Below are 72,089 nucleotides of genomic sequence, written 5' to 3'. Positions count from 1 at the left end.
AGCCTAGCCAGGATCTCTAGCCAGGATCTCCAGGCAAGTTCTGGTCTGGATCTCCAGTGAAGTTCTGGTCTTTATTGTCTTGTTACATCCGTATTTATACCAGTTGATTTTAATCCTGTCAATTTCTATTCCAAAGGTTAGGGCGTTTCTTATCTCCATTCCAGGGAGTAAAGTTATGTAGCTTAAGCGTGATTGTTTGTAGTAAAAGTGATTAACTACCCGTCTGACACTTAGTTAAGGAGTTTTATCCCCTCCCTGACTTCAGGGAAAAATCCCTACCTGGGGAAACAACCTTTCTCGGAGAGGTGACCTTGGTTAAAACACACAGCGCTAAGGGGACCAAACATATTAAGAACAGTATGCTATATACGCCAGGTCCCTTGAAACATATGCTGTGCAGATGTTTCTTTCCTGCAGCGACTGTGTCAAGCAGCAAGGATGGACCGGCTTCCGGCAAATTCCCCCTTTTTTATTTTTTAAATGATAGCGCATGCAAATCAGTGGCCACCTCTCAGATTGGGTCGTTTAAGGCTCGGAAGAAGACTGGCAAGCAATGACAGTGAGCATAACTATAAACATAGTGGATGGAGCGCACAAGGAGCCCCATTCCTGTAGAAGGTTGCCGGCCTCTTCAGTCAAGGGATTTCAGCTGTCCTCAAGTTGTTGGTTTGATTGTCTTTGTTGGTCTGGCTAGCGGGCGACATCACTGGCGACGGGCTTCCTGAAGCGTCAGCGAGTTGAAGGGCTGCATCAAAGGGTCCATCAGGGCCGTGGTTGACGGTGGTGTCGGTGTCCGAGGAGGAGTAAGCTGTGCCCTCTGGGTCAGCTGATATGGAAGATGGAGGGTAGTAGAGAGAAAAAGAAGTGAAAGCAAAAGAACTACAAGGCATGGAAGTGTTTAGGAAAAAAGAGGGTAGAAAAAAGAGGGAAAAGAAAGGGAAGAAGGCAGCATCCTGACACAGCCCTTTCCTTCAGCTGCCCCTTTCCTTGTGGTCCAAGGTAGAAATGGGAAACAAGTCCTGTTGCAGTGAGAGGGCAGCTGCTGTCAGCCAGTCTCTGTCTTTACCTGGGTCCCTATCTGAGCTGGGCATGGGAAGCGGGAAGCAGCCATGGGGACAGGAGGCCTTCCTCAGAAGGGGCGAGTGTTCAAGCCCCTGAACCATTGGGGGGGTGAGGATCTGTGCCCCACCTCTGTTGAACCCCAAGTTCTCTCCTACTGGCCCCCCGACTGTGCCTGTCTTAGGTTGCCCCACCCTGTGGGGTCTTACCCATCTTTGACTACCAGCCATCTCTGGGCCAAGTAGGGTGATGTGAGGTTCAGTTCTGTCTCCTTGGTAGCCTATGTCCCTCTGGCCTCCATGCCCAGCAACTGCCTTGGGATCCCCTTCCCTGCTGGCGGGGCCCCGGCATTGATCACATATCTTGGGGAACCCAGGTTTCTTCTCCAGGGAGGGCCCAGCTCACGCTATTGGGTGAGAGACAGATCCATGGTACCAGCCACCATGAGGCTTCAACCTCAGCATGAACAGAGAGCTCAGGCAACCGCTATGGGCAATTGGATTGTAAGAAGAGGGTCCCTCTTGACACAAGGGTAAGAGGGGCCAATACAGGACAAAAGAGAGTCCCGGAACAGGGCTTTCTCAGGCCAGGATGTCAGGCTCTTGGCACAAGACAACTCCATGTATGGGACATATACCAAACACCCCTAGTCACGGCATAAAAGGGAGGTGCCCTTCCTGGAACAGTAGGGTAGGGAGATTCTAGAGAAGGCTGTGTTCAGGAAAGAAGGAGAAAGGCCAAAGAACCAGCAAACAAGTAGTTAGATTTTTAAAAAAAGGAAAAAGGAAAGGAGATGTGGGGCAAAGCTGGGACATGTGGAAAGACAAAAAGGAGACACATGTGATCCTCCAATGGACAGATTGTTCCAGCTCAGGGCTGCACATCTGCTGCAGACGGGCACTGGTCAGGTGTGCTATGGTGAGGCAGAGATGGAGGGCGGTGAGACATAAGGTCGGACTAGACGGTCTGGAATCCACACAGGTGAGTCTGCGTCCTGTGGAAATATACAAGCATATCCTCTCCCCCAGGTTAAAAGTACATCAGGTCCCTTCCAGGCTCCTGTAAGCAAGTCTCTCCATTTGACGAGGGCTTTAGGTTTAGTTAGATCAGGGTTCCAATGCCTGTACATCGGGGAATTTCTCTCAGAATCTACATTTAGTATATTAATTACAAATAGAGTATGTTGTAGATCATGATGAGGAGAGGAATATTTAAACTCATTTTCTTGTAATATTTTGTAACAGGAGTAAATCAAACACCGCTGGGGCTATATAATAGAACTTCCATTTGAGATAAGATATCTCTTCCCCATAATGTAAAGGGGATAGTTGTAATTACATGGAGACAGAATGTTCCTGAATGTTGATCTTCATCAGCCCAAGTTAAAATCTGAGAACTCTTTTTTACATTAGATGCCTTGCCTAGTCCTACTAAGGAAGTGAAGGTGGTGTGCGTGGGCCATGAAGAGGGCCAATCCTTCCCTGCTATGCAGGAAACATCTGCTCCTGTATCCAATAGACCTTCAATTGGTTTTCCCTGAATTTGTAAAAATTTTGTAGGTCTAGTAGCATGGATTTCTTGTATCCAAAATGCTTCATCACTAGATCCAAAGCCTCCGGCCTCTCTAGCTTTCTGGGTAACAGCTGTCCCTATTTTATGTATTGGTAACAGGAGTAATTGGGGAATTCTCAGGTTGGGCTGAATCTGTATAGTTGTGGTGGGTGGGGAAAGTAAAATCTGTATTCCTCCTGTGTAGTCTGCATCAACAACTCCTGGGATGACTAAGATCCCCTGTAACGAGGTGGAGCTCCGTCCTAATATTAAACCTATAGTTCCCTCAGGCAGCGGCCCAGACACTCCTGTAGGAATGGCTGCTACTGGCGAGTCTGGGGTTAGTATTGCATGGGTGGTTGAGTGGAGGTCCAATCCTGCACTGCCTGGGGTTGCCCTGAAGAGGTCACTGACTGATTGAAATTTGCAGAGGGGTTGAGGGTTGATGCCCCTATTATTGCAGGGGCCTGGGGCTGGCCCCTTCTCAAGTTTCCCAATTGAGGTGATGGGATATAACCTCCTTGGGAGCTATTTGTAGAGTTTAAAGGCAGACCATTTTTATGGTATCTTGATCTACATTCCTTTGCCCAATGGAATCCTTTCTGACATCGGGGACAAATGGTTTTTGGAGGATTATTATTATTCCCTAATGTATTTCCAGGCTGTCGAGGAGCTTGCCATCTGGCCTGAGTATTATTATTTTTATTTGGGCATTCTCTGCTAAAGTGCCCAGATAAGCCACAAGAGTAGCAGTTCATATTTCTTATATTACCTCTATTATTGCTGGCTTGTCCTATAGCCTGTACATATTGAGGGTATGTCTCCCCTTTGAGAGCTGCAGCTATAGCTACACCCTGTATAAATGCTGGACTTACATCAGCACACTGTTTTATAAAATCATTTATAGTTCCTGTTCTGCGAATCGGCCTTAATAAAGCCTGACAGGTATTATTAGCATTTTCAAAAGCCAGTTGTTTGATTAGGATATCGGCTGCCTCTTTGTTATTGATTACTCTCTTGACTGCCTGTATGAGGTGAGAAAGGAAATCCTGATATGGTTCCTCGACCTTCTGTTTAACCTCTGTAAGGGTGGTTGTTTTTCCTGCTGTATAAGGTAGGGATTTCCAGGCATTTACTGAACAACTGGTTACTTTAATAAGTGCCTCTGTGGGCATATACATTTGCTCCTGAGCCGTGTTAAAATCACCTTCTCCTAATATCATGTCTAGGGTTATTCCTTTTCTGGAATTTTTGCTAGTGGCTACAGCTCTCTTAGCAAGATCATCATATCCAGTTTTCCATAATAAGTAATCGCCTCCTGAGAGACAGGCTTTACAAACCTGTGACCAATCATAAGGAGTCATCCATTTACTGGCTAGGGTTTCTACCAAGGTTTGTGTGTAAGGAGCTAGAGGTCCATATTCAGAGCAGGCCAATTTTAATTCTTTAAGTACTTTGTAAGGTATAGGCTCCCAGGTGGGGTTTTCGTCCTCACCAAACTCATTCTCATATGCAACTGGGAAGCAGAGTGAGAATTCAAGATCTCCATTAGCTTCAGCTTCTCTTATCGCCCTTTGAAATTTAGACATGGAGCTCATAGGAGCCACAGGCTTCCTTTCTAATTTGGGGAGCCTGTTTTGAATGGGAGGGCCTCTCTCCTCTCTACTGACTGGAAAGGACCAATGGTCATGTTTATGATATTTATTCTCCTCCCAATCAGTAGGCATAGCTACATATCTTTTAGAATGAGCTGGAGACAATAATGATATATCCTCTCTAGGTGGAGCCGAGGGACTATTTAAAGTTTGAGAAAGTTCAACCATTATTGCCTCTGGTGCCAAGGTGTCACAAATTGAATTCCAGAGGGAAAAGGTATCTGCCGGGACCTTCTCAGATCCATGGTAGCTGTAATAATTCTTTAATTGCTCTCCTACTTTAGTCCAAGTTTCTAAATTAACAGTTCCATCCTCAGGAAGCCATTCACATACGTCTTGTATAAAACTTTCTGTCTGACTGGGAGTAACCTTAACTCCTCTGCTAGCAAGCATATGCGTTAAAAGATTAATACAGAGTCTTTTTTCTTTAGACTCAGTATGACCCATCTTGTAAATCTAAGTTCTGTACTAACTACCCGCTTACCCTACTTATCCTCTATAGGGGGGGTTCTGCAGCACCCTACAGTGCAGTCCTATCCGTCCCAAGTATGGGGGGACTTACCTAAGGGTCCCTGTTTGGGCGCCAGATGCTGGGGTCCAACCCCAGCAGGTCCAGGGTTCCCCAAATGTGTGGACAGAGTCGGCGAAGAAGGAATGACACGGAGACACTGTTCAGTTGATCAGAAGCCTAGCCAGGATCTCTAGCCAGGATCTCCAGGCAAGTTCTGGTCTGGATCTCCAGCGAAGTTCTGGTCTTTATTGTCTTGTTACATCCATATTTATACCAGTTGATTTTAATCCTGTCAATTTCTATTCCAAAGGTTAGGGCGTTTCTTATCTCTATTCCAGGGAGTAAAGATTATGTAGCTTAAGCGTGATTGTTTGTAGTAAAAGTGATTAACTACCCGCCTGACACTTAGTTAAGGAGTTTTATCCCCTCCCTGACTTCAGGGAAAAATCCCTACCTGGGGAAACAACCTTTCTCGGAGAGGTGACCTTGGTTAAAACACACAGCGCTAAGGGGAGCAAACATATTAAGAACAGTATGCTATATACGCCAGGTCCCTTGAAACATGCTGTGCAGATGTTTCCTTCCTGGAGCGACTGTGTCAAGCAGCAAGGATGGACCAGCTTCCGGCAAAATGGGAGTTCCATTTTTAACTTTTTGAGAAAACTCCATACTGTCTTCCATAGTAGCTGCACCAGTCTGCATTCCCACCAGCAGTGCACGAGTGTTCCCTTTTCTCCATATCCTTGCCAGGACTTGTCATTTGTTGATTTGTTAATGATTGCAATTCTGACAAGTGTGAGATGATATCTCATTGTTGTTTTGATTTGCATCTAACAGATGATTAGTGACATTGAGCATGTTTTCATATGTCTCTTGGCTTTCTGAATGTCCTCTTTTGAAAAGTGTCTATTTAGGTCCGTTGCCCATTTTTTGATCAGATTATTTATGTTCCTTTTGTTAAGTTGTATGAGTTCCCTATAAATGTTGGAGATTAAACCCTTATCAGTGATAACATTGGCAAATATGTTCTCCCATGCGGTGGGCTTTCTTGTTGTTTTGTTGATGGTTTCTTTTGCTGTGCAGAGGCTTTCTATTTTGGTGTTGTCCCATTTGTTTATTTTCTTTTTAGTTTCCAATGCCCTAGGAGCTGTATCGGTTAAGAAATTGCTTTGGCATATGTCTGAGATTTTGTTGTCTTTGGATTCCTATAGTATTTTTATGGTTTCCCTCCTTACATTTAAATCCTTTATCCATTTTGAGTTTATTGTTGTGTATGGTGTAAGTTGTTGGTCTAGTTTCTTTTTTTTGCATGTACTGTCCAATTTTCCCAACACCATTTGTTGAAGAGACTGTCTTGACTCCATTGTATGTTCATGCCTCCTTTGTAAAATATTAATTGAGCATATTGGTTTGGGTCGATTTCTGGGTTCTCTATTCTATTCCACTGATCTATATGTCTGTTCTTGTGCCAATACCAGGCAGTTTTGAGAACACTGGCTTTGTAATACAGCTTGATATCTGGTATTGAGATTCCACCTACTTTGTTCTTCTTTCTCAGGATTGCTGCAGCTATTCTGGGTCTTTTTTTATTCCAGATGAATTTCTGGAGAATTTGTTGTAGGTCTGTGAAATATGCCATTGGTATTTTAATGGGAAGTGCATTGAATTTATAGATTGCTTTGGGTAGTATGGACATTTTAATGATGTTGATTCTACCAATCCATGAACATGGTATGTTCTTCCATTTGTTTATGTCTCTCTCTATCTCTTTTATCAACATCCTCTAATTTTCTGAGTAAAGGTCTTTTACCTCTTTAGTTAAGTTTATTCCTAGGTATCTTAATTTTTTTGTGTGTGATGGTAAATGGGATTGCTTTTTTACTCTCTCTTTCTATAAGTTCACTGTTGGTTTACAGAAATGCCATAGATTTCTTGGCGTTAATTTTGTATCCTGCTACATTGCCGAATTCATTTATTAAGTCTAATAGTTTTTTGATGGAGTCTTTAGGGTTTTTTATGTACAATATCATGTCATCTACTAATAAGGACAGTTTTACGTATTCTTTTCAATTTGGATGCCTTTTATTTCTTCTTGTCTAATCGCAATGGCTAATACTTCCAGTACTATGTAGAATAGGAGTGGTGAGAGTGGGCATCCCTGTCTTGTTCCTGTTCTTAAGGGAAATAGTTTTAGTTATTGCCCATTGAGTATGATGTTGGCTGTGAGTTTGTCATATATGGCTTTTATTATGTTGAGGTCCTTCTATTCCTATCTTGCTGAGAGTTTTTATCAAGAAAGGGTGTTGGATTTTGTCAAATGCTTTTTCTGCATCAATTGATATGACCATGTGGCATTTTACTCTCAGTTTGTTTATGAGATGTATCACGTTTATTGATTTGCGGATATTGTACCATCCTTGCATTCCTGGGATAAATCCTACTTGGTCATGGTGTATGATCATTCTGATGTACTGCTGGATCTGATTTGCTAAGATTTTGTTGAGGATTTTGGCATCTATATTCATGAGGGATATTGGCCTGTAATTGTCTTTCATTGGGTTGTCTTTATCTAGTTTTGATATTAGGGTGATGCTGGCCTCATAGAATGAGCTTGGAAGTGTTCCTTCCTCCTGAATTTTTTGTAGTAGTGTGAGGAGGATAGGTTTTAGTTCTTCCTTGAATGTTTGGTAAAACTCCCCTGTGAAGTTGTCTGGCCCTGGGCTTTTGTTTGCTGGAAGCTTTTTGATGACAGCTTCAATTTCTTCCATAGTAATTGGCCTACTGAGATTTTTAGATTCTTCCTGATAGAGTTTGGGAAGGTTGTATTTTTCTAGGAATATGTCCATTTCCTCCAGTTTGTCTAGTTTGTAGGAGTAAAGTTGTTCATAGTATTTTTTAACAATCATTTGTATTTCTGTGGGGTCTGTTGTTATTTTACCTCTATCATTTCTGACTTTGTTTATTTGGGTCCTCTCTCTTTGCTTCTTGGTGAGCCTCGCTAGAGATTCATCAATCTTGTTTATCTTTTCAAAGAACCAGCTCTTGGCTTCATTGATCTTATGTATTTTTTTTTGGTCTAAAATATATTTTTCTATCCCTTCACGTTCAGTATGCATGAGTCTCTTTTTCTGAGGTGGGTCTCTTGTAGACAGCAAATGTATGGGTCATGTTTTTTTATCCATTCAGCCACTCGATGTCTTTTGGTTGGAGCATTTAGTCCGCTTACGTTTAAAGTTATTATTGAAAGGTACTTCTTTGTAGCCATTTTTATTTTTTGTTCCTGTTTTCTTTCTTAACTTTTTATTTCTTCTTTTTACACTAGTCCCTTTAGCATTTCTTGCATTGCTGGCTTGGTGGTGATAAACTCCCTTAGCCTTTTTTTGTCTGTGAAGCTTCTTATTTCCACTTCAATTTTGAATGATAGCCTTGCTGGATAGAGTATTCTTGGATTCAGTCCCTTTCTTTCCATCACTTTGTAAATTTCCATCCATTATTTTCTGGCCTGATGTGTTTCTTTTGAGAAATCATTTTATAATCTAATGGAAAATCCCTTGTGTATAACTTTCTGTCTTTCTCTGGCAGCCTTTAAGATTCTCTCTTTGTCCTGAACATTTGCCATGGTAATTATGATGTGTCTTGGTGTGGGTCTTTTTGGGTTCACCTTGTTTGGGACTCTCTGTGCTTGTGTGACTTTTTTCTTCCCCACATCAAGGAAGTTTTCTGACATTATTTCTTCAAATAGGTTTTCTAAACCTTGTTCCTCTTCCTGTTGTTCTGGCACCCCTATTATTCATATGTTGCTTCATTTCATGTTGTCCCATAGCTCCCTAAAGCTCTCCTCCTGTCTTTTAATTTTTTTCTCCAATTGCAGTTCAGTTTGGGTATGTTTTGCTTCCCTGCATTCTAATTCAGTAATTCGGTCCTCTGCTTCTCCTAGTCTACTGTTGAAACTTTCCATGGTGTTTTTTATTGCAGCTATATCATTCTTCATTTCTTCTTGATTCTTACATAATTTATTGATTTTTTTATCCATTTAATCTTTATTCTTACATAAGTTGTTGATTTTTTCCTCCATCCAGTTTATGCACTCTAGGATCCTTATTCTGTATTTTTTTTTTGACATATTGCATTCCTCTGTTTCACTTAGCTTCTTTTCTGAAAGTTCCTCATTTCCTTTCCTTTGGGGGTTTCTTTGTCTACCCATTTTTGGTCTCACTGGCTGATCTAGATGTCACGTCGTGTAAGGGCTGCTCCTTGGGTGGCAGTGGTTCCTCATGCTGCAGTTGCTCCTCAAGTGTTCGCGGTAGTGGCTGCTCCTCATTTGGCAGCAGCTCCTCTGGTGGGTGCTGTTCGCAGCAGTGGTGTCTCCTCTGGCTGGTAGGTGAGGCTGCTCGCACAGCTGCTGCTTGTAGGACAGGTGCAGGCTGCGTGTGTCTGCTGCTCCTCGGACCAATGTAGACTGCGCAGAGCTGCTGCTCTTCAGACGTGAGCAGTCTGCTCATGTGGCTGCTGCTCCTCAGTCTGGGGCAGGATGCTCACACAGCTACTGCTCCTTGAATGGGAGCAGGCTGCTTGCAGCGATGCTGTTCCTTGTATGGGTATGGGCTGTTCACACCGCTGCTGCTCCTCGTATGGGGGCAGGCTGCTCATGCAGCTGCTGCTCCTTGGATGGGGGCAGGTTTCTCGCACACCAACTGCTCCTCTGACAGGAGGAGGGTGTGGGCTGTACAGCTTCTGCTCCTCTGATGGGAGTGCACTGCATGGGGCTTCCAGTCCTCAATCATGGGCAGGCTGCTCATGTGGCTGCTGCTTCTCAGATGGGGCAGGCAGCTCACGTGGTTGCTGCTCCTCGGATGAGGGAACAGGCCTCTCACACAGCTGCTGCTCCTTGGACAGGGGCAGGCCACGTGAGACTTCTGCTCTTAGGCCTGGGGAAGGCTGCTCACGGGGCTGCTGCTCCTTGGACAGGAGTGGGCTGCTTACGTGTCTGCTGCTTGTGTGGTTGCAGTGCCCCCGGCTAAGGTGTTGGGCCGGTCAGAGGGGAGCACGCTTCAGAACTCACAGGAGCCTGCGCCCAGAGTGGCTGGAGACTTGTTGACTGTGGGACCACAGCCGAGGCAGCAGGTCCCTGGCAGGTGTCTCTGTAGAGTCCCAGGTGTTATCTGAGGGTACCCTGGGTAGGGGTGAGGCCTGGCTCTCAGTTACAGCAGCTCTCCCCTTAAAAATGCTAGGCTTCTGAGGACGAGCCAGCCTCCTGGAACTGCTTACAATGGTAGCAGAAGCTGCCTAGTTAGCCTGACCCCGAAGGTCCTGCAGGATCTATCTCTGCCTCACTCACATACACACACACACAACCCACATGACCACACATTCCTCTTTTGGTTCCTCACTGTCTCATGCTCTCTCCCTCACTGCCACCTTCTTCCTGCCTCTGTATTTGGGTCTGGGGTGTTATTGACCCGTTTGTAGATGGAGTTTCCTCTCCAGGTGTCTGGTTATGAGGCTCACTCTCTAGCACCTGGCCAGACAGGACAAAATTCACCTCGGCAAGACACAACACAAAGGGACCAAAGCATGAATGTACTAACGACAATAATAACCCCACTATAAGTGACCACCTGAGAAAAGAGAATTAGAGGCGAGAAAAGAGAGCATAAATGATATCGAAGAGAGTGAAAAAGAGAGAAAAAAAAGGAAGAAAAAGGAGATTTTATATATATATATATATATATATATATATATATATATATATATATCTCGGGGGAAACACCACAGAACCAATAGATAAACAAACAAACAAACAAAATAATAATAATAAAAATAATAATAATTAAAAAAATTTAAAAAAACAAATAAAATAAAAAAAAATACAAACACCAAACCCCCAGCAAAGAGGGTGGGGGCAGAATCTGTAGATGCTGAGCTTATATATAGAAGATAAGGTTAAGAATTGGATGAATATGGGGAGGATCTCAGTTCAGTATAGAGCATTGGTCAGCAAATTCATTAGTCAACAGAGCCAAATATCAACAGTACAACAATTGACATTTTTTTTTGAGAGCCAAACTTTTTAAACTTAAACTATATAGGTAGGTACATTGTTATTAACTTAATTAGGGTACTCCTAAGGATTAGGAAGAGCCACACTCAAGGGGCCAAAGAGCCACATGTGGCTCGAGAGCTGCAGTTTGTCAACCACAGGTATAGAGGAAGTAGAAAGGGGATGGGTGGATAAGAGGAAAGAGAATGAGAAAAAAATAATAATAATAAATTTACAAAAATTTGATTTCAAAAATGGTATAAAAATAGCAAATAAAAATAAAATAAAAAAGAGTGATGGAAAAATAATGTGAAAAGAAATAGAAAATGAAGCAACAAACAAAAACAGGAAAACAAAGAAAAAAGTAAAAAAAAGAGAAAAGATAACAAAATAATAAAAATAAAATAAAATAATATAAAAATGAAAAAGTGAAGTGTTCCTTTGGCTCGCTTAAGACCCCAGTCTTCTGTACCATAGTGTTTCTCAGGTTCCGATTTCTGGGACTGAAAGTCTCTCTTTGGTCCAGCCCCTTTGTGCTCTCAGGGACTATTTAGGTTTTTTTGTTTGTTTGTTTTGTTTTGTTTTTAATCCTTTTACCATTCAAGGTGGAATCTGGGTGTGGCTATATTAGTTGCCTGGATACTGGAGGGAGGGGCAACTAATACAGGACAAAATGGCTGTCCAGGTCCCAGGCTCAGGCATGACTCAGCACCAAACTCGTTGCCACTTCTCCTGGATCCCCCTCTCTCCCCAGATTCCACAATTCCACACCTTCTCCCACACTCCAGCCATGGGTAAGTGTCTGTATACGAAGGTCCTATGAACTAGGCTCTATGAAGAAAGGCACAAGCCACAGAGGCTGGAGTGGCTGCACCTCTGCATACTCTCCTGCCGGCACTCCTCAGCCTTTTCTGATGGTGGACCCAGATCTAGAATCCCCTGCTGACCAGCAGTTCTGCGTACCTTCTTTCCACTGCACCTGTCCCAAGGGACGCAGCCCAAGCCAGTGCCGTGTGGGTTCCCTCTCATCCTCAGGGCTCAGAGTTCTGGCCGATTATCCTTCCCAGAGCCTTAACTTTACCTTTCTCCGAGAGTCCTCTGCCTTTCCCAGCTGCAAACTGTCTTCCAGCTGAATCTCCTCTGCCAATTCGGGCTAGATGTTACTCATTTCAGCTGCTCACCCTATCTGCTCCGGAACATGGCACGGGACACGTCCATCTATACCGCTGCCGTTTTGTCTCCTTGAATATTTTTTTAAATTGCTTGAGAAGGATAGGTGTTAGTTCTTCTTTGATTGGTAAAACTTTCCTGTGAAGCCATCTGGACCAGGGATTTTGTTTGATGGGAGTTATTTTTATTATAGTTTTAATTTCATCATTAGTTATTTGCCTATTCAAGTTTTCTTCCACTTCCTGGTTCAGTTTTGGAAGAGTGTATTTTCTTAGGCATTTGTCCATTTCATCCATGTTGTCTAGCCCATCCCATATAATAAAAGCATAATATGCAAATTGTCCCCTCATGCAGTCATTCACCTGGGAGTTCAACCAGGAGACCAGGACTTCGACCACTCACTATGATGTGCACTGACCACCAGGGGGTGGTGCGGAACATGGAGGGTGTTGGCAATGAGGCGCTGGCAGTGGGCAGCAGTGGAGGCACTGCCAGCCCTGATGGGCCCCAACAAGAGCGGGACCACAGCGGGATGGTGGAGCAGATGAGCAGGCAGCCCCAGGCCAAGTTAGGTGCAAGCGGGGGCCCAATCACCCCCCAGACAGTGACCAGCAGCAGTGGCGGGGGACAGGGCCACCACCTGGCTCCCCAGAGCTGAGGGATCCGGGCAGGGGGCCCCAGCCACAATCAATTGTCCGGCAGACAAGATGGTAGAGTAGGTGAGGGGGCGGCTCCAGACCAAGGCAAGTGCCAGGCGGGGCTGTGAGGCTGGGGGCACAAGCTGGGACCTGATCTCTGCAGGCCACCCAAAGGGACCCCACTGATGCACAAATTCATGCACCAGGCCTCTAGTTTGTATATATTTGTTCTTAGTATTTTCTTAAAATTCTTGGTATTTCTTTGGTATCAGTGTTACTTCACTTCTTTCATTTCTGATTTTATTTATTTGGGTCCTGTTCCCTTGTTTGTTGATGACTCTAAGTGAAGGTTCATCAATCTTGTTTATCTTTTAAAAGAACCAGCTCTTGGTTTTATTGACCTTTTGTATTGATTTTTTAGTCTCTATGTCATTTTTTTCCACTCTGATCTTTATATTTCCTTCCTTCTATTTACTCTGGGCTTTTCTTGTATTTCTCTTTTGAATTCTTTAAGTAGTAGGGTTAGATATATTATTAAAATTTTTCTTGTTTTTTGAGGTAGGCCTGTAACACTATGAACCTCCCTCTCAGAACTTCTTTCACTGTGTCCTATAGATTTTGAGTTGTTGAGTGTTCATTTTCATTTTATTTCAAGGATTTTTTTTTATTTCTACCTAGATCTCTTTGGTAACCCACTCATCCTATATAATAAAAGCCTAATATGCAAATCAACCAAAAGGTGGAATGACCGCTGGAGCGACCAGTCGTTATGATGCCCACTGACTACCAGGGGGCAGATGCTCAATGCAGGAGCTTCCCCCATCCCAGACCCCAGGCCAGCCAAGGCAAGTGCCAAAGGGGGCCCCCGATTACCCCACCAGTAGCCCTGTAGAGGGAGGCAACCAGTGGCAGTGGCTGGGGGTGAGGACAGCCAGTGAGCAGGTGGCGGCAGGGGGTGGGGCCAGCTGGAAAGCAGGCTGGTGCCACCTCCCCATCACCCCACCAGTCGCCTCCTGCAGAGGGAGGCAACTGCCGGTGGCAGCGGCTACAGTGAGGTGATTAGGAGGCAGGGCCAGTGAGCAGGCAGTGCCATGCTGCCCAAGGCAGGTTCCAGCAGGGGCCCCCTGATCACCCTACTGGTGGCCCCACAGATCAGCCCTGATAACCAGCCAGGCCTAGGGACCCTACCTGTGCATGAATTTCATGCACTGGGCCTCTAGTTGTTTAATAACATGCTATTTAGCCTCCATTTGTTTGACTGTTTTTTAGTGTTTTTATGTAGTTCATTTCTAATTTGATGCCATTGTGATCTGAGAAGATGCTTCATATGGTTTCAAACTTCTTGAACTTGTGGAGACTTAGTATGTGTCCTAACATGTGATCTATCTTTGAAAATGTCCAATGTGAACTTGAGAAAAACGTATATTCAGCATCTATGAGGTGAAATGTTCTGAAAATGTCAATGAATTCCATTTGATCTAGTGTATAGTCTAGGATCACTGTCTCCTTGTTGATTTTTTATTTTATTTTATTTTAATTTTTTTATTGCTTAAAGTAATACAAAGGGTATTACATATGTGTCCATTTCCCCCCCCCCCCCCCCCCGGCCTACACATTCCCCTAGCCTCCCCTATCCCCCAGTGTCTTATGTCCATTGGTTATGCTTATATGCATGCATACAAGTCCTTTGGTTGATCTCTTACCTCCCTACCTCCTGTCCCCCAACCCTCCCCGGCCTTCCCGCTGCAGTTTGACAATCTGTTTGAGGCAGCTCTGCCTCTGTATCTATTATTGTTCAAAAGTTTATAATGGTCTCTATTATCCATGAATGAGTGAGATCATGTGGTATTTTTCCTTCATTGACTGGCTTATTTCATTTAGCATAATGCTCTCCAGTTCCATCCATGCCTTTGCAAATGGTAAGAGTTCCTTGTTTTTAGAGCAGCATAATATTCCATCGTGTAGATGTACCACAGTTTTCTAATCCATTCATCTACTGATGGGCACTTAGGCTGTTTCCAGATCTTAGCTATGGTGAATTGTGCTGCTATGAACATAGGCGTGCATATATCCTTTCTGATTGGTGTTTCTGGTTTCTTGGGATATATTCCTAGAAGAGGGATCACAGGGTCAAATGGGAGTTCCATTTTCAGTTTTTTGAGGAAACTCCATATTGTCTTCCATAGGGGCTGCACCAGGCTGCATTCCTACCAGCAGTGCACAAGTGTTCCTTTTTCTCCACATCCTCTCCAGCACTTGTCGTTTGTTGATTTGTTGATGATAGCCAGTCTGACAGGTGTGAGATGGTACCTCATTGTTGTTTTGATTTGCATCTCTCGGATGATTAGTGACTTTGAGCATGTTTTCATATGTCTCTTGGCTTTCTGAAAGTCCTCTTTTGAAAGGTGTCTATTTAGGTCCTTTGCCCATTTTTTGATTGGATTCTTTATCTTCCTTTTGTTAAGTTGTATGAGTTCCCTATAAATTTTGGAGATTAGGCCCTTATCAGATATGACATTGGCAAATATGTTTTCCCACACAGTGGGTTTTCTCGTTGTTTTGTTGATGGTTTCTTTTGCTATGCAGAAGCTTTTTATTTTGATGTAGTCCCATTTGTTCATTTTCTCTTTAGTTTCAAGTGCCCTAGGAGCTGTATCAGTGAAGAAATTGCTTCGACATATGTCTGAGATTTTGTTGCCTTTGTATTCTTCTAGAATTTTTATGGTTTCCTGTGGTACATTTAAGTCCTTTATCCATTTTGAGTTTATTTTTGTGTATGGTGTAAGTTGGTGGTCTAGTTTCATTTTCTTGCATATATCTGTCCAAATTTCCCAACACCATTTATTGAAGAGACTATCTTGGCTCCATTGTATGTTCTTGCCTCCTTTGTCAAATATTAATTGAGCATATTGGTTCGGGCCGATTTCTGGGCTCTCTATTCTATTCCATTGATCTATATGCCTGTTCTTGTGTCAGTACCAGGCAGTTTTGAGAACAGTGGCTTTGTAATACAGCTTGATATCTGGTATTGAGATCCCACCTACTTTGTTCTTTTTCAGGATTGCTGCAGCTATTCGGGGTCTTTTTTTATTCCAGATGAATTTTTGGAGAGTTCGTTCTAGATCTATGAAGTATGCTGTTGGTATTTTAATGGGAAGTGCGTTGAATTTATAGATTGCTTTGGGTAGTATGGACATTTTAATGATGTTGATTCTACCAATCCATGAACACGGTATGTTCTTCCATCTGTTTATGTCTTCCTCTATATCTTTTTTCAACATCATGTAGTTTTCTGAGTAGAGGTCTTTACCTCTTTAGTTAAGTTTATTCCTAGGTAGCTTAATTTTTTTTGGTGCGATGGTAAACTGGATTGTTTTTATAATCTCTCTTTCTGAAGGTTCACAATTGGTGTATAGAAATGCCTCAGATTTCTTGGGGTTAACTTTGTATCCTGCTACATTGCCAAATTCATGTATGAAGTCTAGTAGCTTTTTGATGGAGTCTCTAGGGTTTTGTATGTATAATATCATGTCGTCTGCAAATAAGGACAGTTTTACTTCCTCTTTTCCAATTTGGATGCCTTTTATTTCTTCTTCTTGCCGAATTGCAATGGCTAACACTTCCAGTACTATGTTGAACAGGAGTGGTGAGAGGGGGCATCCCTGTCTTGTTCCTGTTCTTAGGGGAAATGGTGTTAGTTTTTGTCCATTGAGTATGATGTTGGCTGTGGGCCTGTCATATATGGCTTTTATTATGTTGAGGTATGATCCTTCTACTCCCGCCTTACTGAGAGTTTTTATCAAAAATGGGTGTTGAATTTTGTCAAATGCTTTTTCTGCATCAATTGATATGACCATGTGGTTTTTTTCTTTCAATTTGTTTATGTGATGTATCACGTTTATTGATTTGCAGATATTGTACCATCCTTGCATTCCTGGGATAAATCCTACTTGGTCATGGTGTATGATCCTTCTGATGTACTGCTGGATCCGATTTGCTAAGATTTTTTTGAGGATTTTGGCATCTATGTTCATGAGGGATATTGGCCTGTAATTCTCTTTCATTGTGTTGTCTTTACCTGGTTTTGGTATTAGGGTGATGCTGGCTTCATAGGATGAGCTTGGAAGTGTTCCTTCCTCTTGAATTTTTTGTAGTAGTCTGAGGAGGATAGGTTTTAGTTCTTCCTTGAATGTTTGGTAAAACTCCCCTGTGAAGCCGTCTGGTCCTGGGCTTTTGTTTGCTGGAAGCTTTTTGATGACTGCTTCAATTTCTTCCATAGTTATTGGCCTGTTGAGATTTTTAGATTCTTCCTGATTGAGTTTTGGAATGTTGTATTTTTCTAGGAATTTGTCCATTTCCTCCAGGTTGTCTAGTTTGTTGGAGTAGAGCTGTCCATAGTATTTTTTAACAATCATTTGTATTTCTGTGGGGTCTGTAGTTATTTCGCCTCTATCGTTTCTGATTTTGTTTATTTGGGTCCTCTCTCTTTGCTTCTTGTTGAGTCTGGCTAGAGGTTTGTGAATCTTGTTTATCCATTCAAAGAACCAGCACTTGGTTTCATTGATTTTCTGTATTGTTTTTTTGGTCTCTATGTCATTTATTTCTGCTCTAATCTTTATTATCTCCTTTCTGCTCACTCTGGGGTTTTCTTGTTGCTCTCTTTCTAATTCTTTGAGTTGTAGAGTTAGATTATTTACTACCATTTTTTCTTGTTTTTTTGAGATAGGCCTGTAGAGCTATAAACTTCCCTCTCAGGACTGCTTTCATTGTGTCCCATAGGTTTTGGATTGTTGTGTTTTCATTGTCATTAGTTTCCAGGATGTTTTTAATTTCTTCTTTGATCTCATTGGTAACCCAATCAATATTTAATAGCATGCTATTCAGCTTCCAGGTGTTTGAGTATTTTGGGTTGTTTTTATTGTAGTTTATTTCTAATATTATGCCATCGTGGTCTGAGAAGATGCTTTTTATGATTTCAATCTTCTTGAATTTGGGGATACTTTGCTTGTGACCCAATATATGGTCTATTTTTGAATATGTCTTATGAGCATATGAGTAGAATGTATATGCCCTGGCTTTGGGGTGAAGTATTCTGAAGATGTCTATTAAGTCCATCTGATCTAGTGAGTCATTTAGGATTGCTGTATCTTTGCTGATTGTTTGTCTAGAGGACTTATCCAGTGCTATTAGTGCTGTATTAAAGTCCCCTATGATTGTATTGTTGTCGATCTCTCCTTTGATATCTTCCATGAGTTTTTTTATGAATTTGGGTGCTCCTGCATTGGGTGCATATATGTTTACCAGGGTTATATCTTCTTGTTGTATTGATCCCTTTAGTATTATGAAGTGGCCTTCCTTATCTCTTGTTATGGCCTTCACTTTGAGGTCTATTTTGTCCGATATAAGTATTGCTACCCCAGCTTTCTTTTCCTTTCCATTTGCCTGAAAGATATTTTTCCATCCTTTCACTTTCAGTCCGTGTGAGTCCCTTCTAATGAGGTGGGTTTCTTGTAGACAGCAGGTGTATGGGTCATGTTTTTTTATCCATTCAGCCACTCGATGTCTTTTGTTTGGAGGATTTAGTCCGTTTACGTTTAAAGTTATTATTGAAAGGTACTTGTTTGTAGCCATTTCTTTTTTGTGTGGCTGTTTTCTTTCTGAGCTTTTTATTTCCTCTTTTTATACCAGTCCTTTTAGCATTCCTTGCAATGCTGGCTTGGTGGTGATAAACTCCCTTAGCCTTTTTTTGTCTGTGAAGCTTCTTATTTCCCCTTCAAGTTTGAATGATAGCCTTGCTGGATAGAGTATTCTTGGATTCAGTCCTTTGCTTTGCATCACTTTGTAAATTTCCGTCCATTCTTTTCTGGCCTGATGTGTTTCTGTTGAGAAATCATTTGAAAATCTAATGGGAGATCCCTTGTATGTAACTTTCCGTCTCTCTCTTGCAGCCTGTAAGATTCTCTCTTTGTCCTGAACATTTGCCATGGTAATTATGATGTGTCTTGGTGTGGGTCTTTTCGGGTTCACCTTGTTTGGGACTCTCTGTGCTTGTGAGACTTTTTTCTTCCCCACCTCAGGGAAGTTTTCTGATATTATTTCTTCGAGTAGGTTTTCTAATCCTTTTTCATCTTTCTGTTGTTCTGGCACCTCTATTATTCGTATGTTGTTTCGTTTCATGTTGTCCCAAAGCTCCCTTTGGCTCTCCTCCTGTCTTTTAATTTTTTTCTCCAATTGCAGTACATTTTGGGTGTGTTTTGCTTCCTTTTCTTCTAATTCACTAATTCGGTCCTCCGCTTCTCCTAGTCTACTGTTGATACTTTCAATGTTGTTTTTTATTGCAGCTATATCACTCTTCATTTCTTCTTGGGTCTTACTTAAGTTGTTGATTTTTTCATCTGTTTCTTCTAGCTTCTTCCATATGTTATTGATTTTTTCATCTGCTTCTTCTTGCTTCTTGCATAGGTAGTTGACTTTTTCATCTGTTTCTTCTTGCTTCTTGCAGAAGTTGTTGATTTTTTCCTCCATCTGGTGTATGCACTCTAGGACCCTTATTCTGAATTCTTTTTCTGTCATGTTGCATGCCTCTGTATTACTTAGCTGCTTTTCTGGAGAGTCCTCCTTCTCTTTCTTTTGGGGGTTTCTTTGTCTACCCATGTTTGATCTCACTGACATATCTAGACGTTGAGTCGTTCAGGGGCTGCTCCCTGGGAGGCAGTGACTCCTTGGTCTGTGGTTGTTCTTCGGGCGGTTGTGGTAGCAGCTGCTCCACAGTTGGCAGCAGCTCCTCTGGTGGGTGCTGTTCACAGATGTGGTGGCTCTTCTGGCTGGTGGGGCGAGGTTTCACGTACAGCTGCTGTTCCTCAGCAGAGGGTGTGGTGCTCAGGAGGCTGCTTTTGCTTGGATCTGCTGCGTTGATTTAAAGGCACAAAATACAACACAACAAGGCACCATGTACCAGGCACTAAACACAAATATATTCACGACATTAATAACCCCAAATAAAGGTGACCACCTGAATTAAGAGAATTAGGGGATAGGAAGAAGGAAGAGAAAAAGAGAAAAGAGAAAAAAGAAAAGAAAATTAGGGACCAAAAAAAGGAGTGCAAAAATGAAATTGGGAAAAAGGAGGGGGGAAAATAAAAGCGAGAAAAGAAAAGAAAAAAAAAGAGCCAAAAGAGAGAATGAAGTGGAAGAGGGGAAGAGACTTTTTATATGCGGAGGATACTCCTATGGATCCGCCACTTTTCCCAACAAATTCTAGCAGCAGCTCCCTGGAGATGGATGCAAACTAGAAACAACTAATGATATAATGATGAAAATAGAAGGGAGGACACTAATCCCAAAATAAAATAAAGAAAAAATAAAATGGCACTTTAAAAAATGGTAAAATGGTAGCAGTAATAATACTGGTTAAAAATAAGAAGGTAGTAATTAAAAGGGTAAAATCAGGTGATGGAAAAAGAAGACAAGAAAAAGAAAAAAAACGAAAAAAAATTGGTTTCTTAGTTAAAAAGGTGAAAAAAGAAAAAAAATTGCAGTAGTGAAGGTCCTTCGGTTCTTCTGTTCTTCAGTCTGGCTCGCCTTTAGTCCTGCCAGGTATTCAGGAGAGTGTTGAGTTTCCCTGTGATACACTCTTCCTCTGTGTTGTAAACTACAGTCCTTATATTAAAGCAGGTCGTATTTGTTTCCCAGACTGCCTTATTTTGTGTTTAGCAAAGAGTCAGTTTGTGGCTCAGCCTCTGTGTGGCAGTGTTCTGGGGTTGGCCTCTGAAGCTATACGGCTTCTCTATCGCATTTAAAACTGATTTGGAGAGGTCAACTATCCCGAGCAGGTTCCCTAATAGTTACCCGCTCTGTGTTGTTGCTGGGATTCCTCCTTGTTGATTTTTTATCAAGAAGATCTATCCAGTGGGGTGTTAAAAGTTCCCTACTATGTATTGCTGTCAATCTCCTCTTAAACTCCTCCAGAAGTTTTTTTATATATTTGGATGTTCCTGTATTTTGTGCTTATATGTTTACCAGAGTTATATCCTCTTGTTGTGTCTATCCCTTTAATGTCCTTTATTATCTCTTGTTATGGCCTTCATTGTGAAGTATATTTTGTCAGATATGAGTATTGCTACCCCAGTTTTTTTTTTTATTTCCATTTGCCCATAAAATTTTTTCCATCCCTTCACTTAAATTCTGTGTGAGTCTTTTTTTCTGAAGTAGATCTCTTGTAGACAGCATATATATGGGTAATGTTTCTTATCCATTCAGCTACCGTATATATCTTTTGATTGGAGCATTTAATGGATTTACATTTAAGGTTATTATTGACTAGAGGCCCAATGCACAAAATTCATGCAAGAGCCTTGGCCCCCACTGCCGCGGCAGCCACCTCTGTCTCGGCCCCCACCCACCACTGCGGCAGCCGTGGGCCTCTGCTGCTTCTGCCTTGGCCCCTGTCCATCATGGCATTGTCTGGAAGGAAGGACGTCCGGAAGGATGTCAGGTCTAATTAGCATATTATGCTTTTGTTATTATAGATAGGTACTTATATATCGCATTATTATTCTTTGTGCCTGTGTTCTTCTTTCTCTCTAGTTCTTCATTTTACAACAGTCCCTTTAACATTTCTTTCAGTGCTGCTTTGGTGGTAATAAACCTTTTTAGCCCTTTTTGTTCTGTGAAGGTATTTATTTCACTTTCCATTTAGAAAGTTAGCCTTACTGGATAGAGAAGTCTTGGGTTCAGTCCCTTGGTTTTCATTGCTTTGTATATTTTATGCCACTCCCTTCTGTCCTGAAGTGTTTCTATTGAAAAGTCAACTGACAGTCTAATGGGAGCTTCCTTGTAGGTAACATTCTGTCACTCTCTTCCAGTCATTAAGATTCTTTCTTTGTCTTTGATGTTTGCCATTTTAATTATTGTGTACATAAGCATGGGGTTTTTGTTGTTCACCTTAATTGGGACTCTCTGTGTTTACTGCACTTGAGTGACTTTTTCCTTCACCAAGTTAGGAAATTTTCTGCCATTATTTCTTCAAACAGGTTATCTGTTATTTTTCTAGATTTTGTTCCTTCTGGTACCCATATAATGCAAATGTTGTTGTTTCATGCTGTCCCAAAGCTCCTTTAGATTCTACTCCTGCTTTTTATTTTATTTGTTCAATTTGCTGCTCTGAATGGGTGTTTTTTTACTACCTCGTCTTCTAATTCACTGATTTGGTCCTCAGCTTATTCTAGTCTATTTTTGAATCCTTCTGTGTATTCTTTATTCAGCTATGTCATTCCTCATTTCCAGTTGATCCTTATTTAATGTTTCAACCTCTCCTTTCAAGTTGGTGTTGCTCTCATTAAATCTCTTATAATTCTCATTAAGTTCCTTATAATTCTCATTAAGTTGCTTGTAGTTCTCACAGAGTTATTTGAGCACCCTTAATAGCATTACTCTGAATTCTTTATCTGACAAGTTGATTGCCTCCATTTCATTTATTTCCTTTTCTGGTGATTCCTCCTTCTCTTTCATTTTTTTTCCCTTTATCTTCCCATTTTTACTGTCCTTTTGTTTTTGTTTCTATGTATTAGGTCAAACTACTATGCCTCCCAGCCTTTGTGTCTTATGTACTAGGTGTTGTTGTTTGTTTGTTTTTTGGACCCAATGGTGCAGTTTCTTTGATCTCCTGAGCTGGGTCTTCTAGGAAAGCCCCTTGTTTGAGTAATTTGCATTCTCCTGTTGTAGTTGGGTCTTGAATGTCATTGTCCTCTTTGTGGATGGAGCCTCCTCTCATGCTGGCTGACTATGTAGCTCCCCACTAACCACATTGTGTGAGCTGTTGTGGAGGAGCTAACCAAACAGAACAAAATACAACACATCAAAAGGCTAAACAAAAGAAACAAAACAAAAACATACACAAGACCCATTTAGCACAACAAAAGCAACCCCCATAGAAGAGAGAATTAGGAAAGAGAAAATATAGCAAACAACAAAAAAGGGGGAGAGGGAGAGTATATAGATGCAGAGTTGAAATAAAGAAAATAAGAATAAAGAATTAGGGAAATAGGGAAAGGAAAATGATTTAAAATAAAGGAGGAAGAAAAGAAAAGAAAAAAGTTAAAAGTGGCAATAGAGCAGAAAGCAGATAGACCTAAAGTCAGAAAGAAAAAAAAACTGAGAAAGCAGGAGAAAAAGAAAAGAGAGAAGAAAAGAGAAAAAAATTGAATAGTGAACATAAATTGAGTAGGAAAAGAGAAGAAGAAAATTAGGTATATGAACAAAACAACAGACTAGTATAATAAAAAAATCAATAAAGCATATAGATAAAGAAGATAAATTTAAAGGGGGGAGAAGATAGAGAAAAATTAAAAGAAAAGAGAAGAAAAAAGAAAAAAAAAGTGAAGTGGTGTTCCTTTCAGCAGATTTTAGTGCCCCATGGAAGCTCCCTTTGAATCCTACTCTTCTGTTCTGTCTGCCAATTCTGGGCTTCCGTGTAGGTACTTAGGTGCTAACCACTGTCAGGAACTGTCCTCCTTTAGTTTTCAGCAATCTACTTGAAGCTCCAAGTGATCCACTGATCCACCACTTTTTCTTTCTCCACAGGAATTGGCTGCAAGCAAGAGGGGCTAACTTGCCCTCTAAAGTAAGTTTGTTAGCAGCATGGGGCCCAGAACTGAGCAAACTTTCCCTGGTTCCCTGGACTCAGCCTCTATCCACCTTTGCTTGCTAACCAGCTGTCAATCTTAATCACTCCAAAGTCTGTTTCTGAAGGGACTTTAGGTGGAGGCATTGCTGTTTAGCTTTCAAGGACTTTGGAGGGTGTGTTTCCCAGTCCCAGACCTACTCCTCCACAAGTGGCCCAAAATATTACTCTGCCCTTGGCTAGACAGAGATCCTTGTGCTCTTACCTTGACTGGACAGATACCAGTGGGGTTGGCTGGAAACCTGGAGTTTTTATCACTCTTCCATAAGGGAAAGTACCCGTCTGATTCTCAGAATAGTGAGGTGGACAGCCCCACCCCCAATCCAGTCACTGACATTCCTGAGACTGTCAAAACCATAGGTTTGGCCTCTGCTTTTGGGTCCTCTAAAATGTTCACAATGCAGGGTGTGACATGCAGGGCTCCTAAAAGTGGAACAGGCTGTATCACCTAAGGTGAGGTTTTTTATTTTCCTGCCCTGGGGCTACTGGAGCAGCTTTTTCCTCTCAGGAAAAATGGCTGTTTCAGTTTGGGGACCTATGACCAAATGCTCCTGGCTACTGCTTTTCCATGTCTCCCTGAAATGCTTCCCATCCCAGCTTCTCTTTAGGCAGCTCTAGTCCACATCTCCCTCCCTACACCAAAGCCTCAGGTGAGTAGCTGCAAGTGAAAACTGCTCTGGGTTTTAAAATACAACAAAAATAAATGGTGGCTTCTCTCTGACCAGCTCTAGTTTACTGGCTTCAGATTCTACTGTGGCCAGTAGCCCTGCTGCCTTTCAAGGCTGGATTATAAGTATCCTGCTGGTATAGGCTCTGGTGCTCCTGGCTGTGGAGCCCAGCCTGGGTTCCAGGCCTCTATCTTAAGGGAACAGACACTCCCGTAGCCCAGTGCTCCCTCCTCACTCTCTATCTGCCTCCCCTGGGAGCTGAGTCAGCTCCTCACCGAACCTCCCCATTCTGACTGGTCTCCAGGTGTTTTCTGTCCTTCCCTGATGTAAGTCTCCTCCTCAAATGGTCCTAAGTGGGTAATTCCAGGTGAATGTTCTCCAAATTAGATGTATTTCCAGTCTGACCCTGGGACAAGGTGCATGAGAGGTCTGCCTATTTGGCCACCATTTTCTACCTCCCTGCTTATCACTTTTGAGTTTATTTTCACACATGATTCCTTCTTTGGGCCCTGTTAACAGTCTTTTGAGGTAGATGTGACTTTGAAAACAAACTCAGCAGTTTAAGTAGCAGGAGCAAAGCCACACACACAGGTGAAAGCCTGCCAGGGCTCTAATCATATCATCTGATTGAAATTAGGTCTCTTTTCCCTGTAGCATCTTTGTCCTAAGTCATTTTAAATTGTGGAATAGTTTTTTTTAAATCTTAATTGGTCTTAAACATGCTGTAAACACGTTTGATATTTTCATTCAGGAATGGACTGTAGCAATAGTCGTTCACCTTGTCGCTAATAGTATTGTAGAAGTCTTTCCTAAAAAGGTCTTTTTCAGCAGTGACTATAATGTTGGGCTTTAAATATACCACCATCACACTATTTCTCTTCTATAATTTCTTCCCTCAAAAACGCAAGAGTTGAAGTTAATATATCATGCCATCTGCTAATCTCACAACCTACTGTCAAACCCTTGAATCAAGTCATTTAGAGTATTTTTAAAAATTCTTTACTGTTTAAAGCAGTGGTTCTCAACCTTTGCTACACATTAGAATCACCTGGGAATCTTTTTAAAATCCTGATTTCTGGGCCTCATCCTCCGGAAATTCTGGTTCTTTGTTATGGGGTGGGGCCACAACATTAGTAAAAAAAGAAACAGAATTTCCGGAGGATGAGGCCAGAAATCAGAATTTTAAAAAGATTCTCAGGTGATTCTAATGTGCAGCCAAGGTTGAGAACCACTGGTTTAAAGTATTACATATGTCTCCTTTTCCCCACATTGACCTCTCCCTGGCCATTTCCACCCCTGAGTAAATCTACCCCCTGCTGTCTGAGTCCATTGGTTATGCTTATATGTATGCATAAAACTCCTTTGGTTGATTTCTTACCCCAATCCCTTTCACTCTCCACTGCCTTCCCTCTGAGGTTTGAAGGTCTATTCAATGCTTCTATGTCTCTGGATCTATTTTTGTTCATCAGTTTATGTTGTTCATTATATTCCACAAATGAGTGAGATCATCTGATATTTATCTTTCTCTGACAATCTTATTTCACTTAGCATCATGCTCTGCAGGTCCATCCATGCAGTTCTTTCTTTTTTGCAGCAGGGTAGTATTCCATTGTGTAGCTGTACCATGGTTTTTAATCCACTCATCTGCTGATGGGCACTTAGGCTGTTTCCAAGTCTTAGCTATTGTAAATTGTGCTGCTATTAATTGAAAGGGCGAGGGCTATGCCCTCCATCTTACCCTGGATCCTCCATGTTGGGGCAGAGGCCATGTGCTCAGAAGACTGCCTTCTTCCTGGAAGCCCAGGCCCCTGCTGGCCACGCCCAGGATTTCTTTGAACTAACCAATGACAAGCAAGGGATGTGCGCACCATAGAGATGCATAGAGATGACCACATCCTGTGTAACAAGACCCGACTTGCGCCTGGCCAATCGGCAGGGCCCACAGTCAGCTCCCCTCCCCTCACTATTAAAGCCCTGATTTTCTCATGGGTGGCACTCGGTTTCCGGTCGCTGCGTCGACTGGAGGCCCGGGTCGGGTTAGCTAACTCAATAAAGGACCTTCTGCTTTTGCATCAGACTGGCTCCCTGGCATGGTTTCTTGGGGATCTTGAATTCTGGGCATAACATTTTGGGGGCTCGCCGGGATCCCCAACACCATCGAGGGGACCCCCAGTCCGGAGGGCCTGACTGACCGCAGTAGGTCTTGTTTGTGTCGTGTGTGTTTTGTTTTGTATCTATCCGGTGTGAGCTCACTTCTGAAATCTGTAAATGCCTGTAAATGCCTGTAATAATGATCTAAGTGGATGCACAGGATCAACAGGCGGGAGGAGCCGGGGGACGCCTCGATCCTCCATCTGAAGGGGTATAGCTTTGCTTCCGCGGAGTCGGAAGGTCTGTAGAAACCCCCTTAATCTGAGACAGGCAGGAGGAGTCGGGGGGCGCCTCGATCCTCCATCTGAAGAGGGGAAATTTTGCTTCCGCAGAGTCGGAAGGTCTGTAGGAACCCCTCAATCTGAGAAAAGGCGGGTCGCTCCTGCTGGTTGGGGCGCAGCCATCGTCTAGCTTTCGGTTTTTGCTTCCATGGAGTTGGAAGGCTGTACTTTTTTGGGCCCTTTAGTTGTTTGTGTTTCCGTTTTATTTTGTGGACTTGCTGGATTAATAATTTCAAGGAGATTGGGGGAGGCTTTAGAGCTCCCTCAGGAATGGGGAAGTTGTTAGGAATTGAATGGATTGTTTAAACTCTGAATGAATGTCTGGTGAAAGTGTATGAATGTGGAGGGAGGGGGACTGCTCTCACCCCTCCTTTGTGTGGCGGTCGGGCGGGCGCCTGAGTGAGGGTCTGTGGAAACAGGTCACCCCCTCCCCAAGTATTCTAAAATTAAAATCCTTCTTGTAATTGAAAAGCGTTTACAAATTTATAAATGCATCCGGGATTTCTGTGCACATGTAAAGGGAAAAGGCCAGTTTAAAAACGAGTGCTCATAGATTTGAGCTGGACTTGACTTTTTGCTGCGTACAGAATAAAAACCGGAGACTGTTTTGACCTTAAAAATAGGGAAGATGAACCTAAGAAAGAACTACAGGCTGGTTTCCCAAGGCCATTTAAAGTAGCTCTTTTGAAATTTCCCGCCCTGAGGCAAGTACCACCAGGAAGTTGATAGTCAAGTTTACATATGAATAGCTACGACTTCCCCCGCAGGGTGACCATTTTTGAAATTTAGCAGCTATGCCAGGCTTATTGGCTGGACTGAAATGTTGATATTAATCTGATTGAGAAGAGAGGAAGGGCTGAACATGGCCTAATTTACCCCTGAAACGTCAGAGGATCCAATGTGTTTAATCCTCTTGAAGGCCTCTTTAACTTTTAGGGGATTGTATAAATGGATTACTGATGTAGATTATCAAGAATCTCTAAGGGACTAGTCCTGTATCTGGAGGAATGGCTTCTAGATGGTATTCACCGTCTCTGGGACTTCCGGAGGGAAGTCGAAACTCGGACTGGCTAAGGGTTTTAGAAAGATAGAAAAGAAGCATTCCTAGACAGTTTTCTACCGCCTCTGTTCAGGGACTTGTTCTGTATCTTGACACAACTGAAACTGATTTGTTGGTATTTTGTGGTATAAATGTGGCATGCACCTCAAAGTTCTTAATGGGGAATGTATCTAGTTATCATGTCTATTTAGTCTTGATTTCCTTGTTCAATATGAGTACCGTTTCTATCTGGATGAGACATAGGTCAAGAATCCCGTCCTGGGACGTGGGAAAGGGAGGCCCCCACATCTGTTCCTGTCAGGCCCCCATCAGGGGACTTGGGCGGTATTCCTGTTACCTGCTCAAGATCCCAAGACTGTATTTGTTTATGTAAGTGTGGAAATATATTCTGTGCTAGGTTGGGATTTTGGAATTCTGGGGTAGATTTAAAAGATATTTGTGACTTTTCTAGTCTGATTGGGACATTTAAGGGTGGGGCTCACAGTTCCTCAGGGCAGAGATTCCATGGGCCCTTCCCCCTGCCTGTGCTGAATTAAATAATACAGGCCAGTGTCATTTAGCTTGCTGGTTAAAGGAAAACAATGGACCTTAGAATCTGTAAAGGTGGGCGGGAATGAAGCTGGTCAAATGTACTGAAAGAGTTTGGTACCTGTTGCTGCTAGCAAAGGAGGGGCTGATACCCACTTCTAGCACACTCCCTTGAAAGAGGCCTGGTTGCTGCTCTGCCACAAAGGGAACTGGTAGAAAGACAAAAAAGCAGAGTGCTGTAACTGATAAACAGGGTTACCTAGAAGCCATCAGGACTTTGAAGTTCTCCAAGAGAGGAGGAATCTGACTCAGAGACTGGTGAGGACTGGGTGGCTTTTCTTTAACAATCTCTTTCCTTGAGAGGGCTCCAGAGGGTGCATGAGGACATTTGGCCGCGCCTCCGCGCCATCTACGGGACCAGCCCAACCCAAACTCCTCATCAGCACAGACCAGGAGATTGGGTCTACATCAGAAGGCACTGCTGGGAGACCCTAGAGCCACGTTGGAAGGGTCCCTACACTGTGGTGCTGAAGACCCCCACCGCTCTCAAGGTAGACGGCGTCACGACCTGGGTCCATCCGGAAAGACTTCATCACCAAATGGAGCATTGCTCGATCGAGATCAACGCAACCCGCTCAAGCTCAAGCTACGGAGTGCTTGACCTGCCTGATGCCGGTAACATGACTCGCGATCACTCCTGTCACCAGGAGCCCCCACAATACTGTGTAATACACTTAGATAATGCCTGCATCTTCATGGACATGGCTCCAAAGAGACAAGGACCATTTATAGGATCACATGTTTAGTGGTAGATTTGGCTACCTGAAGCGGCCATGATGCCAATATTATGTTTCATTGTATTGATATGTTATATTAACCTTTGATTCTTTTGCAGGTTTGAATGTATGTTGGCTGTCCTGGAAGGGAGCTGTGTGGGGTGACCCCAAAAGTAAAGGGTGTCTAGCTGCCAAGAGGACAAGTGCCCAACTGGGCAGGGAAGGGTGCCCATCAGGTTTTGGTTTCTGTTGAGAGACAGCTAACAGTTGACAGCCTGTAATACTGTCTTGCAGGCCTGAGTCACCATGCCCATGTCAGGGGTAGTAAAGCTGGAAAAAGCCTGTTTAGACTAGAAAGTCTGAGGCATGGACCAACAATTACTGTTTTGTTTTAAATCCATGAAAAGAAATTAGCAAGGAAAGTCAGAAAATCTTAGAGTAAATCAGTATGTTTTTCTCCTTATGTAATTCCTCTGAAATCTGGCAATGCTAAGTAAGTACGTTTCTTTGCATAGATTCAGTAAGACTGGTTCCTAATAGTGGTTTTATTAACGGAAAACTTTGACTGGAGTATCATGTTTTGAAGAGCCCTATCTGAGCTCTGAAGACTTGAAGCCACTAAGAATGCCACGAAGAAAGCCTGGTATCCTGCCTGGGAGCCCTGAAGATGGCTGGCGCTGGAGCGTCAGGCCCATGCCCTACCATCACTGGCGGTTGGTAAGAGTAGAAGGGGAGCAGTAAAGATGCCTCTGCATCCCTGCAGAACCCCCACACACTCTGGGCCGCAACGAGTAGGAGGGCTACTGAGATGGGCCTTAAAGCCTGGAGCGTGGGCTCAGGTGGAGTTGCTACAGGTGAGGGATTCACCTAACTCAGCAGATACTGCAGGCAGGCCTGATGGCAGCTGGATGGCTTGGCTTCCTGGCCCTACGGGGCACATTAAGGTTCAACCATGAAATTCCAGCAAAGGTAGTCAGTTACCATTCTTGTTGTGTTTATGCAAACATCAGGACAGTAAATAAATTAATCTTGATTTGGCTTTTTAATAGCCATGGAGGAATTTTAAGAAGAAAAATCCTATTTCAATAGAAGTTGTTAAAGCTAAAATGGTTTCTTTCCCTTCCACCGGACCATTTGTTAAGTGTATAAAATAGTTCAGTTGATAGTTCTGTGTGCTCACTACGGGCCCCTAGCGACGGTGAAATAAAAGTGCAGTCCATCTCATGATTGAGCCGGAAGTTCCAAGACAAGGGGGGAATGAAAGGGCGAGGGCTATGCCCTCCATCTTACCCTGGATCCTCCATGTTGGGGCAGAGGCCATGTGCTCAGAAGACTGCCTTCTTCCTGGAAGCCCAGGCCCCTGCTGGCCACGCCCGGGATTTCTTTGAACTAACCAAAGACAAGCAAGGGATGTGCGCACCATAGAGATGACCACATCCTGTGTAACAAGACCCGACTTGCGCCTGGCCAATCGGCAGGGCCCACAGTCAGCTCCCCTCCCCTCACTATTAAAGCCCTGATTTTCTCATGGGTGGCACTCGGTTTCCGGTCGCTGCGTCGACTGGAGGCCCAGGTCGGGTTAGCTAACTCAATAAAGGACCTTCTGCTTTTGCATCGGACTGGCTCCCTGGTGTGGTTTCTTGGGGATCTTGAATTCTGGGCATAACATTAATATATCTTTTTGATTGGTGTTTCTTATTTCTTGGGATGTGTTCCTAGAAGTGGGATTACTGGGACAAATGGAAGCTCCATTTTTATTATTTTTAGGAAAATCCATACTGTTTCCCACAGTGTCTGCACCAGTCTGCATTCCCACCAGCAGTGCAAGAGGGTCCTTTTTTCTCCACATCCTATCCAGCACTTGTTGTTTGTTGACTTGTTGATGATAGCCATTCTGACAGGTGTGAGATGATACCTCACTGTCGTTTTGATTTGCATCTCTCAGATGATTAGTGACTTAGAGCCTGTTTTCATTTGGCCTTCTGTATGTCCCCTTTGAGAAGTGCCTTTTAGGTCCTTTGCCCAGTTTTTGATTGGATTATTTATCTCCTTTTGTTAAGTTGTATGAGTTCCCTATAAATTTTGGATATTAAACCCTTATCAGATATAACATTGGCAAATATGTTCTTCCATGCAATGGGCTCTTGCTGGAAGCCAATTCCAGCATGTCATAATTGCAAGAGTTTCATTGAAAGGTTGATGGAACTTGGGGACTCAACAAGGGCTGAGTCACATATGTTATCACCTGTTGGGAATAGCTAAAAGCATTCCCCCAAACCTGAAAAGGATGATTGCTTGCTGCCAGAGAGCTAAGGGCATCTTAATCTACATGTTATTGCCTCCTACTGACCAAACACCTGAACAGCTATAGGCAAATTCCCCCATTCTGACAATGCTTGTGTATACGGGAAACCTTACCCTTTGATGTGTATATCTACCTCGCCTTAGGACAAATTGTGTTAATAAAAAGCAAGGGGTCCTGAGGCGAGGAGATCTTAGTTTCTTTAGCTAGGCTCCTCTGACTCCTTATAATGCCTTTCAAAATTATGCTTCGTCTCTGGACTCTTTATTAAGTTACACACAGCCCTTCTCCAGATTGCTGAACCCTTCTAGATGCTGGGACAAGAACACCCACAGGCTCTCATCATTTTGTTTATTTATTTTTTTCTGTGCAGAAGCTTTTTATTTGATTTAGTCCCATTTCTTTATTTTCTCCTTAGTTTCCATTGTCCTAGGAGCTCTATCAGTAAAGATATTGCTAAGACATACGTCTGATATTTTGCTGCTTATAGAGTCTTCTAAGATTTTTATAGTTTCCCATCTAACGTTTAAGTCTTTTATCCATTTTGAGTTTATTCTTGTGTATGGTGTAAGTTGGTGTTCTAGGTTCATTATTTTTTTTTTTGCATGTATCTGTGCAATTTTCCCAACATCACTTATTGAAGAGACTGTCTTGACTCCATTATACACTTTTCCCTCCTTTGTCAAATATTAATTGAGCATAATGGCTTGGGTCAATTTCTGAGTTCTCTGTTCTGTTCCATTGGTCTATATGTCTGTTCTTGTGTGAGTGCCAGGCACTTTTGAGAAGAGTGGCTTTTTAATATAGCTTGATATCTGGTATTGTGATCCCTCCAACTTTCTTCTTTTTTTTTTTTTTCAGAATTGCTGCAGCTATTCAGGTCTTTCCTTATTCCATATAAATTTTTGAACAGTTTGTTCTAGGTCTGTGAAATATGCTGTTGGTATTTTAATGGGGAGTGCACTGAATCTATAGATTTCTTTGATTAGTATGGACATTGTAATGATGTTGATTCTACCAAACCATGAACATGGTATGTTCTTCCATTTGTTTTTGTCCTCCTCTATCTCTTTTTTCAATGTCCTGTAGTTTTCCAAGTACATGTCTTTTACCTGCTTAGTGAAGTTTATTCCTAGATATCTTAAGTTTTTTGGTGCAATGATAAATGGGATTATTTTTTTAGTTTATCTTTCTGTGAGTTCATTATTTATAATAATAAAAGGGTAATATGCTAATTATACTGTATGTCTTCCTCATGTCATTCCAGATGTCCTTCCTGATGAAGCTGGGGCAGAAGGGAAGCCAGTCCAGGTACCGGGTGCCTGTGGGCACCCCGAGGGCAGCCTGGGTCCTGCTGGAGGCTGGAGTAGGTAAGCCCAGGTCCCATGTGCCAGAGGGAAGCCTGTGCTGGCAACCAGGGGAAGAAGGCCTACTCTTGCACGAATTTTCATGCATCAGGCCTCTAGTTGGTGTATAAAAAAGCCATGGATTTCTGGGTGTTAATTTTGTATCCTGCTACATTGCCAAATTCATTTATTAAGTCTAGTAGTTTTCTGATGCAGTCTTTAAGGTTTTCTATGTACAATTTCAAGTCATCTGCGAATAATGACAGTTTTACTTCTTCTTTTCCAATTTGGATGCCTTTTACTTCTACTTCTTATCTGATCATTATGGCTAGCACTTCCTGTACTGTGTCCAACAGGAGTGGTAAAAGTGGGCATCCCTGTCTTGTTCTTATTCTTAGGGGAAATGGTTTTAGTTTTTGCGCATTGAGTATGATGTTGGCTGTAGGTTTGTCATATAAGGCTTTTATTATGTTGAGGAATGATCTCTCTATTCCCACTTTGCTGAGAGTTTTTATCAAGACAGGGTGTTGGATTTTGTCAATTGCTTTTTCTACATCAATTGATATAATTATGTGAGTTTTGTCTCTCAATTTGTTTATGTAATGTATCACATTTATTGATTTGCAGATATACCAGCCTTGGATCCCCGGAATAAATCCCACTTAGTCATGGTGCATGAACTTTCTAATGTATTGCTGGATCTTATTTGCTAATGTTATCTTAAGGATTTTAGCATCTATGTTCATCAGGGATATTGGCCTGTAATTCTCTTTCTTTGTAGTATCTTTATAGGTTTTGGGATTAGGGTAATGCTAGCTTCATAGAAACAGCTTATAAGTGTTCCTTCCTCTTGAATTTTTAGAACTGTCTGAGGAGGGTAGGTTTGAGATCTTCTTTGAATGTTTGGTAAAACTCCCCTGTGAATCTGTCCGGCCCAGGGCTTTTGTTTGCAGTGAGTTTTTTGTTTTTTGTTTGTTTGTTTTTATAACTGCTTCAATTTCCTCCATAGTTATCAGCCTATTAATATTTTTTATTCTGCCTGATTGAGTTTTGGAAGATTGTATTTTTCTAGGAATATGTCCATTTCCTCTAGGTCAGGGGTCCTCAAACTACGGCCCATGGGCCACATGCAAATACAAATATTGTATTTGTTCCCGTTTTGTTTTTTTACTTCAAAATAAGATATGTGCAGTGTGCATAGGAATTTGTTCATAGTTTTTTTTTTAAACTATAGTCCAGCCCTCCAACGGTCTGAGGGACAGTGAACTGGCCCCCTGTTTAAAAAGTTTGAGGACCCCTGCTATAGGTTGTCTATTTGGTTAGAATAGAGTATTTCATAGTAGTTTTTTGCAACCCTTTGTATTACTGTGGGGTCCGTCATTACTTCACCTCTTTTATTTCTAATTTTTTAAAATATATTTTTATAGATTCAGAGAAGAAGGGAGAAGGACAGACAGATAGAAACATCAATGATGAAAGAGAATCATTGATTAGCTACCTCCTATATGCCCCCCCCCCCGGGGGATTGAGCCCACAAACCAGGCATGTGCCCTTCACTGGAATCAAACCCCGGACCTTCAGTCCACAGGTGAATGCTCTATCCCCTGAGCCAAACCAGCTAAGCCTCTGATTTTGTTTATTTTGTTCCTCTCTCTTTGATTCTTGGTGATCCTGGCTAGAGGTTCATCAATCATGTTTATCCTTTCAAAGAAAAGTTTTATTGATCTTTTGATCTCTTGGTTTTATTGATCTTTTGAATTGCTTTTATAGTGTCTGTGTCATTTTTTTTCCACTCCAAAATTTATTATTTCCTTCTGTCTGCTTACTCTGGGCTTTTCTTGTTGCTCTTTTTCTAATTCTTTAAGTTGTAGGGTTAGATAATTTATTACCAGTTTTTCTTGTGTGTGTATGTGTGTGTGTGTGTGTTTTGAGGTAGGTAATAATGCTATGAACTTCCCTCTCAGGACTGCTTTCACTGTGTTCCAAAGAGTTTGGATTTTTGTGTTTTCATTGTCATTTTTAGGATGTTTTTTTATTTCTTCTTCTATCTCTTTGGTGACCCAATCATTGTTTAATAACACACTATTTAGCCCCCAAGTGTTTGGTTATTTTTTATTGTTTTTATTGTAGTTTATTTCTAATTTTATGCCATTGTGATCTGAAAAAATACTTGATATGATTTCAATCTTCTTGAATTTGTAGAGACTTAGCTTGTGTCCTGATATGTGGTCTATCTTTGAAAATGTCTCATGTGGACTTGAGAAGATTGCATTTACCATAGCTTTGGGGTGAAATGTTCTGAAGATGTGAATTAATTCCATCTGATCTAGTGGGTTATTTAAAATTGCTGTTTCTTTATTGATTTTTTGTCTATAAGACTTACAGTGATGTCACTGGGTATTAAAGTCCCCTACTATGATTGTACTGTTGTTGATCTCCCCTTGATATATTCCAGAAGTTACTGTTTGTTTGTTTTTTATGTATTTGGCTGCTCCTGCATTGGGTGCATATATGTTTATCAGGGTTATATCCTCTTGTTGTATCGATCCCTTTAGTATTATGAAGTGACCTTTCTTATCTCTTTCATGGCCTTCACTTTGAGGTCTATTTTGTCAGATATAAGTATTGCTACCCCAGCTTTTTATTCATTTCTCTTTGTCTGAAATATACTTTTCAATCCCTTCACTTTCAGTCAGCGTGAGTGCCTTGTTCTGAGGTTAGTCTCTTGTATACAGCATATATATGGGTCATGTTTTCTATCTATTTAGTCACCTGATGTCTTTTGATTGGAGCATTTAATCCATTTAAGATTATTATTGATAGGTACTTATTTGTTGCCATTTTTATTCTTTATGCCTGTGTTCCTTCTTCCCTTTCTATTTCTTCTTTTTATAACAGTCCCTTTAGCATTTCTTGCACTACTGGTTTGGTGGTGATAAACTCCCTTAGCCTTTTGTGTCTATGAAGCTCCTGATTTCACCTTCAATTTTGAATGATAGCCTTGCTGGATAGAGTATTCTTGGATTCAGTCCCTTGCTTTGCATCACTATGTATACTATATACTATTCCCATCTGGCCTCATGTGTTTCTCTTGAGAAATTATTTGATATTCTAATGGGAGATCCCTTTTACCTAACTCTCTGTCTCTCTCTTGCAGCCCTTGATATTCTTCTTTTTCATTAATGATTGCCATTGTAACTACGATGTGTTTTGGCATGGGTCTTTTTGGATTCATCTTTTTTGGGATTCTCCGTTCTTTTGTGACCTTTTTCTTCCCCACATCAGGGAAGTTTTTTGTCATTTTTCTTCAAATATGTTCTCTAATCCTTAATCTTCTTCTTGTCCTTTTGGATCCCCTATTATATGGATGTTGCTTCATTTCATGTTGTCCCAAAACTCCCTTAAGCTCTTCTCCTGCTTTCTAATTTTTTCTCCATTTTGTTGTTCAGATTGGGTGTGTTTTCTGCCTTGTCTTCTAACTCACTGATTCGGTTCTCTGCCTCTTCTAGTCTACAGTTGAGACCTTCCATTGTATCTTTTTTTATCGCTATATCATTGTTCATTTCCTCTTGATGCTTAAATATGTTCATAATTCTCACATTCAATTGGTTTAGGAACTGTATGATCCTTATTCTGAATTCTTTCTCTGACATATGGCTTGCTTCAATTTCATTTAGTTCCTTTTCTGGAGATTCCTTATTTTCTTTCCTTTGGAGGTTGTTTCTTTGTCTCCCCATTTTTCTGTCTTTTTCTAGCACTCGACTCCCTATTTGGGATTCAAGGGGTTGAAGCCCCTCACGGTTCAGTGATCTGAGACTCGCTAGACTGAAAGGTGGGTCTGCCTTGAGTTTCACACCTTTATTGTCTCTATTCTGAGTTTACACCTTTCTCCCATGGTTCTGATCCCTCAGTTGTCCACTTCAGATTCTTGGGGTTGCAGGCAGCTCATGCACAGTTCCTCTGGTATGTGACTCCCTGTGAGGGCTCAGAGCCCTCTGGCATGCAATTCATTGTGTGGCCTCAGTACCCAATTCAGGATGGCATCCTATGACCCTCTGGTAGTGCACATGCAGCGTGGTCCTGTGACCTGTGGCTGGGAATACTGGGTCACACCAGCAACTCTGACCTGGGCTGGGGGTATGGCATGCACTGGGTGACAGCTCTGTCCACACCAGGTGGTGGAGCCAGCACCAGGTGGAAGACTCTGTCAATGCTGGGGGCATAGCACTCACCAGTCTGGGGGATCAGGCAGGCAAGGGGTATCCCCAGAGTACCCTTGAACTCACAGCATGGGGACTTGTAGCACGGGATCCTGGGATGTTGGGTTTTGGTTTCAGTGAGGTGTTGCAGTTTGGGAGTTCTCTCTGGTGTGCACAAACTGCAGACATCTGGGACCCACAGGGGTGGTACTGTGCTGCTCATTGCCAGGGCACAGTGTGGTTCCACATGTGTTAAGAATGTAAGCAGCTCTCTGTACCTGTCTGGGGGTGGTGTCTGAGTTTGGTCTAGGTGTTGGTATGGCTGGCTTCCATTGCTCCCATCTGCAAGATGGCATGGGTTCCATGCTAAAACTGCACCAGCCTGTGAGTGCCCATGGTGGTGGCAGTGGCTCCCTGTCTAGGAGAGCCAGATCTACCAGCCCCCAGGACTCCTGAAATGTCTAATTGTCCCACAGTGCCCCCCCACACACACACACACCACACACATTTTGTTCCTTTACTCACTAACACTTTCTTCCTCCCTGCTGTTCTGTTGGCCACTATGTTTGAATCTTAGAGTATTTTTTAAAAAGCTATTTTTGATGCAATTGTGTTTCAGAAATGTCCTGTTATCTCAGAAGTGTCTATAGTCTCAGAACTTCCATTTCAGCCTGGTTTCTCTGAGCTTGAGGTTGATTTGATCTCACTTTGGTTGTATGTCTTTTAGTACAAGTTTGTGCTCATAATTCACAGCCCTCCCTCATCTATGTTGCTGTCCTTTTTCTTGTGAACACTTGATTTTTAAATATAATTGCCTATAGTCCTGTGATTATGTAGTTGGCTTGTGGCTTACACTTGCAGAGTTGTTTTTTTTTCCTTTGCACTGTACTGCAAAGAACTAAATGTTAACTTCGTTTCACTCTCTGTAGACTGGTTCTCTAAATGATGCTATTTAAGCTATAGTGGTGATTGTTTCAACATGCTTCACATCCTAGACATTCAAATGAACTGTAATCTTGTTTTAGGATAGAATCCAAATAGATTAATACTTTGAGACGATATTATATGAATGTTTTTGAGAAGAGGAGAAATTTGCACTTGTCATCACTATTAACTACAAAAGGGTGGCCATAAGGACCATTTCCAGGCTGTCAGTCTGCACTAGGTGTCCTGCATTGAAGGCCACTGTCCAATTATCTCCAGCCAGACTTGGATCAGTGTGACTGGGAGGAAACACAAGTGCCTGAAATACAGCAGAAGTCTGATTATAGTGAACATAGAATGAATGCCAAGCCTCCATGGATCCACTAAAACCTGTCCAAGTTGGCAGTTCACCTTACATTTTTCTGCACAGGATCAACCTTTGGCTCTCAGCAGTATTTGATCTCACCTAGAGATGAAAAACACAATCAGCCATGCCTTATCCATGTGAGAATCTGTGTGCCATCCACGTTGCTACATTTTTCCATGATGCCAAAGACAATTGCCCTTCATTGTGTGTTCTGATTACAATGACAGTACTGTATTTGTGTGAGTCAACTTGAAAATTTATTTCTATTCACCCAACTTGCACACCAGCTCAGGCAAATTTTGTAGACTGATACATTTTACATATGTATTTTCTTTTCTGTTTTCCCACTTAATGTGACCTTTGAGGAATGTGTTATAATTTCATTTTGGTTAAAAAGGGAAAGTGCTAGTCAAAAATTTTAGAGAGAACTATTGGACACATCTCAAAAAATTATCATGAGTTGGCCTGAGAGACAGCCATGGAATCCAACCTAGAGATGTGGCTCATCTATGGCATTCCTAAGCACAGTGGTCATTTGCCTCCCTTTTCTAGTTACAGTGCTGGGTTTCCCTTGGTGGATTTTATGAATTTCATTGGAAATGTTCAGAGGATCCAAGATAGATATGGAGTAGGTGGAAGCTACATACATCTTCTGGTGCCAAACCAAATTTACAGAGAAATTATAGAGCAATCAACCTGAATGAATAACTGAAGGACAGCTGAACAGGAGTACTATAGTTGACGATTTTTAGAAGAAGCTTCAAAGAGACTGGTAAGAAGGGATATGTGGAGAGGGCTGACACTTGCACCCAGGTGTGGTAGCTGAGGGATATCTCAGCTGCAAAAGGATCTCTGAGGTTTCATGGGGTCTCAACCCCACACTGGAACCTTCATAGCACTGGGTCTTAGAAGAGGAGCATCTGGCAGTGAAAATCAGCAAGGACTCTGTCCACTTGGAAGGGGAGGGAGTCTGCTAAAATCCCAGATGCTCTCCTAAAGGGCCAACCCACAGGAGCTTGCTCTTGGTAATAGGGCTCTGGTAACTCAGGGCAAATGGGAGTCATAAAGAGATCTAGATGGTATGGCTCGGGAAAAGATCTGGATGGTTGACTACTGAGATCCTGGTCCTGAGTCAACTGCCAGGTCTGCCCTCAGACACCATGTCACAGGGTCAGACAGTCTTATTCTTATAGCATCAGCTGGGAGAGTGCACTAACCTGGTCTTTCAAATACTGGTGATACCACCATGCCAAGCTTGAGTCCATCAGAAAGAACTGTTTGCTGCACACAACAGGGACTTGTGTTAAGCTTTTTTTTTTTTTTTTCTGGAGAGACTATAGGCAGACACTTAGATAGTAATTTAACTGTGTGGCTTTGGAATAGGGACTAATCTTTCCCCCATCCTGTGTGTTTACAAGGTGCCAACCCCAAGGAACATTCCCTTGATCTGATTTCCCAAGTTCTGGTGGCCTCATCCTATTGAACTCAGTTATGCAAGGGGAAGGGAACACTGCTCAGACCTGGAAATTCAGAGCTCATCTCCCTCAGAATCACTTTTCAGGCTTTGATGGTGAGGCTGCAGAGCTACATGGAGGCATGTAGCTTGCTCTCTTTCCATGGACCGGCACTATTCCCCATAGAAGACTGCTTTGATCTGTTGTAACAATTCCCACTGGCCTAATCCTGCTACACTCAGTTTCATGGGGGGAAAGGAACAACTCTGCTCAGAGGTAAAACATTTTGAGTGTTTCTCCCTCAGAGGCTCCATTCTGGGGCTCCCACAGGCATGACTAAAGAGCTAAAAGAAGGAGTTCAGCTCATCCCTTTCCTGTGGTCCAGCCAGTGCCAGCACCAACAGAACGCTTTCTTCATCTGTTTGCACAAGTTATGGTGGCCCCACCATGCAGAGCTTACTCCTGCAATAGAGACACCTGGCTGAACCCAACCTGAACCTGTAGCATGCTCCTCCAGGGAGAGCTGGAGTTGGAGACTTCTAGCAGAGACTAAGTGGCACAGCTCTGGAATAGGGGAAACAGTCTCCCCATTTAATGCCTAACCATGCTGCCCTCAAGCCGGAGATCCTCTAGCTCCATCCTGCATACCTGGTGACCCAACCCTACCAAATGAGCCATGCAGAAGGGTCAGTGGGGTGCAGCCATCTTGGGTACACCCTACAGTCTTTCTTCATAAGATTCTAGAGAAACTCTTGGAAAGTTCAAGGGGTGGTTGAGTAGCCAACAAGTGGAGGACAATCTTTTTTTAAATTTACTCCTAGCTCAGAGCTGCAGGAAACAAACCCTTGTACACAGCCTGCCCCTTCCCCATACACTGCGGCCAATTAGACACAGCAACAAAGAGTGAATAGTGTGGTAGCTCCAGATGGGTAGCCCAAGGCTGGGTACACAGAATATCTGACATAGACCTGCACATGAACCCTGGCCAAGTGGGCCCAGAACCAACAAAACTAGTGATGGGCTTCAAACCACACCAGAGCTTGACTCAACTTCACACAAATGGCACAGACAATGAGTGACTCTGATAGGCACCAGATCCTTCTTGGAACAACTATGCCTGAGGGAAAAGCCCCTGAACAGTGACCCTGACACAATGAACAAGGCCTATCCTTATAGTGAGACAGCCTGAGGGTTAACTCTATCCACAAACAGGCCAACAGCATTCAAGACTCAACTAAAACAGGAGGGAACACATAACTTACACAAGAATCATCTCTGGAGGATGTAGCTCAGGTGATCTAGAAAACTACATTACTGAGACCCAAAAGGCACCTAAGTTAGAAAGCTCTCATAACAAGCTTGGGAGTGCATAGACCACATGGGGAGACAAAAAAATATGCCCCAGATGAAAGAAATCTCCAAATATAATTAAATGAAATGGAAGCAACCAAGATGCAGAGTTTTAAATGATGGTTATAAGGATGCTCAAGAACCTTAGAGGCAGAATGGATAATTTCAATGAGAACTTAAACAAACAGATATCAAACATTTAAAAGGGCATAAAAACCATAAAAAAGACCCAGTCAGAAATGAAAAACATAATATCTGGTATGAAGAATACTAGAAGGAATCAAAAGCAGGTTATATGAACAAAGAATCAAATTAACAATTTAGAGGACAAGACAGTAGGAGGCAATCAAGCAAAGCAACAACAACAAAAAAAGAATTAAAAAAATGAGGAAAGTCTAAGGGACCTATGGGAGAACATTCTATATAATAAAATGGTAATATGCAAATTGACCCTAATGGCGGAACAACCAGGAACAACTGGTTGCTATGATGTGCACTGACCACCAGGGGGCAGATGCTCAATGCAGGAGCTGCCCCCTGGTGGTCAATGCGCTTCCACAGGGGGAGTGCTGCTCAGTCAGAAACCAGGTCATGGCTGGCCAGCGCATCAGCGGTGGCGGGAGCCTCTCCCACCTCCACAGCAGCACTAAAGATGTCTGACTAATGGCTTTAAGCCTTTAGTCAAACATCCCCTGAGGGTTCCCAGGCTGCCAGAGGGATGTCTGACTGCCATCTTAGGCCCAATCCCCTGGGGAGTAGGCCTAAGCTATCAGTCGGACATCCCCCAAGGGATCCTGGACTGCAAGATGGTGCAGGCCAGGCTGAAGGACTCCCCTCCCGAGTGCATGAATTTTTGTGAACTGGGACTCTAGTTAAGTATAAAAACTCTACATCATAGAGGTAGCAGAAGAAGTAAGTGAGCAAGGGATTGAAAAACCTGTTTGAAGAAATAATGACTGAAAAATTTCCTAACCAGTTGAATAAAAAAGACAAATTATTTCAGGAAGTACAGAGAATCCTAAACAAGCTGAACCAAAAAGACCCACACCAAGACACATCATAAATAAATGACAAAGCTGAAAGATAAAGAAAGAATCTTAAAAACAAAGAGAGGCAGTTAGTTACCTACAAGGGAACTTCCATAGGCTGTCAGCGGAATTCTCAACAAAAACACTTCAAGCGGAAGGTATTGGCATGAAATATTCAAAGTGTTAAAAATAAAGACCTACAACCAAGACTATGCTATCCAGCAAGGCTATCATTTAAAATTGAAGGCGAAATAAAGAGCTTACCAGGCAAACAAACGAACAAAGCAAACAACTAAAGGAGTTCATTACTACCAAACCAGTATTGCAAGAGTTGTTAAAGGGCCTGCTTTAAGAAGAAGAAAAAAAAAATAGAGAGGAAAAAATGGCAATAAATACATATCTATCAATAATAACTTTAAATGTAAACAGATTAAATGTTACAATCAAAAGACATGTGGTAGCAGAATAGATAAGAAAATATGCCCCATATATGTGTTCTCAACAAAAGGCCCACTGCAGAGTAATAGATGTAGACAGCATGAAAGTGAAGGAAACAAACAAACAAAAACTTCCATACAAATGGAAAGAAAAAAAGCTGGGGTAGCAATACTTATATTACACAAAATAGATTTTGAAAAAAATGCTATAGTAAAAGACAAAGAAGGACACTACATAATGATAAAGGGAGCAATCCAACAAGTGGATATAATCTTGAAATATTTATACACACAACATAGGAGCACCTACATATATAAAGCATATTCTGCTGGACATAAAAGGGGAGATGAGCGTAAATAAAGTCAGAGTACTAGATTTTAACACCCCATTGATGTTAATGAATAGAACTTACAGAAATAAAATTCACAAGAAAACAAGTCTTAGAACACTAGATCAGCAGGACTTAATTAATATCTTCAAAGCATTTCATCCCAAAGCAGCAGAATATACATTCTTTTCAAGAGTCCATGGAACATTTTCTAGGATAGATCACATGATAGGATACAAAACAAGTCTCGATAAGTTTAAGAAGACTGAAATTATATCAAGCAATTTCTTTGACCATAATTATATGAAACTAGAAATAAATCACAAGAAAAAAAAAGACAAAAACATGGGGGCTAAATAACATGTTACTAAACAACGAAGAAGTTAACAATGAGATCAATGAAGAAATCAAAAGCTACCTGAAGACAAATGAAAATTAACACACAAGAAACCCCAATCTATGGGACACAATGAAAGAACTTTTAAAAGAGAAATTCATAGCATTACAGGCCTACCTCAAGAAGCAAGAAAAACCTCAAATAAAAAAAACAACAACTAATCCTACACATAAAAGAACTAGAAAAAGAACAACAAACTGCAGTCAAGAACATAATGTAAGGTTTCAACAGACGAGATGAAGCTGAGGATTGGATCAGTGAGTTAGAAGACAAGGTAGAAACAACACCAAAGCAGAGCAGCAACTGGAAAAAAAGTTAAATAGAAGAAGGAGAATCTAAGAGAGCTTTGGGACATGAAATGAAACAACATCCACATAATAGGAGTGCCAGAAGGAGATGAAGCTGAGCAAAGAATATAAGACCTGTTTGAAGAAATAATGACAGAAAACTTCCCCTGATTTGGGGAAGAAAAAGTCACTCAACCCCAAGAAGCACAGAGAGTACCAATCAAGATGAATCAAAAAAAGACCCACACCAAAACACATCATAATGAAATGGGCAAACCTAAAAGACAAAGAAATAATTTTAAAGACTGCAAGAGAGAGACAGAAAGTTACCTACACGGGATCTCCAATTAGACTATCAAATGATTTCTCAAGAGAAACACATCAGGCCAGAAGGGTATACAAAATGATGAAAAGCGAGGGACTGAATCCAAGAATACTCTATACAGCAAGGCTATCATTCAAAATTGAAGGTCAGGAGCTTTGCAGACAAAAAGAAAAAAAGGTTAATGAAATTTATTACCACCAGGCCAGCAATGCAAGAGAATCTAAAGTGACTATTATAAAAAGAAGAAATAGAAAGGGAGGAAGGAATACAGGCATAAAAAATTAAAATGGCAACAAGTAAGTAATTATCAATAGTAACCTTAAATGTAAATGGATTAAATGCTCCAATCAAAAGACATTGGGTGGCTAAATGGATTAGAAAATATGCCCCATATATATACTGTCTACAACAGACCCACCTCATAACAAGGGACTCACACAGATTAAAAGTGAAGGGATGGAAAAAACTCTTCAGACAAATGGAAATGAAAACAAAACAAAACACAAAAAAGAGGCAGAAATACTTATATCTGATAAAATAGACCTCAAAGTGAAGACCATAAAAATTTATAATGAAGGCCACTTCATAATGCAAAAGGGATCGATTCAACAAGAGGCTATAACTTTGGTAAACATATATGCACCAAATGCAGGAGCATTCCAAACACATAAAAAAATTTCTGGAAAATATCAATGGAGATATCCTCAGCAATACAATCATAGTAGAAGGTTTTAATACTCCACTGACATCACTGGATAAATCTAGATGAAAAAGCAACAAGGAAAGAGCAATTCTAAATGACTCACTAGATCAGATGTAACTAGTTGACAACTTCAGAAGATTTCACCCCACAGCTACAGAACATAGATTCTTCTCAAGTGCACATAGGACATTTTCACATATAGACCACATATTAGGACACAGGTTAAGTCTCTACAAATTCAAGAAGATTAAAATCATTTCAAGCATCTACTCAGATCACAATGGCATAAAATTAGAAATCAACTACAATAAAAACAATAAAAAACAAACACATGGAGGCTAAATAGCATGCTATTAAACAATGATTGGGTTACCAATGAGATCAATGAAGAAATAAAAAAATTCTGGAAACAAATGACAATGAAACCACAACAATCCAAAATCAATGGGACACAGTGAAAGCAACGCTGAGAGGGAAATTCATAGCACTACATGCTTATCTCAAAAACAAGAAAAACTTGTAATAAGTTATCTAACTATACAACTTAAAGAGTTATAAAGTGAGCAACAAGAGAATCCCAGAGTAAGTAGAAGGAAGGAAATAATAAAGTTCAGAGCAGAAATAAATGACTCAGAGACCAAAATCTATAATAATGAATGTGTAATATGCTAATTAGACCAGACATCCTTCCAGACAGCCTTTCGGATGAAACCGGGGCTGTGAGGGAAGACCGTCTCCCAGATGCCAGAGGGAAGCTGCTGCTGGCAGCCAGGGGAAGGAAGCCCTACTCTTGCACAAATTTCATGCATCAGGCCTCTAGTATATATCCTATCAAATAAAAGAGAAACATGGTAATTAGCGTACGACCACTACCCTTCCCATTGGCTAATCAGGGTGATATGCAAATTAACTGCCAGCCAAGATGGTGGCCGGCAGCCAGGCAGCTTGAAACGAACATGAGGCTTGCTTGCTTCAGTGACGGAGGAAACCAACGTTCCCAGCCTGCCTTGCCGGCCTCTGAGCCTGCAGTTTAAGAAACATTGTAACAAATATAGAAGCTAAACAAAACCCCAGAAACCTGCTTTCAGCGAGCCAGAATCTCAGTGCTGGAGTTATACATTGTTTCAATTATAGAACCGAAACAAACCAGATACCTGCTTTCAGGAGTGGAGGCCTAAGAGCTGGAGCCTCAGAGCTAAAGCTGGCCCAGAATTAAAAAAAGAAAAAAGAAAAAAAGGAGCAGTTGGGAGCTTCAGTCGGCCTGAAATCAGCCATCATCCCCTCACCCAGGCTGGCCAGGCACCCCAGTGGGGACCCCCACCCTGATCCAGGACACCCTTCAGGGCAAACCAGCCAGCCCCACCCATGCACCAGGCCTCTGTCCTATATAGTAAAAGGGTAATATGCCTCCTGGCACCGGGATCAGCATGACAAGGGGCAGCGCCCAAACCCCCTGATCGCCCTGCGGCTCTGTGTGTGACAGGGGGTGGGGCCACAACCTCCCTATCCGCCCTTCTCTGTTCGTGACAGGGGAAGGCACCCCAACCCCCTGATCAGCCCTGCTCTGTGCCTGATGGAGGGAGCTCCCCAACACCCTGATCACCCTATGGCTCTGTGTGTGACAGGGTGCGGAGCCTCAACCCCCTGACCGGCCTCCTCTGTGTGTGACAGGGTGCGGTGCCCCAACCACACCCCCCCCCCCCCACGGGCCCTGCTCTCTGTGTGACGGGGTAGAGCCATAACCTCCCCATCGGCCCTGCCCTGAGTGTGACAGTGGTGGCGCCCCAACCTGCTGATCGGCCCTGCTCTGGGGGTGATAGAGGGCGGCGCCCCAACCCCCTGATCCGCCCTGCCCTGAGTGTGAGAGGGGGCGGTGCCCCAACTCCCCTATTGGCCCTACTCTGTGAGTGACAGAGGGGAGCTCCTCAACCCCCTGATCAGCCCTGCTCTGTGCATGGCAGGGGGGAGCTCCCCAACCCCCTGATGGGCCCTGCTCTGTGCATGGCAGGGGGCATCGCTCCAACTCCCTGATTGGCCCTGCTCTCTGCGTGACAGGGGAAGGCGCCCCAACTTCCCAATCGGCCCTGCTCTGAGCCCGACCAGGGGCTGCACCTAGGTATTGGGCCTGCCCTCTGCCACCTGGGAGCAGGCCTAAGCCAGCAGGTTGTTATCTCCCGAGGGGTCCCAGACTGCGAGAGGGCACAGGCTGGGCTGAGGGACCCCCCCTTCCACCCCAAGTGCACAAATTTTTGTGCATCGGGCCTCTAGTTATGTATAAAAAATCAAGAAAACCAAGAGCTGGTTCTTGAAAGGATAAACAATATTGATGAACTTCTTGCCAGACTCACCAAGAAAAAAAGACAGAGGACCCAAATAAATAAAATCAGAAATGAAAGAGGTGAAATAACAACTGACCCCACAGACATACAAAGGATCATAAAAAAATACTTTGAATAACTCTATTCCAACAAACTGGTCAACCTTGACCAAATGGACATATTCCTAGAAAAAGACAATCTTCCAAAACTCAATCAGGAAGAATCAGAACACCTGAATAGACTGATAACTACTGTGGCATTTTTATACACCAATAATGAACTTTCAGAAAAAGAAACAAAAGAACAATCCCATTTACCATTGCAACAAAAACTTAACATAGTTAGGACTAAATTTAACCAAGGAGTAAAATATCTGTACTCAGAAAACTACAGGATGTTGAAAAAGAGACAGAGGAAGATATACACAAGTGAAAGAATATGCCATGTTCATGGATTGGTAGAGTCAAACATCATTAAAATGGCCATACTACTCAAAGTAATCTATAGATTAAATGCCTAATATGCTAAATGTCCAACTGTTGGACCATTCAACCAGTCATTATGATGCACACTGACCACCAGGGGGCAGACTCTCTGATCAGTAGGTTAGCTTGCTGCTGGGGTCTAGCTGATCTGGACTGGGTGAGATGGGTTGGACACTCCCTGGAGCCCTCCTGCGATCCCTCCCCAGCTCCAATCATGCACTGGTGGGGTCCCTTGGCCTGGCCTTGGCCATCTTGCAATTCAGGACCCGTTGGGGGTTGTCAGAGAGCCAGTTTTGGCCTGATCCCCATAAGCCAGGCCAATGGACCCCACCATTGAATCTGTGCACTGGGCCTCTAGGATATTATAAGAAACCCGAAACATTCATCAGAAAGAATATGTGCACCCTTATGTTCATAGCAGCCCGATTTACAATTACTAAGATTTAGAAAAAGCCTAAGTGCCCTTCAGCAGATGTGTGGATTAAAAAACTGTGGTACATCTACACAATGGAATATTATGCAGCTATAAAAAAGAAATAACTCTTACCATTTGCAACAGCATGGATGGACTTTTGAGAGCATTATGCTAAGTGAAATAAGCCAGTTAGACAAAGAAAATATCACATGATCTCACTCACATGTGGAATCTCATGAACAATATAAACTGATAAACAAAAATAGAGCCAGAGACATAGAAACATCGAACAGACTGTCAAACCTCCCAGGAAAGGCAGGAAGGAAAAGAGATCAACTAATGAACTCACATGTGGATACATATAACTCATGGACACAGACAATAGGGTGGTGAAAGCTTGGAGTGTGGGCAGGGATAGGGTGGCAAAAGTCAATTGGGGAAAAAGGGAACATATGTAATACTTTCAACAATGAAGATTTTTTTAAAAAAAGACCCTGAATAACGTCAGCAATCTTGAGAAAGTAGAACAATGTAAATATCAAGCTACCTGATAACAAAGTATATTACAACAACATTGTGATTAGAACAGCCTGGTACTGGCATAAGAATGGCATAAAGACCTATGAAGCAGAACAGAGAGCCCAGAAATGAACCCACACCTATATTTTCAATTAATATTTGACAAAGGAGGCAAGAGCATACAATAAAGTAAAGACAGTCTCTTCAATAAATGGTGTTTAGAAAATTGGACAGAGACATGTAAAAAATGAAACTATACCACCAACTTACACCACACAGAAGAATAAACTGAAAATGGATAGAAGCCTTAAATGTAAGTCACTAAACTATAAAAATCCTAGAAGAAACTACAGGAAGTAAAATCTCAGACATCTCATGTAGTAATATTTTTTCCAATGTATTTCCTTGGGCAAGAAAAAAAATAAACAAATTAGACTGCAGCAAACTAAAAGCTTTTCACAGCAAAAGAAACAATTCACAAAATGAAAGGCAACCCACTGAATGGGAGAACATACTAGCCAATGATACATCTGAAAAGGGGTTAATTTTCAAAATATATAATGGATTTATACAGCTCAACACCAAGAAGACAAATAACCACTTATAAAATAGGCAATGGATCAGAATAGACACTTCTCCAAAGAGACATATGAAACAATGCTCAATGTCACCAATCATCAGAAAGATGTGAATTAAAACCACAATTAAATATTACCTCACAGATGATTGTCATTAATATATCAATAAACAATAAATGCTGGCGAAGATGTGGAGAAAAGGGAGTCCTCATGCACCTTGGTGGGCATGCAGACTGGTGCAGCCACTGTGGAAAACGATATGGAATTTCCTCAAAAAATTAAAAATAGACCCATCTTTGAACTTAGCAACCTCACTTCTGGGTATATATATATATATATCATAAGAATCCTGAAATACCGATCAGTAAGTATATATCACCCTTATGTTCAGCAGCATTATTTACAATAGCTAAGATCTGGAAACAACCCAAGTGCCCACCAGCAGATGAGTGGATAAAGAAGCTGTGGTACATTTACACAACTGAATACTACTCAGCTATAAAAATAAAAAATTAAATCTTACCTTTTGCAACCAATTATATGTTTATGAAGATTATTATGCTAAGTGAAATAAGCCAGTCAGAGTAAGACAAATACCATATGGTGTCACTTATATGTGGAATCTAATGAATAAAATAATTTAACAAACAAATAGAAGCATAGATACATGGAACAAACTGACAACTCTCAGAGCAGAGAGGGTTTGGGAGATTGGGTGAAAAAAGGTGACGTGACTAAGCAAAAATATGTATGTATATGTATATAGACTTGGACAGCATTGTGGCAAAAGCCAGAGGGAAAGAGATTTGGGGAGAGATGGAAGTGGGCAAAGGGTTCATAAATGGTGTCATAAATGGCTTTGGACAATGCACACACAAGTCACTTTGCAGATGATGTGCTATTGAGTTGCACACTTGAAACCTGTATGGTTTTATTAATCAACTAGAGGCCTGGTGCACCAAGTTTGTGCACAAATAGGGTCCCTAGGCCTGGTCAGCAATCAGGGCCGATTGGGGCTTTCTGGCTGCCGGCCGGGCCTTCCTCCCTAGCTGCCAGCTGCCAGCTGGGGCCTTCCTTCATTCCGTGCTACCCCCTGGTGGTCAGCACATGTCATAGAGAGCAATCAAACTCCCAGTCTCCTGGTCAAACTCCCAAGGGGACACTTTGCACATTAGCCTTTTATATATATAGATGTCACTCTAATAAATTCAATTAAAAATAAATAAACACACACACACACACACACACAGAGAAATAAATGTTCATGTGTTCCTCGTAGGCGTCAATTTTTCTTCTTTTTAATAGAAAATTCAGATTGGAAACCAGGAAATCTCCACCTATTTATTTATTCATTTCCCCTCAAATCCACCTTTCTATATTGCACACACACACAATAGGAGTTCATTCAGTAATTGCAAGAGATCATTTTTTCTTAAATTTTATTATATTTTCATAGATTGTTACTTGTTTTCTAAATGAAGTAGCAAAAACACTGAAAATATGAACTGAAAGTGACCATATCATTTTCAAGAGCATGACTACTATTAAGAAAATCTAGATTTTAAGAAAATAAATGAAATAGTCTTTCTGGAATCTAAATCAGAAATTCAGATTTTGAAGCCAAAGTATTTTAGTTTATAATAAACTTAATGCAGATATTACCTTAAAGGGGAGGAGAGAACAGTTCCTTCAAACAGGTGGTTTTAATTTGCCTTCATGGAATGCATTAGAACAGTGACTGAAAGCTCCACAAACTAGGGGTATGGATGTAGGGTATAAAAGGAAGGGGGTGTGTCAGGGAAAAGATAGGGAGTTGGACTGGCGAGGAGGCAGAGGACATGTTTCTACCTGACGCTGAGGTCTACTAGACCCTCACCCAGAGTTGAGATGTAATAATTTATTTCTTCAAAGAATCCAGAGATCCTGGTTTCATCTCACATGTACTTATTTTTACTACTTTAGTATGTTTTTAAATTCTGTGAGAACCCCATCTATCCAATGTGTTACCACTCTCCAATCTTTTTCACAGAGACACAGAAAATGACTTTTTTCTCTCATTGCTTTATTTTATTACTTTCCAATTTCTTCCTTGGAACTTGATTCCCTTCTAAGTTTTCTTCCTCTGCTCACCTCTCCTCTATTTTGGCAGTTTTTAGTACATAAAGAATGAGTGACCTAAATTTCGAAAATGAGAAAAAGTCTATTTGTTAATTCTTTTGGAGATGAAATCCATATCCACTTAGAAATTTATGAAACACAGTCGTGGAAATCCTTCTGCTTATTTCATAATAGGGCTCTCCAACTTCCTCCTTTGAAGTTATCTTTCCCATTCCAATAGGAGAAAGCATTAGAAAGGCAAGAGATGAGCTAAGTATAAGGAGACATTTTTAGATGGTTCTTTGCTGTGAAAGGATTAATGCTTGCTCTCTGGAAGTTCTGTTGGTTGGACTCCTTAAGTCTAGCAAGAGACACCATGTTTGCCTAAGACTCCTTGACACAAGTTTCTCCTGATTGATCATCCTGCTGTGCAAAGGCTCTTGACACCAGCATAGATCCAACAGTTTCTTTGGACTAGGAAGCCCCCAAATGAAGCTGGCATTACTATGTATTCAAGCATATGTCACTTTAAATTACATCACCATGTAACCTGGAGCATTTGAAGGTACAAACTCTTCCCCCAAAGAGAAATAAAAGAATCTTGTTTAAATAACCTCTATCTCTGTATGATTTAAAATACTTTGACAGATCTATATTTTTTAAATGAATAAAAAATAATTCAATCAGAAAAGCAACATCTGTAACTAATCAGCAGTCTTGCAAGAGAATCAAAATGGTCTTTTTCTCTCCCCTGAAATCTACTGATAATTTTTTTATCCTATGCCACTCGTTGATGCATTTACTTGCATCAGATCCTGGAATTACATAAATAATAAAGTCCTCGAGGTTTGTGGCATGAGAACAGTGGAATGTGTAACAATATAATCAAGAGGGGAAAAAAAAGTCTATATTTAATGTAAAGATTCTAACACTATAAAGTAAGATGAATTTTAACTCCTTTGTTCTTTGAGGCCAGGTTGTGCCAGAGCTAATGTTCATACTGAATCTTATGCCATTTTATCTGAGATGATGTCTCATTTTCTTTGTTTATGACTGAAAATTATTATAACAAGACATATAAAAGAGGTGACTGGGCAAGTACAAATGTATAAAACAGTGTTCACTACCCAGTGCAAATGCCAATAATTTTTTAACTTGACAGTCTCTTTTCTGGTGAGCTCAGTGATGATTTTTGTTGTTTCAAAACCTGTCACAGTATTCATTTGTGGCCATTTTTATTGCTGGGATTAGCTGAGCTCTATCAATTCTGAAACTCCAGTTCAGCCCAACAAATGTCAGCTTTAATCACTAAGTGCCAAACAATTCAAGAATTCCAGAATGTACCTTTGTAGTTATGATTGCATTTTAAAATAGCACTGAAGTTTATAGAATGACCTAAGTCCTCAAAAATTTAAAATACAAGAGGTGCCTGGATAGAAGCCATGCCTTTTGTTCTCCCTAAAACCTTTAGCTAAATTATTCACCAGCCCCAAAAGTCAAAAAAGAGAGCAGTGGTATTTGACACATCAAAGTGGTTGTGATGCATATGTAGATCCAGACCACTTCTCATGTCCTTGGCTTGTCTAGAATTGGAAATGTTTATACTAGAACCTCACAACTGAAACCTAGGTATACTCCAGACATTTAAAATTTGTATATTTACAAAAAAACAACAAACCCTGTTATCAGATTTGTATGTCTGTTCCTAAAACAGGGTTTACAGATGTCATCCTGGTGTACTAAGGGAGATTATCTGCTAGAGATTTAGGGAATATGCAGAGTAGCTTTGATATGGGCATTTGGACAACTTCAAGAAGAAGGGATGGGGTTTTATCCCACTCTACACAGGCAGGTGAATTTGGGATATAAAGGATTCCTTTAGGCTCATGGATGTTTAGGGACCCTCTGCTATGTTCTTCAGCTCAATAGAAGAATGAAAGAGGGAATATGATGCTATGATAAATTTGGTATATTCTGTAAAATCCTCAGAAATAATTATCTACTGAGAGACTGGAACATTTTATACTTGCCTCTGGAAGGTTTAGCAGAAGCACTGCTTCTAGATTTTCCACTAGAGGCTCTAGGAAGAGTAGCCATCAGCTTATGAGTGCAAGGGAGGACTTCAGAGGTACTAACTTACCCACGGGGGAAGATTGGTTCATGTATGGAAGGACCAGGCACATGTGCTCTATGGTTGGCACATCTGGGACACCTAGGACCAGGTGGGCTAACTAACCAACAGGATCAGAGGACTACTGCCACCCAGGATATTAGTGACTGGAAGACAGAGACAGGCTCACAAATGGAGGTTCTGTCTCCTTCTTAAGGTAGTGTTTCTATACTCTGACTACTGAGTTCAGCTTTTGAAGCAAATGGATGTCCTTGCCTCAGTCCTCATGCATGTGACTCTGTGGGTCTGGGTTCGGACCAGGGGATTATTCATTAATTGTCTGAGTGATGATTCTGATGCAAGCCAAGTTTCAGAACTCCTTTCCTAGACACAGTCTTAATAGCACCTCGCGTATTAAAATGAATAAATAATGATAAAAAATACTTTAGTGAATAAATTAATGGTAACTATGGACCAAGATAGAGGAAGGGAGAGGATAAAATGTTCATAGGTTCCTAGGAAATCAAGCAATGATTAAAAATAAAATTGTGGTTTCTAAACATTAGGATCCACAAAATTCCCTGGAAAGATTATTTAAAATACAGAGTGTTGGCCACACTTCCACAGATTCTGAATCTGTAGATCTGGTCTTGAGTCAGGAATCTGATTTTCAAAATGTGTCCCAGTTGATTATAATGCAGTGGCCCAAAGATAAGCTGATATAAAAACAAACAAACAAACAAACAAAACAAACAAAAACAGAACAAAGCAAAAACCTGATCTGAGCACTTCCCTGGTTTACACATTGTCAGAGGAGGACTATATCTACATTCAGAATATAACTCTACAAGAAAGATCTTCTCCTTCTTATCTAAGTTAATTTTATGCTGCATTTGAGGAATGCCTTGCAATCCACTAAAATATTGCGCACAGATAGACTATTATTATGACATGTACCACAAAAACTATATTCTACTAGAGCTTATATTTGTACATTCTGATTTCTCTCACTAATTTTTAAACCATTTTATCAGTGAGTCAATTTATGTTTGTTAGATAAGAACTTTAAGAGAACTTTGAAGAGTATGTATATCTGAGTTTAAATGGCAATTTCTAGTTCTTCGACTTCACTTTGCAATAAACTTTCAGTTGGGTTAAAGAAAGGTTATTAAAAATTGACTCACCCAATCTGATTTACCACTAAAAATTACAGAGCTGGTTTTCAAAATGACTATGTGACATGGCCCTGCAATTATTGAGATGACACCTAATTAACTTCTAGAATATTTTGTTATTTTCCTGAACTATTGGTGGAAAGGTGAGGAGAGAGCTTATCAAGAATATAAGAAAATTCACCCTGGCTGGGTTGTTAAGTGGTTAGAGCTTTGACCTGCACAACAGAGTCTTGGGTTCAATTCTCATCAAAAGCAGGTACCTGGGTTTCAGGTTTGACACCCATCCCCGGTCCAGCATGTGTGGGAGGCAGCAATGGATGTGTCTCTCTTGCATTGATGTTTCTCTCTCCCCCTCTCTCCTCCCTTCCACTCTCTCTAAAAAATCAGTAGAAAATTGTCCTCAGCCCTGGAGTGAGGATTTAAAAAAATTATATATATATATATATATATATATATATATATATATATATATTCAAGAGATGAACTTTTTTCTTGGGAATTTTATAATCTAAGTGAGAAAAGAGTCACAATCATGAATAATTTACAATAGTAGGTATAATTAAGTACTAAAATATCAGTTATTGTTAAATTGCCTAAATGGAGACTATGTCATATTTGGAGTTGACAATGCAGAAACTTGACTAAAAGCTTTGTCATTCAGGGAAACTTTCTTTAGGAGGTGAGGCTAGATAAGCCAGCTGTTGTATACTAGCTACTGAATACATTCATTGTAAATCTCAAGTAATTCAAATTACTTGAATCTGCGAGTGAGTTTCTAACATCCTCTGTACTGGTCAACAAGAATTTTGCTTATGTTATTTAACTCAGCTGTCATCATAGGTATAATTGATAGTGTCAATGTTTGAAATATTGAGTCACTTGCATTTTACTAATAATCAGAAATTCTTGGTTGGTTGACTCCAGTGTTCTTTCTCATTATCTTTGGGCTCACTTTCCATCTCAAGATACTTTGCTATCCATTTTCTGTGGCCCTTAACCAGTCTCCTTTCTTTCAGGGAAAAATAATATAAGAAATATGAACTATTTAGCATATTCCTGTAAAATATTAAGTAATGAGTATGCCTACTAGTCATACCCCTTTTCATAAAGGCAGTGCAAAATATACACTTTAAACACAGCTGACAGAAATGGTCAGCAGTGGCTTGAGGAGGGAGTGAAAAATAGGAAAGGAGGAGAAATTCATCGAATGCCATTTTTCTAGGAGCTCAAGGTAAGCCATCTCAGTCAGTGTTCAATGCAACTCTTAGAAATAGAAAACAAGAGGTTTTATAGAAGGGAAAGCCAAGAAGAGAGGACCAAGTTTTGGAGAGATGAACTACTGGCCAAAGTCACATAGCTACTGTGTGTTCCCTGACACATCCGTCCTTTTGCCCCATGGCAACCTAAGGAAGAGCTTCCACGATTACAACACTCCGTAGTTTGTAAAACATGTTGAATATAGACAATTTTATTGGATGATGACAAGAATCCCAAAAAAGAGGAACAACAGAGTCTCCATTTATTTTTAATTTCCATTTTACTGTTGAAATCCAGTTTATAAGTGAAAGCTTACAGATAGATGTTAAGTAGCTTGTTTAGTTGTGTCAAGGTCAATGTATTTTTTCTCCATCAGAATGCATTGTTATCAATTTGGTTGGGTTTGAAAGTTACTCAAAGGGCCTTCTTAACCGAAGAAAATAATTTTACCTACTGAGCTGTTTGGAGATTGTCCTTTCTGGTTCCTCTAATCTCAGAGTGTTTTCATCTAATTCATGTGCCCCTCAAAGATGTACATGCACTATTGTTCACCATGATTTTTTAAAAAACAGCCAGTTATATATTGCTATATACATTGTTACATAGTGTCTCAAAACTACCATGACTTATTTACTCAAGATTCTTCACTTTATGTCAGGCTTAAGTGGGAAGAGCAGTTCTCCTGCTGGTATCACTGGGGTGACTCATGTGTCTATATCTGATATTGTGATTAAGGCTACATGATCCAAAATAGCCTCACTCAGAGGTGTGGCTGTTTGCTAAGGCCCCAAACACTCTGGCTCTCATCCAATAATGTCTTTTTCAGGGTAACACAGATTTTATACATGGCAGCACATGATTCCCAGGGGATAAGCCCCAGTGCTCGAGTACTCGAGTGCTTATCCAGTCTTAGTTTCTATTGCCTTTGTTGATGTTCCATTAACCAAAGCAATTCATGCTGACAGAATAATGGTCCCCAACAATGCTTGCATCTTAACTCTCCAAACCTGTCAATCTGTTACCATACATAGCAAAAGGAACTTTGTGAACATGATTAGGTTAAGGATTTTGGAATGGTAAAATTATCTCAGATTATCTGCATGGGCTAAATGGAATCACAGGGGTCCTATGAGAGAAAGGAGAGGGAGGGTCAGAGTCCAAGCAGACCTGATAACCAAAGCAGAGGTTGCAGTGGTGTAGCCATGAGCCACAATGCTAGAGGCCTCCAGAAGTGGGACAATGTAGAGAATGCACTCTCCCCCATAACCTCCACAAAGAACGCAGCTCTGCCCATATCTTGATTTTAGCTCTGTAGGAACAATTTTGGATATCTGAACTTGAGAACTGTAAAGTAATATGTTTTTGTTCTTTTAAGCCACTAAATTTGTGGTAATTTGTTATAGCAGCAAGAGGAAAATAATACACAAGCTATAAATCAAGTCCCAAATCAACATTGGAGGGGCCATTCAGGAAGTGTAAGTCACTGAAGCCCATTAATGATAGCCCATTTAGATGATCTAAAAGTTCAATAATGGAGGATTGTCTTAATGGATTATGGGATTTCCCTATAATAAAATACTATACATTAAAAAACAGTCCTACTGTAATAATAAGTAATTGTAACAATAACATTTAAAATAATTGTAGAGTAACATCATATAGTATTCACATGTTATTAAATTTAAAAGCAAGTTACAAAATATCAAGTAAAATATAAACCCAAAATATCAGAGGAAAACCTAAATAAAACATCTTGTTTTCATATGCTAGATGGCTAGATATCAATAAGTAGATAGTTTGTGTGTATGTGTATAACCTTTAAATAAGGACTAGAAGCATATATCACAAAATGTAAAGTGTGGTTTACAGGTGACTTTCTTTTGTTTTATTTCTTCACAATACTTTCAAATATTCCACAATGAAATGTTACTTGATTTGACAGCCACAAATGGAGCTCTAACAATTGCAAAGCTCCTTTGTCACGTGGTAGTCAGGGCTGTCAATCAGTGGCCATGAATTCAGGGGAAACTAGAGACTCTGCTGAGTAGGGCAAGAGGCAGCAGCCTCATCCTTGTCCTCAACTGTTCTCAGCATAGACAACAGGTGGCAGTGAAGAAAAAGAATGAGGGAACATCTCTCATCTCCTCTGTATTCTCTAAAAAAAAATGAGAGATGGACGTAGAACACACCAATGTGATGTGAAAATAAACTCTTCAATATTAGTTATTTTCAGAAGAAGACAGTCTAAAGAATTACTACTCGTATTCGTTGACAAAGCCCTGGTAAGTTGGCATCACCTGGAGTTTGTTCAAATGCAGAATACAGTTCTATTTGGTCACAATCTGTATTTTAACAGGGTCTCCAAGGGATTCTTATGCAGAAATGATTGAGAAGCACTAGTGTCAAGAGCATAAGAGGACCAACATCCTGATGACTCATCAATAATAATGAAGTGAAAAGAAGTTAAATTCAAAATGTTAACATTACATTTTTTACTCTTACATATAACATTGACTGAAAATGGCATTTTTTAAAAAAACAAAATCGATACCCAAACTTTATTCTATATATTTCATACTCGATTTCTTGGCCAGTTAATGCAAAGATGGATTAATTGTAAAGCAGGTGGAGTGATAAAGAAACAGAGATGGCTTCTGTCAGGAAATTCCCACTGTTCAGACTATGTTCCTTTGTCACTTTGGGAAGCAAATTATTGCTCAAAAAGTCATGCTTGGGGCATTTGGGTTCCACCTCCACTGTTCTGGAATGCATTTTTCAGCTGCTTTTCTGTTTTAACTGTGATTTAGCTATTGTGCTTAAGCTTATCATTAGGGAAAAAATAGACTTACTATTATAACTTACATTAAACTTGATTTAATGTTCAGCACTTTATGCTTTCACATGAATTCAAAACTCCAAATTATGTTAACCTTAGAAAGACTGGTTTCCACTACAATGTAGCTGTTGTTTTTTATATGAGCTTAATCTTAGGGAGGTGGCTCTGGATACAAAAATAGTGCTGCCTCTCTGAGGCCTGGGAGCTGTGGCACAAGCGGCCTAATCTTTCCACTGTCCCTGTCAGTGCTCCTTAATGACATGTCTCTCCAGATGTGACTTTAAATATACACACAGAAAAACCATTGTCGCATTTTATTTATTTTGTTTTTACTTTTAATTTCTTTATTGATTAATTTCTTTATTGATTATGTGTCCTTATCCCCCCATTACCCTCCCACTCATGCCCTCACCCCCCTGTTGTCTGTGTCCATTGGTTAGGCTTATATGCATGCATACAAGTTTTTTGGTTCATCTCTCCCCTTTACCCCCAACCTCCCCCACCTTTCCTCCGAGGTCATTCTGATCGATGCTTCTGTCTCTGGATCTGTTTTTGTTCATCAATTTATGTTGTTCATTATATTCCATAAACGAGTGAGATCATGTGATATCTATCTTTCTCCCACTGGCTTATTTGTCTTAGTATAATGCTCTTCAGTTCCATCCATGCTGTTGCAAATGATAAGAACTCCTTCTTTTTTGCTGCGGCGTAGTACTCCATTGTGTAGATGTACCACTGTTTTTTAATCCACTCATCTGCTGAAGGGCACTTAGGCTGTTTCCAAATCTTAGCTATGGTGAATTGTGCTGCTATGAACATAGGGGTGCATATATCCTTTCTAATTGGTGTTTCTAGTTTCTTGGGATATATTCCTAGAAGTGGGATCACTGGGTCAAATGGGAATTCCATTCTCAGTTTTTTGAGGAAACTCCATACTGTTCTCCACAGTGGCTGCACCAGTCTGCATTCCTACCAGTCGTGCAAGAGGGTTCCTTTTTCTCCGTATCCTTGCCTGCACTTGTCATTTGTTGATTTGTTGATGATAGTCATTCTGACAGGTGTGAGACAATGCACTCCCCATTAAAATACCAAGGTCATACTTCAAAGACCTAGGACGAACTCTCGAAAAATTCATCTGGAATAAAAAAAGACCCCGAATAGTTGCAGCAATCCTAAGAAAGAAAAACAAAGTAGGAGGGATCTCAATACCAGATATCAAGCTGTATTACAAAGCCACTGTTCTCAAAACAGCCTGGTACTGGCACAAGAACAGACATATAGATCAATGGAATAGAATAGAGAACCCAGAAATCAACCCAAACCACTATGCCCAATTAATATTCAACAAAGGAGGCATGAACATACAATGGAATCAAGACAGTCTCTTCAATAAATGGTTTTGGGAAATTTGGTCAGATACATGCAAAATTGAAACTAGACCACCAACTTACACCATACACAAGAATAAACTCAAAATGGATAAAGGACTTAAACATAAGATGGGAAACCATAAAAATACTAGAGAACTCCACAGGCAGCAAAATCTCAGACATATGCCAAAGCAATTTCTTCACTGATACTGCTTCTAGGGCAACGGAAACTAAAGAGAAAATAAGCAAATGGGACTACATCAAAATAAAAAGCTTTTGTACAGCAAAAGAAACCATCAACAAAACAACAAGAAAGCCCCGTGCATGGGAGAACATATTTGCCAATGTTATCACCGATAAGGGTTTAATCTCCAATATTTACAGGGAACTCATGCAACTTAACAAAAGGAAGATAAACAACCCAATGAATAAATGGGCAATGGACCTAAATAGACACTTTTCAAAAGAAGGCAGAAGGAAGGCCAAGAGACATATGAAAACATGTTCAAAGTCACTAATTATCTGAGAGATGCAAATCAAAACGACAATGCAGTACCATCTAACCCATTGTCCCATTTTAACTGTCGCTCAAATAAAAGAGTATTTCCAAATAGTTTAGCTGGAAAGCATCCATTTCATGGTATTATAAAAGATCTCCCTTTAAGCTTTAGAATGTTCCCTCTTATCTCACAGTTCCTGTAACATCCTCTCACTTTGTACAGGGCTAGAGGTGAATTTAAATACAATACTTTGTATTTATACTCAGCTGTTTAAGGGCTCTGCTAAGAAATCTTCATTGCCAGAGGCTTATCTGAGACTGATGTGATCTGTTGGTAAAGTTGAGTCCCATTCATTTACTGAACTCTAAGGGAAATGCAATTCAAACGGCCCAATCTATTGCATGTAAATATATTGCTATAGTATTTTATTTATCCCAGAAGAACTATTTTAATGGTAAACGTTTGCAAAAGTTCTCTAGTCCTCTAGCTCTAATCTTACATATTTCTTAACAAAAAGAAGAGTTCACATAAGAGAAATTCACAATTTTCTGAAATTGAGAAGGAAATGTCCTATCAGAGATGAGTTCCAAAGCCTCATTATCTTGAAGACATTATAACAATGTAGATATCCTTGAAATAAGTTTTTACTAGCTTCTAATTTCAAGCAATTTTATTTATAAAAACATTTGTAAACAAAATGTGAGAATATGATCAAACACTTTAAATATTATATAAATGTAACACATTTTAGATAAAATAAAATAAATCCATAAAAAGAAAATTTAAATGACTCATAACTTCAATATTCAAAAGCAAAACACTATTGACACTCAGGTGTATTTCTTTTCAAGCTTAAAAATAATACTATGTGCTTATTTGCACAGTTTTGATTACACAGAAATGCCATTTCCAAAAAAGTTATCTTCAAGATAAGCCCATATTAGAATGATGGTCAAGTACTGATTATAAACAAACAAACAAATTTCTGTCAAACTCTGTCACATTTCCAGTATTGTCGTTTTGTCTTTTTAGGTGGGGAGTCCCTACACTGAAAGTCAGGAAGAAGGAACAAATACAAGGGATTCATTTGTTTTAGTTACAATGAAGTAAATATTTGTTAGCTCATCCAGATAGGGTTAATGCCTCAGCTTAATTGCTACTAGTGCCCCTGTCTCCTGCCGAAAGGTGTTTCAGCTGAGACAATAAATTAAATGGTCACCATATGGAAAAGGCAGCCTGCTTTTAATGCATCCACACACTTTGTGTTAGAAATTGTTAATTTCTTTCTTTTTTTTTTATTGCTTAAAGTATTACAAAGGGTATTACAAATGTGTCCATTTTATCCCCCCGCCCTAGACAGTCCCCTAGCCTCCCCTATCCCCCAATGTCTTATGTCCACTGGTTATGCTTATATGCATGCATACAAGTCCTTTAGTTGATGTCTTACCCCCCTACCTCCTGCCCCGCAACCCTCCGCGGCCTTCCTGCTGCAGTTTGACAATCTGTTTGAGGCAGCTCTGCCTCTGTATCTATTATTGTTCAAAAGTTTATAATGGTCTCTATTATCCATGAATGAGTGAGATCATGTGGTATTTTTCCTTCATTGACTGGCTTATTTCACTTAGCATAATGCTCTCCAGTTCCATCCATGACGTTGCAAATGGTAAGAGTTCCTTCCCTTTTAGAGCAGCATAGTATTCCATCGTGTAGATGTACCACAGTTTTCTGATCCATTCATCTACTGATGGGCACTTAGGCTGTTTCCAGATCTTAGCTATGGTGAATTGTGCTGCTATGAACATGGGGGTGCATATATCCTTTCTGATTGGTGTTTCTGGTTTCTTGGGATATATTCCTAGAAGTGGGATCACAGGGTCAAATGGGAGTTCCATTTTCAGTTTTTTAAGGAAACTCCATACTGTCTTCCATAGTGGCTGCACCAGTCTGCATTCCCACCAGCAGTGCACAAGTGTTCCTTTTTCTCCACATCCTCTCCAGCACTTGTCGTTTGTTGATTTGTTGATGATAGCCAGCCTGACAGGTGTGAGATGGTACCTCATTGTTGTTTTGATTTGCATCTCTCGGATGATTAGTGACTTTGAGCATGTTTTCATATGTCTCTTGGCTTTCTGAATGTCCTCTTTTGAAAGGTGTCTATTTAGGTCCTTTGCCCATTTTTTGATTGGATTGTTTATCTTCCTTTTGTTAAGTTGTATGAGTTCTCTATAAATTTTGGAGATTAGGCCTTTATCAGATATGACATTGGCAAATATGTTTTCCCACACAGTGGGCTTTCTCGTTGTTTTGTTCATGGTTTCTTTTGCTGTGCAGAAGCTTTTTATTTTGATGTAGTCCCATTTGTTCATTTTCTCTTTCATTTCAAGTGCCCTAGGAGCTGTATCAGTGAAGAAATTGCTTCGGCATATGTCTGAGATTTTGTTGCCTTTGGATTCTTCTAGAATTTTTATGGTTTCCTGTCGTACATTTAAGTCCTTTATCCATTTTGAGTTTATTTTTGTGTATGGTGTAAGTTGGTGGTCTAGTTTCATTTTCTTGCATATATCTGTCCAATTTTCCCAACACCATTTATTGAAGAGACTATCTTGGCTCCATTGTATGTTCTTGCCTCCTTTGTCAAATATTAATTGAGCATATTGGTTCGGGCCGATTTCTGGGTTCTCTATTCTATTCCATTGATCTATATGCCTATTCTTGTGCCAGTACCAAGCTGTTTTGAGAACAGTGGCTTTGTAATACATCTTGATATCTGGTATTGAGATCCCACCTACTTTGGTCTTTTTCAGGATTGCTGCAGCTATTCGGGGTCTTTTTTTATTCCAGATGAATTTTTGGAGAGTTCGTTCTAGATCTCTGAAGTATGCCGTTGGTATTTTAATGGGAAGTGCGTTGAATTTATAGATTGCTTTGGGTAGTATGGACATTTTAATGATGTTGATTCTACCAATCCATGAACACGGTATGTTCTTCCATCTGTTTATGTCTTCCTCTATATCTTTTTTCAACGTCCTGTAGTTTTCTGAGTAGAGGTCTTTTACCTCTTTAGTTAAGTTTATTCCTAGGTAGCTTAATTTTTTTGGTGCGATGGTAAACGGGATTGTTTTTATAATCTCTCTTTCTGAAAGTTCACTATTGGTGTATAGAAATGCCTCGGATTTCTTGGGGTTAATTTTGTATCCTGCTACATTGCCAAATTCATGTATTAAGTCCAGTAGCTTTTTGATGGAGTCTCTAGGGTTTTGTATGTATAATATCATGTCGTCTGCAAATAAGGACAGTTTTACTTCCTCTTTTCCAATTTGGATGCCTTTTATTTCTTCTTCTTGCCGAATTGCAATGGCTAACACTTCCAGTACTATGTTGAACAGGAGTGGTGAGAGGGGGCATCCCTGTCTTGTTCCTGTTCTTAGGGGAAATGGTGTTAGTTTTTGTCCATTGAGTATGATGTTGGCTGTGGGCCTGTCATATATGGCTTTTATTATGTTGAGGTATGATCCTTCTACTCCCACCTTGCTGAGAGCTTTTATCAAAAATGGGTGTTGAATTTTGTCAAATGCTTTTTCTGCATCAATTGATATGACCATGTGGTTTTTTTCTTTCAATTTGTTTATGTGATGTATCACGTTTATTGATTTGCGGATATTGTACCATCCTTGCATCCCTGGGATAAATCCTACTTGGTCATGGTGTATGATCTTTCTGATGTACTGCTGGATCCGATTTGCTAAGATTTTGTTGAGGATTTTGGCATCTATGTTCATGAGGGATATTGGCCTGTAATTCTCTTTCATTGTGTTGTCTTTCCCTGGTTTTGGTATTAGGGTGATGCTGGCTTCATAGAATGAGCTTGGAAGTGTTCCTTCCTCTTGAATTTTTTGTAGTAGTCTGAGGAGGATAGGTTTCAGTTCTTCCTTGAATGTTTGGTAAAACTCCCCTGTGAAGCCGTCTGGTCCTGGGCTTTTGTTTGCTGGATGCTTTTTGATGACTGCTTCAATTTCTTCCATAGTTATTGGCCTGTTGAGATTTTTAGATTCTTCCTGATTGAGTTTTGGAATGTTGTATTTTTCTAGGAATTTGTCCATTTCCTCCAGGTTGTCTAGTTTGTTGGAGTAGAGCTGTCCATAGTATTTTTTAACAATCATTTGTATTTCTGTGGGGTCTGTTGTTATTTCGCCTCTATCGTTTCTGATTTTGTTTATTTGGGTCCTCTCTCTTTGCTTCTTGGTGAGTCTGGCTGGGGGTTTGTCAATCTTGTTTATCGTTTCAAAGAACCAGCTCTTGGTTTCATTGATTTTCTGTATTGTTTTTTTGGTCTCTATGTCATTTATTTCTGCTCTAATCTTTATTATCTCCTTCCTTCTGCTCACTCTGGGGTTTTCTTGTTGCTCTCTTTCTAATTGTTTGAGTTGTAGAGTTAGATTATTTACTACCATTTTTTCTTGTTTTTTGAGATAGGCCTGTAGAGCTATAAACTTCCCTCTCAGGACTGCTTTCATTGTGTCCCATAGGTTTTGGATTGTTGTGTTTTCATTGTCATTAGTTTCCAGGATGTTTCGAATTTCTTCTTTGATTTCATTGGTAACCCAATCAATATTTAATAGCATGCTATTCAGCTTCCAGGTGTTTGAGTATTTTGGGTTGTTTTTATTGTAGTTTATTTCTAATATTATGCCATCGTGGTCTGCGAAGACGCTTTTTATGATTTCAATTTTCTTGAATTTGGGGATACTTTGCTTGTGACCCAATATATGGTCTATTTTTGAATATGTCCTATGAGCATTTGAGTAGAATGTATATTCCCTGGCTTTCGGGTAAAGTGTTCTGAAGATGTCTATTAAGTCCATCTGATCTAGTGAGTCATTTAGGATTGCTGTATCTTTGCTGATTATTTGTCTAGAGGACTTATCCAGTGCTGTCAGTGGTGTATTAAAGTCCCCTACTATGATTGTATTGTTGTCGATGTCTCCTTTGATATCTTCCAGGAGTTTTTTTATGAATTTGGGTGCTCCTGCATTGGGTGTATATATGTTTACGAGGGTTATATCTTCTTGTTGTATTGATCCCTTTAGTATTATGAAGTGGCCTTCCTTATCTCTTGTTATGGCCTTCACTTTGAGGTCTATTTTGTCCGATATAAGTATTGCTACCCCAGCTTTCTTTTCCTTTCCATTTGCCTGAAAGATATTTTTCCATCCTTTCACTTTCAGTCCGTGTGAGTCCCTTCTAATGAGGTGGGTTTCTTGTAGACAGCAGATGTATGGGTCATGTTCTTTTATCCATTCAGCCACTCGATGTCTTTTGTTTGGAGCATTTAGTCCGTTTACGTTTAAAGTTATTATTGAAAGGTACTTGTTTGTAGGCATTTCTGTTTTTGTGTGGCTGTTTTCTTTCTGAGCTTTTTATTTCTTATTTTTATACCAGTCCCTTTAGCATTCCTTGCATTGCTGGCTTGGTGGTGATAAACTCCCTTAGCCTTTTTTTGTCTGTGAAGCTTCTTATTTCCCCTTCAAGTTTGAATGATAGCCTTGCTGGATAGAGTATTCTTGGATTCAGTCCTTTGCTTTGCATCACTTTGTAAATTTCCGTCCATTCTTTTCTGGCCTGATGTGTTTCTGTTGAGAAATCATTTGACAATCTAATGGGAGATCCCTTGTATGTAACTTTCCGTCTCTCTCTTGCAGCCTGTAAGATTCTCTCTTTGTCCTGAACATTTGCCATGGTAATTATGATGTGTCTTGGTGTGGGTCTTTTTGGGTTCACCTTGTTTGGGACTCTCTGGGCTTGTGTGACTTTTTTCTTCCCCACCTCAGGGAAGTTTTCTGATATTATTTCTTCTAATAGGTTTTCTAATCCTTGTTCATCCTTCTGTTGTTCTGGTACCCCTATTATTCGTATGTTGTTTCGTTTCATGTTGTCCCAAAGCTCCCTTAGGCTCTCCTCCTGTCTTTTCATTTTTTTCTCCAATTGCAGTACGTTTTGGGTGTGTTTTGCTTCCTTGTCTTCTAAATCACTAATTCGGTCCTCCGCTTCTCCTAGTCTACTGTTGATACTTTCAATGGAGTTTTTCATTGCAGCTATATCACTCTTCATTTCTTCTTGGGTCTTACTTAAGTTGTTGATTTTTTCATCTGTTTCTTCTAGCTTCTTCCATATGTTATCGATTTTTTCATCTGTTTCTTCTTGCTTCTTGCTGAGGTTGTCGATTTTTTCCTCCATCCGGTTTATGCACTCTAGGACCCTTATTCTGAATTCTTTTTCTGTCATGTTGCATGCCTCTGTATTACTTAGCTGCTTTTCTGGAGAGTCCTCCTTCTCTTTCCTTTGGGGGTTTCTTTGTCTACCCATGTTTGATCTCGCTGACATATCTAGACGTTGAGTCATTCAGTGGCTGCTCCCTTGGTGGCAGTGACTCCTTGGTCTGTGGTTGCTCTTCGGGCGGTTGCGGTAGCAGCTGCTCTTCAGTTGGCAGCAACTCCTCTGGTGGGTGCTGTTCACAGCTGTGGTGGCTCTTCTGGCTGGTGGGGCAAGGTTTCACGTACAGCTGCTGTTCCTCAGCAGAGGGTGTGGTGCTCAGGAGGTTGCTGTTGCTTGGATCTGCTGCGTTGTTTTAAAGGCACAAAATACAACACAACAAGGCACAACGTACCAGGCACTATACCCAAATATATTCACGATATTAATAACCCCAAATAAAGGTGACCACCTGAATTAAGAGAATTAGGGGATAAGGAAGAAGGAAGAGAAAAAGAGAAAAGAGAAAAAAGAAAAGAAAATTAGGGACCAAAAAAAGGAGTGCAAAAATGAAATTGGGAAAAAGGAGGGGGGAAAATAAAAGCGAGAAAAGAAAAGAAAAGAAAAAAAAAGAGCGAAAAGAGAGAATGAAGTGGAAGAGGGGAAGAGACTTTTTTATATGAGGAGAATACTCCTATAGGACAGCCATTAATCCCAACAAATTCCAGCAACAGCTCCCTGGAGATGAATGCAAACTAGAAACAACCAATAATATAACGATGAAAATAGAATGGAGAACACTAATCCCAAAATAAAATAAAGAGAAAATAAAATGGCACTTTAAAAAAAAATGGTAAAATGGTAGCAGTAATAATGCTGGTTAAAAATAAGAAGGTAGTAATTAAAAGGGTAAAATCAGGTGATGGAAAAAAGAAGAGGAAAAAAAAAAAAAAAAAAAAAAAAAAAAAAAAAAAAAAAGAAAAAAAATTGGTTTCTTAGTTAAAAGGTGAAAAAAGAAAAAAAAAAATTGCAGTAGTGAAGGTCCTTCGGTTCTTCTGTTCTTCAGTCTGGCTCGCCTTAGACCTGCCAGGTATTCAGGAGAGTGTTGAGTTTCCCTGCGATACACTGTTCCTCTGTGTTGTAAACCACAGTCCTTATTTTAAAGCAAGCCGCATTTGTTTCCCAGACTGCCTTATTTTGTGTTTAGCAAAGAGTCAGTTTGTGGGTCAGCCTCTGGGTGGCAGTGTTCTGGGGTTGGCCTCTGAGGCTATAGGGCCTCTCTGTCCAGTGGAAGTTCACTGCCCAGAGCTGGCTGCGTAAGATTTACCAGTGCTGTGTTGTTGCTGAAATTGAAAATCCCTCTATAGGCCAGACCCTGTTAACTCCCAGGGACTGATCAGGTTATTTTAATCCTTGATCTCCTACAGGGTGGAATCTGGGTGTGGCTGTGCTCCTTGCCTGGGGGCTGGGGGGAGGAGTCTCACTCTCTGGAGAGAATGGCTGCCTCAGTCCTGGGCTCAGGGGTGTCTCAGCACTCAATTCGCTGCCACCTCTCCCGGCCCCCCTTCTCTCCTCAGTCTCTCCCCAGATTCCACTCCTCCGCACACTCTCCCTCTCTTCAGCACAGGTGAGTGTCTGTATCCGAAATGTCCCATGAACAGGATTCAGTGAAAACAAACAAACAAACGCCGGCCGCGGAAACGGGGAAGGCTTGGTTTCTGTAAGCTTCTTCTCTTACAGGGACTGCATGGTCTGGTCAGCTCTTCAGGCTGCCCCCTTTAGGCTCAGTCCTCCGTGATCACAGAACCCAGCTCGCAATTCCCCCGGCGGCGCCAGGAATCCTGCGGTTCTCCTTTCCCCCGTCAGGGGCTGTGCCTGTCCCAAGGGACGCGGCTGTCTGCCACGCGGTCTCCCTCCGACTCTCTGGGCTCAGAGGTCTGGCAAACTTTCCTGCCCAAATCCCTGGTTTTTTTACCTTTCCAGGGGAGTTCTGCTCTTCCCGGCTGCAAACCGTCTCGCCAGCTGAGGAATTTCGCCAATTCAGGGTGGATGTTACTAGTTTCAGCTGCTCACTCCATTTGCTCAGGGACACGACCTGGGACGCGTCTGCCTATACCGCCGCCATCTTCCTCCTCCCCAGACTTTAGTTTTATCTGAATTAGAAATTGTTAATTTCTGTTATAAATTAACTGGATACTGAGTTTGCTTATCGAGGAAAAAAATATTTTCTGTTACACAAGGTTTTGTTGGTAGTATTTTGCCTAGATCATCACTTATAATTGCCTCTCCCTAAAGACTCATTTAGTCAACTTGTCTCTATTCAGTGTGGTTGGTGGGGGTGGAGAATGAAGGGGAAAACTCACCCCCACTTAATCCACAATAGCACTTTTGAGGGAAGGTGTGGGTGGGATAAATCATGTTAAATGTATAAGCTAAGGAGTGGATCGATGGGGTTGCTTGCACTGGACAAGTAATTTTTCAGTGCTGTCAAGTGGGTTCAGCATATATTAGTTCATCTCTTAGTTTTGTCTCCACTTAGATTTTTTATGGATTAACCCAAGGGTAATGAACCAGAAAGTCCTAAGGTTATTGTAGTTTTGTTATGAATTCCTATTCCTAAGAGTTTGCAACTGAGGTGCAAAAAGTTGTTCTGACTTAAAATGACTTAGGAATTGAGTTAGGAGGTTCAAATGTAGGGGCAAATATTTTCTTAGAATAAGATTGCCTGTTAGTAGCTGAGTTAGGAAAATGACAGAAAGCTTATGATTTTTAGATGTTTTGAACTCTAATAAAAATGGCATTTGGAAGGAGGCAAGGGAAAAGTGCTAACCTATCACTATCACCTGCAACATCATTGTCTGAGTAAAGTGTGAACTATACCTTAATTTGATTCACAAATTTATTTGTAAAATTATCTCATTTCCTTGTTCACCGACTGCTGTCCTTCTCTGGAGGAAAGATTTGTGACAACAGGCAATTGTTCTCAGTGCTTCTTTGAGGTGATAGTGGTACTTACACAAGTTTCTGCATGCCCTTGTACCAGCCCTAACCCACAGAGACTCCTTAGGAAGCTTGTCCTCAAAACTTAGTCTCCATTGCTTTGTGTAGGTTTCCTGGACTGTACCAACTCCTGCCCATTCTTTCTCTTTCTGTTTCTTTGGCTCACATGTATCAAAAGCTGTAGTTAATAGCATACTGTCACCATAATTCAGAGTCCATGCATAGCCTTCCCCACTTACTTATTTTTGTTCATTTATTCATTTCACAACAGATTAAACTCTGGTGTAACTCTTCCCAATCAATGAGCTTGAACATCCTCACTAATTACATGTTCTTTCCATTCGTTTTTACAGCAGCCTAAACAACATATCATTTGCATGCACAGTGCTTCAGGTTTTGATCCTGTATACTTTCTCTGGGGTTGAGTATTTCATTCAATGTTTCTGTTATGGGCTGAATATTTGTGCCCTCCCAAAATTCATATGTTGAAGCCCTAACCCCCAATATGATTTTAGCATTAGGAGGTGAGATCTTTGGGAGGTGATTAAGTTTAGGTAAGGCCATGAAGGTGGAACCCTAATGATTGGATCAGTGCTCTTGTAAGAGAAGAAAACAAAGTTTCCTCTCCCTCTAGGAACATCCACTGAGAACAGGCCATGTGAACACACAGCACAAAGGTGTCCTGCAAGCCAGGAAGAGAATTCTAACCAGGAACCAAATTGGCCTACACCTTAATCTTGGACCTCCAGCTTCCAGAACTGTGAGAAATAAATGTCTGTGGTTTCAGCCCACCTTACCTCCCAACCCCAGTCCATGGAGTTTGTTACAGCAGCTGGAGCAAAGACTGTGACATTGTAAAGATTAATCTGTGTTATTGTATGAGCTCTCAGTCTTTCATGTGTACATATCTTTATTTCATCATCATTTTTTGTGAATAGGTATTTTCATTATTTACTGTTTTGGTAACTGAGACAAGGGCTTCTATGAGCATTCATGGTATAACTCCTGATAGACATATAGTTGGGTAAACTCCTAGGTATGGAATTCCTGGCTCACAGAATATGCGGATCTTCAATTTCACAAAATAATTCCAAAATATTTCCCATGTGGTTGAATAATTTGCATGCCCACTAGTGACACATTAAGACTTCCATTGACCCATGTCCTTTCCAACAGAGGCCTTAATCTTTACCAACTTAAGGAGTTAAAAAGGCATTTCATTGCATCTTGAATTAGTGACTTTGAGTGTCTTCTCTTCTCTGTTTTCTATACTGGATCATCTTCTGTGAAATACCTGTTCTTGTGTTTTGTTCAGTTTTCTCTGGTGCAAATTTTTTTTCTTATTCCTTTGAAAAGTGTTTTTGTGGTTTCTTTTTGCACATTCTTGATACTAGTCCTTTGTTAGCTTTAGGTGTTGCAAATATTTACCCCTTGTTTGTAACTTGCCTTATGCCTTACATAAAATGTTTTTTAAAGACAGATATTTTTAAAAATTAATATAATAATAATATAATTTTATTTATTATGTTTCACATTTTATGTCATATTTAAAAAATATTTTCCTGCTCTGAAGTGATAAGGCTGTTCCTTTATATTTTGTTCTAAAAGTTTTAAAGTTTTACTTTTGACATTTAAGTTCTTAATCCATCTGGAATTGATTTTTGTATATGGTTAGAAGTAGGGAATCCATTTTCATTTTTTTCCATATGAATAACCAATTTTTCCAGCAATATTTGTTTAACTATATTTTGTAGTCTTTATCTGTTTGATAGTTGCTTCACAAAAAAAGCCAAAAAAATTCCCAAATGTTTCTATAAAATGATGAAAAATAATAAGTAAAAATTAAAATCATTTTAATTAGTTTGCATGGTGTAATAGGTCAGAAAATGTGTAGCCATTTAATCACAACAACCTTATCAATTAGGTATGATATTTATCATTATTTTATAGAGACATAAAATGATCTAAGACATGTTAAATATATGTTGTCCTTTTAATAAAGAGAAGTTGAATGCTTCCTGCAGCTGATGAGGGCAGAGAAAGTTATCTAGCTAAAGCCAAGTAGTGTATGCTTTCACTACTTCAACAGAGAGGGAATTACATGGGGCTGGGTGCTCTCTTGCTCTTCGTTCAAAATTAAAAGTGAAAATTCCCTTGGGAAAGCAATGTTTCCTTCTTTTTTAGAAGGGTCATATGCTGACACTATCAATTTCTCTCTTTGCCCCCATAGTACTGTGTTCCATGTTCACTGTGGCCTTCCTTTAGAGTGAAAGGGAACCTTAGAGGAGACCAAGCCCTGGGCAGAGGCTGGAAGCATTGCTTAGAATTGGTGCTGCCCATCTTGCTCCAAGCCGTTCTGATAGTTCATGCAGCTGGATGACCAGCACCTGTATGAGTGAGCTACTCCTCACTCCTAAACTTGGTCTGTGGGATGTAAGAGATTTTGAAAGGAGGGCATAACTTTATTTTAATAAATTGTTTTAATATTTTTGTAACTTTAAAGAAGACACAGAAAATTCAGGTAACACAAGAAAACACAGACTTAGAACTAATTTATTCCATGTTAGAACCCCACCCTTATACTAGCTGCTTGACTTTGGACAAGTGCTCTAAGTCAGAAGTCGCCAAACTTTTTTTGTAAAGGAACCTAAACTAGTAAATTGTTTAGGCTTTGGGGCCGCACAGTATTTGCCAGAACTTTCAACTATTGTCACAGAACAAAAGTAGCTCCAGGAAGATACAGACATAATGTGTGTGCTGTGTGAAAATGAAGCTTTATTAAGACATTGGAATTTCAATTTTATTTTATGTGTCATGAAATATTGTTCTTTTGATTTTTTTCATCCATTTAAAAATATAAACATTTTTATTTCTTAGGTCGTAAATAAACAGGCAGTGGGCCAAATTTGGCCCAAGACAGTAATTTTCTGAGCCCTGATCTAAACTCTCTTCAGTTGATTCAT

The sequence above is a fragment of the Myotis myotis genome, unplaced genomic scaffold (genome assembly GCF_014108235.1).
Source record: "Myotis myotis isolate mMyoMyo1 unplaced genomic scaffold, mMyoMyo1.p scaffold_m19_p_3, whole genome shotgun sequence".
NCBI classification, from domain to species: domain Eukaryota; kingdom Metazoa; phylum Chordata; class Mammalia; order Chiroptera; family Vespertilionidae; genus Myotis; species Myotis myotis.
The sequence above is the reverse complement of the archived record's forward strand: the minus strand, read 5'-3'. Positions refer to the sequence as shown.